A 69,271-nucleotide genomic window follows, 5' to 3' on the forward strand; every position below is an offset into this window, starting at 1 on the left:
TGGCGATGTGTGCTACATTTGACTTACATCTAGAACGGTAGATGTGAAAACTTTTCTCCATGGAGATCTTAAGGAAGAAATTTATATGCTCCGACCCGGTTTTGAAGAAAAGGAAAGCGGAACTTGGTTTGTAGGTTGAACAAATCTCTATACGGTTTAAAGCGGTAGCCGAGGTGTTGGTATAAGAGATTTGATTCCTTCATCATGAGCCTTGGATACAACAGACTTAATGCGGACCCTTGTGCATATTTCCAAGAGGTTTGGTAAAAGTGATTTTGTTATCTTACTTGTTGTATGTAGATGACATGTTGGTAGCAGTCCCAACAAAGATCATATTGAAGAACTAAAGGCACAGTTGGCTAGGGAATTTGAAATGAAGGATTTGGGACCAGTAAACAAGATTCTAGGGATGCAAATTCACCGAGCGAAACAATAGGAAGATTTGGCTTTCTCGGAAAAATTATTTGAAAAAGGTCTTTGACGCTTCAATATGCAAGATTGTAAGTCAATTTCTACCCCACTTCTGTTAGTTTCAAATTATCCTCCAGTATGAGTCCTAGCGTTGAAGAAGGAAGGATGGAAATGTCTCGGTAATCGTATGCATCGATAGTGGGGAGTTTAATGTTCGCGATGATTTGTACACGACCGGACATTGCACATGCAGTGGGAGTAGTAAGTCGGTACATGGCGAATCCCCGGTAGAGAGCATTGGAATGTCATAAAGAGGATTCTAAGATATGTTAAGGGAACCTCAGATGTTGTATTATGTTATGGAGGATCAGACTTTATTATCAGAGGATATGTTGACTCAGATTATGCAAATGATCTTGATAAAAGCAAATCTACTACAGGGTATGTGTTCACACTTACTGGCGGAGCTGTGAGCTGGGTATCAAAACTGCAGTTAGTTGTGGCGACATCAACAACAGAAGCAGAATATGTAGCAGCTACACAAGCTAGTAAGGAAGCAGTATGGTTGAAAATGATGATGGAGGAACTCGGGCACGAACAAGAGCATATTCCTCCCTGCCTTGCATCTCGCGAAGGAATCCAAACTTTTCATTCAAAGTCAAAGCACATATGAGTCCAGTATCACTTCGTTCGTGAAAAAGTGGAAGAGGGCACTGTAGATATGCAGAAAATTCATACTAAAGACAACCTAGCGGATTTTTTAACGAAGGCAGTTAACACTGACAAATTTATTTGGTGTCAATCCTCTAGTGGCCTGATAAAAGTATAAGCAGCATGGAAAGGCAAGGAAGAAAGAACGGTGTGAAGATCTGATTGATCCTCAATCAAATCTTCAAGTGGGAGATTGTTGATATTTGAGGAGCATTTTCTCCCACATTGCTAAGTTAACAATGTGGAGGTACTTTCCAAGCCTATATAATAGAGGCCTCACCTTGTTATTAAAGTATCCCAAAATAAGAGAAAAATATTAGAGAGTTAAGCAATTATTTTTCTCCTATTATAAAGAGAGAATTTTAATGTTTTTTCCTTTATAAATAAAGAGTTTGTAACTCCTATTATTTTTTCTTATAGTAAAATTCTTTTATCATTGCCCGTGGTTTTTACCCTAATTTGTTTAGGGATTTTCCACGTATATCTGTGTGTTCTATTGTGTATTTTGTCTTTTTTTATCTTTATTTTCTCAAATTATTAGCTGTGATTTTGCTCTATCAGGTTCATATTTTTCTACAATATGATCGCAAGATCATTCAGTGTTAACTTCAAGATATAGAATTAGGAAGCAAGAAACTGATCCATTCCAGAAAAGACAACCTTGACATCCCCAAATGGAGAATGATACCTTTTTTTCCCCCTTATTATGTAATAGCTATCAATATACATGAGCTGGTTTCTCTCACTGATCTTTAGTAAGAACATGTGCATATTAAGGATCCAAGGGAAGTTCAAAATGATGACTTTACCTTCCTTTTCGAAGAACCGAAATGGGCACATATTTCTGGTGCATTACAAATAAGGCACTCGTATTGGAAATTATATATTCCAAAGATACTAATCAATTCCATCCAATTTTCCAATAATACTAGCAAGAATGTATATAATCTACATCCTTTGGAAAAAGTTGGGGTTCTTCAGCTGACATGACACTGTCACTATAAAGTGCATCAATTTATACACCCCAATCAAAGACAACTAGGATTATCTAAAAGTCTTGGAGGACGCAAGTAACTTGCAGTAATGTTGCACTCCAATCAAAGACAACTTGTTGTAAAATCTTTGTTTACCTTCTTTTCTTTCTGATTTCTCCTTCTTTAAAATTCATGCTCTGTTGATTTTACAACTTGTAATCCAAAAGCAATAAGGATACAAGGAGAAAATTTTAAAAAAAATCAGAAAGAAAAGTATAAACAATGAGGTTAGAGTTAGTTTTATTTTTATTTTTTTTTATACTAATTTTGCGTAAATCTCAACAGTGAAAGAAATGTAGAATACATATTTCAGATTCTAATTCTAATTTTCAATCAGAGGCACCGAGAGAGACTATTGATTAATCATTATAAATACCTTCTAAATGACCATATATGAGGGAGAGATCAAGGATACGATGATGAAAGATTTGCATATACCTCTAACTCCTCTAGAGGGGACAATGACCACAATTACGGTAGATGAGGAAAGTTGAGAAGATATTGGTCGAGGAATAGGCGGTGGTGGTGGATCCATGGTTGAAAGGAGAAAATATGATTTCTTTTCTTATTTTTTAAAACGGTGAGAAATATGATTTGGATTGATGTGGAATTGAGATGTAATTTGAGCTAAATTTCTTTTTTTTTACGTACTTATTATGTCACGTCAGTTTTTAATTCCATCGATTAAACAGAGATCGAGCAGAAAAATTAGTGATACTTCAATTAACATTTAAGGGATTCAGCGATGCCAATTAAAAAATTTTAGAGATAATTGTGATAGATGGCCAAAAATTAATTACCCCATTTTTTGTATTCTATTGGCTCTTTTGCCTAGAATTTTGTTTTTGGCGTGCACAAATAGATTGGAATTACATGCAAGTAAGTATGTATGCATGTAGCTTTCCACTTTAAATAAAAATAAATTTCTACATCGAAATAAAAGGACACTAAAAATATATATAACATTTAAAAAGAGTATGTAAACCAAGAAATTATTTGAGAAGAGCTACCAAAGAAAATGTTAAAAGACCATCCGTTTTTAAAGAATGAGAGAAATTCATATCTTTTTCTTTGGTCTGACATTGGTCTGCACCATGGTTTGATTCCATTAGTTCCTAGTTTATTGACATGAATGAATCACCATGGTTATCTCTAGATTGATATGATTTTGTCCATTTTGCGCCTATGCCCCCATGACTTTCCACTGGCATGACTTGCCTTATATCAATGAAGATTATATTTATAAACCCATGATCATCCTCACTTTTAGTCAATGCTGGATCTTATTTGCACACTCAACAAGAGTTGACTTACAATGAAGGAGCAAGCTCTCCATCTCCCAGGCTTTTGATCTTAAAATAGGTTTGTCCTTAAGATCCACACTATCATTTTCTATATAATTCTCTTTTATCTGTATCACCTTTCTCTTCTACTTCTGCCATTAGCTAGAGTATATTGTACTTACAGATAATATAAATATGTGGCGCTTTGTAAAATAATTTTATCATCATCTTTTCCACTTGTTTCTTGTTCATCAATTCTATTTCCATGTAAAAAACCTACCTAGTGGACTGTCAAGCTACAAGTCCCACAACACAGAATCGAGATTCTCTAAAAAGCCAAAGATGAGTAGCGAAAAGTGCCAAGGTGTGAAAAAGCAAAAAGATTCTTCCAATGTATCATTTTAGGTCCAATGGAATTCATAGATACAGGAAAAAGCCCTCTCAGATAGAAAACTTTTTCAACCATCTTTCAGTTGTTAATACGGTATATAAAGACTACTACTACAAATTGTGCTACACCATTGATTGTAAAATATCGATATTTGTTGAATCCTGTAAATTGCTAGAAAGTAAGATACTTTAAATCTTGCAGTCTTAAGAATTTTATAAAATATTCTTGATGGAAAAAATGTGAATGAAAGATTCCTCAGAAATATATATTATTATAAACAAAGAACTTAGCAACAAGTAAGCAGACTAGAAAATTGAGGAAGCTGAGGATTGCCAAGAATGCATAATAGTTGTCTAACTAAGATATATTCAAATTGTCCATTATCCACCCTTTATGGCCATGCTTATCAGTGATATTAGAAATTAGAGCAAAGGAATGGGTATTTTGTGGATCTGCTCTGTCTTCTGAGAGGGCTATTGCCAATTAAGTTGATATTTTCTTTTCCTACAGCTGCTTGATACGAGGCATTTCTGCAGTGTGGTGGATTGTGATAGCTATCATTCTTGAAATGATTTATGCCTAGGCATTTTATCTATTTGAGCAGAGTAGTGGTGAACATGGCTTGTAAGTGCCTAACTATAATTGAATTAGTGTTGGGTTCAGATACACTTTGCACCGAATGATGATTTTCATGAAATATTAGAATAGGGCATTCGATGTTGGACAGTTTCGATAGAAGCTATCTTCTTAGTCTAGCTCTCTTATGAGAAGTTTGGATGATTGTTTATAGCATGGTTGGAAATCTAAGGTTATTGCATTATGTTGTACTTAATCGAATTGCTAATAAGCAATATTTTCCTTTGATGCATTGTCTTTTAGTTGAGTTTAGGAGCATGATTGGTATGCATGTGACTAAATTCTGGCAATCGAATGTCACACATGTTATTTCTGCCATAGATATAAAGGGGGCATGTACTAGGACGCTGAAAGTTCTAATGGCTATTTTGAATGGAAGATGAGTTCTTATGATTGACTGTGAGTTTAATCATATTCAAATTCATAATTGTCTCATTTGTGCTACATAATTTGGTCTGTTATTTGCAATTTTCCATTTCTCGGGTCTTTGGCTTTATTCTAGAGTAAGTCTACTATATCTGTATCTCTGGTTTGCCGACCAAGCTAAGCTAGTCTTTTGAGGATGATCAAAATGATTGGATAAGTTTGGAGATGCTGAGATTGTAGCAAATAAGCTACTGCATTTGTTTATGCTTTTATGTAATTTAAAATTAAGGGCATCATTCCTCTGCTACATAGTGAAATTAGAGAAGTTCCGCAATGAGTTTGATCACTAGAATATCATGATGCTGAGTGTATTAGGCTTAACTTTTGATGTTGTGTTCCTTTTAGCTTTTTTTCCTCTCCCAGCTTGCATATTACTGCTTGTTAATTCAAACATCTCTCTGTTAATTAAACCACAAATTTGACCTTTGCAGGAGTGAAGACATGTATGGTATCTATGCGTTCTGTGGATGACGAACCTTATGAAGTCAAATCTTGATAACCACAGATGCCATAATGGGCCAGAACTGGCAGGCTCAGTGTGTTGGATAATGTAAGTTTCCTTCTTATGAATGCCTTGCTGCAAAAGTATAAATATGTATAAAAGTCTGCTCTGTAGAATAAAAAGGGAGGACTCAATTGCATAAGAAACCTTATATTATATTAAATAGAATATTAATATACTCTTACACACATAATAATTTTCGAACCACTCTTGACTTGTGCGCGCACCCACTACACAACACACTTGATTTTCATACAGTACACGGTCAGATTTAAGGAGCCAAGTTCCTTTTATACCTGTGTAAAGTCGGTTTATTGTCGACTTTTCTAAGTATGTACTCTATCCTCTTTCTTTCTTTTTAATTATTAAATGAATATAGAAAGCTTTAGAGAAATTTAGAGTGAGAGAGAGGAGTGAGAGAGAGGTGACGCATTCTTTTAACACTCTTCCTTACTATATAATTTTATAAGTTTAATTTTTAGAATTTTACACTCATTTTGATCGTAATACAGTCTAACTTTCACGATCCATTCTGTGGGCCAATGACTAGCACCTATCATTTTCTAGGTGCCGGTCACGGGTCCACAAAACGGATCGTGACACTAACCCCATTTTGATCATTATTTTTTTTATCATTAACTGTAATGTATTATCATGTCTATCCATTTACTGCTTTAGAATTTATTTTTATATTTTTTAAAGATTTTCATGAAGCTTTCTCCATTTAACACCATACTAGTGATTTTCGCTTTCTTGTTTAGTTCTTGTTTTATGTTGATTACCTTCTCTTCCTTCGATTGATCTCGCCTAAGTCAAACCTTCGTCTCCAATTTCTTCGTCGCATGAAGACCATAAAAGTTTCTTTGTTATTTTTGAATTTTCCTGCTTTTATTCTATTTGCTCTTCCGTATTGTGTAGTGTTTCCTCCTTTTCTTAGCAATCTACTACTTCACCATATTCTTCCTCCATTTTTAAGTTTAAAAATAAATTTTTAATGTCTCCAGTTGAATTTGGTTGATCTTGAAATCTTTCTTTATAATTGAGTTCTTCTTCCAATAGAGATTCTTCATATAGTTTCAATTTTGTCATGTCGTTATTCTTCTTTACTTTCGCATAACTCTTCAAGATAGTTTAATATAGCTGAGGATGTCAACAAATCCCATTCGTCATCATCACTACCCTTAAATTATGAAATCTCGTTACCTGTCTTTTCTCGATGGCACATGATATTTGGATGTAAAAGTCTCATTTTTCTTCTCTTTGAAGTTGAGATTGTGTAGATGTTGCCAACTCTTTTATATTGGTAATCTCGAGCATAATGACCTTATTTTTCACAAAATAAAAATTGAATATTATTTCTATGATAAGACTTGTCCTCTAATTGATCTTGAGTGTGGCGAGCTCCCCTTTATTGTCAACTCTTTTCTTGATGACGTGTTTGCCGGCCTTTCTACTTTTGTTTTCCTCTATTCCTGATCTCACAACGTAAGGAGCCTTACCCTTTTATTGCTGAACAGAGCTTTCTCCTCTTCCTTAACTGATATTTTAGACATTTGTTTGTCTAAAGCTTCTTGATTTGCTAGAATATTTTTTAATTCATTTAAAGATGACTCCTTAGACCATCCACAAATTGTCATGACAGGTGCATTAAACTCATGAGGTAACCTATAAATTATGATCCTCCTCGTTCTTGTCTTCATAAAGCTTTAACTCTAGGAAACTATTCACTTACCATCATGTCATATTGCGAGATTGATAATAGCTCGTTTTTCAATTGTTGTAGCTTGGCATCACTCGCCCGAGCGATTAATCCAGCAAAAGTGTCCCATGCCTCTTTAGCTGTCTTCATATTTTTGATGCGCTGCAATAAATCATCTTTTACAGATATCAACAAAGTATACATAGTTTATCATTTTTGACCTTCTATCTTTTAAGAACATCTTGATTTATTGCAAGTGTTGTCTCACTCCCTTCAATAATTTTCCATAAATTTTAACCGAGCAAATAAAATTGCATACAAATACTCCAAGTGCTATAATTATCACTATTAAATTTTTCAAGGTTACTAACTGAACTAGACATATTCACCATTATAACTTGATTATTCTCTCTAATTACCAAGCAAGCTTGGTCCTAGACCAACGACCTTCAGAATTCAAACTACACTAGCGGCATTTCGACGTAACATGATTCCTGATTACTTACTCTTGAAGTACTTGAAAGTCATTCCTTGGCCACCTACTCTGATTGCTTGCTCTTGAAGTACTTGAAAGTCCAACCTTGACCGTCTGCTCTGATGCCTGCAAAATAAAAGGAAGGACGTAATTGTATAAGAAAATTTTTATTATATAATAAATAGAATTTAATAAAATAATATGTACTACACTCTTAAGTATAATAATTTTTGGACCACTCTTTGACTTGGTCACAGACCAGTGCACAACACACTCGACCTTCACTCAGTACATGGACACATTTAAAGAGCCAAGCTCCTTTTATATATGTGTAAAGTCGGTTTATCGCCGACTTTGCCAAGTCGGTACTCTATCCTATTTCTTTTTTCTCATTTCAATTATTAGATGAATATATATATACACATATATATATATATATAGAGAGAGAGAGAGAGAAAGAGAGAGAGCGAGAGAGAGCGAGAGAGAGGGTGCAATTCTTTAACATGCTCCCCTTCATGTTCTTGTACTAACTGGACCTCTCAACACTTGTTTCCTTATGAAAGTTTTAACAACAGATTGTAGTTAAAACTATTGTAATTCAGGTTTGATTTTACTGCTGCGTTTACGCAATAAAAATGCTGGATAGTTCTTAAGAGGTTTTACTTCGCCTGGTTTCTTTGTAGCCACTGAAGCTCTTTAATGGCTTCAGTTTCTATTTCGCTGTTGACTCTGTGTCGGGTTACGAGGAAGATCTCCAAATTTTGGTCCTTGCTGCAGGAGGTACTATTTTGAATAGCAAGGAAAAAGTAGTGGAGCAAAGTCACGACCAGGCGACTCCTTCAAGAACATTAGTTGTCTATAACCTTGATCCTCCACTGGGATGCAAGTTAGGAGAAGAAGTAATAATTTTCTGGCAAAGACAAAATGAAGCAGAAGATCTAGCTGCGATTAGAGTCCATTGCTTCGTATAAGTTGCAACCTTTTGTCAGCTTACATAGTACACATAGAAATGTTCCTAAGTATGGTTTGCCTCAAGTATGCTCATTTTTGTTAGATTCATCTCTGTAATTCTGCTTAGGATGTTGTAATTTGAAGGATTTTTAATGCAATCATAGTGCTCCCTCAATTTACGTTTCGGCCCACTTGAGCTAATCTTTCAGAAAGTTTGAAGTGTAAATCTAAATTATATAAACCATGAGATAAAAAGAATACACAATTTTCTGATAATAGAAAAAAAAAGAAAAAAAGAAACAGGAGCTGGAGTATACTTTCTCAACGGTGAAATCAATACATGAAGTACTGGTGTCTCTATGGTGAGTATGTTCCCATTTGTAGAATAGAAGTATTGCCAATTCTATTTACATCATTTATGAGCTTTGCCTCTTTCTATAGATTGCCTTTGGCGTATGAATATTCCAAGAATCCACAAAACTATACAAACAAGTCTCTCATCTGTTCAGTTCAGTCCAGTCCAGTCTTCAAGTATCTCCAGTATGAAGCTTGTTTGGTGAAGTTTCAACGGCTTCCTGCAAATCCTTTTTCGCATCCACATCGCTATTGTAATCAAAGAACTTAGCCACGACGAAGAAGGCCAACAAGTTAATGAACGTCAGGATAGTTAAGAATGCATAATAGTAGTCTAAGTGAGAGATATTTAGATTATCCAAAATCCACCCTTTATGACCATGTTTCTTTGTGATATCAGCAACTGTTCCCAGCAGAAAACTACTCAAGAAATTCCCAATTCCCAAACTACTAGTAAAATATGAAGTCCCCAAGCTCTTCATTCCGTCTGGTGCTTGGTCATAGAAAAACTCCAACTTTGCAACTTCCACAAAAGTATCAGCAACACCCATCAAAGCAAACTGAGGAAGGAGTATAAAAATACTCAGAGGAACTATGGCATCCTTTTCAACAATGTTATGTTCCTTTGCAACATTAAGTCTTCTCCTTTCAGCTAAGCAAGCTGCGGTCATTATAATCACATGCAAGATAAACCCAATTCCCATTCTTTGTAGCAATGTAATTCCTCTTGGATTTTTAGTGTATCGTCTAACTGCTGGCACGAAATAACGATCATAAAGGACAAGGCTAATCAGCATGAAGATTGTCACGAATGCTGTTAGACATGCTGGTGGGATTTCAAAATGAGGTCCCATGCGCCTATCTAAGGTTGTGCCCTGTTTGATGAATAGTGTGTGTACTTGAGCTAACATGGTGCTTGGTATGAATGTAACCACCAAAACCGGAAGCATTTTCATCATTTGCTTGGTTTCTTCTACTTGGGTCACTGGACATAGCATCCATGGCGAGGTTGAGTCTGTCTTCACAGCGGCTTTGTCGAAGAATCTGCAGGTCTATAAAGTGTTATAGTAAAACTAAAGATATGAAAGAGTGACAAATTAAAGAATTATTTCTGGTGATAATAATGGGCCCATGTGATCTTTGTTAATGCTTATTATATGAAACCATCAGCTGTCGAGTGACCTGTTGGATTAGAATTAAGATAAGCTTGGTGATCAAACCTTAAAGAAGGGGTGTGATCAATTCTGAATTTTCCTGATCTTGAGTACTCCTCAAGGCTAAGCTCATGAAGCTCTTTAGGGTCATTTGGGAGGGGAACATGTTGCTTCCTGAATGCAGCAACAAGTACTTGAGCAATCCTGGTGAAAGGACTCCCAGCCGGCAGTTTATGCCTGTAGAATTGAGTGCCCACCAGAAATACAGCGATCGAAACGGCTAACCCGACTGTTGGAAGGGCATAACCAAGGGTCCAACCCACATTATCTTGGATGTAAACCAAGAATGTGTTTGAAAAGAGGGTGCCAAAGAAAATACTAAACATCCACCAATTGAAGAATGATAATTTTTGGGTCCTTTCTTTGGGTTCAAAATCATCAAATTGATCTGCGCCCATGGTGGATATGTTAGGCTTGGTTCCACCTGTACCTGCTGCTATTATGTATAGTGCCCCATAGAATATTCCCTTCTGAAGAGCTGAGGCCTTTAGGTCACAGTCTTCTTCCTTGATGTTAGGACCACAGGATGGTGGCCTTAGTGAAGGCAGTGAAACTGCCAAGGTTAACAGGGTCATTCCCTGTGCATGAGTTGCATGAATCATAGAACATTGATTAATTCAGGATCATATATATTTGTTCAGAAAATTCATCATATAATATATTTCTACTTCTCTTTATTTTTGTCATCAAATATTTCTCAAGGTTTTTATCTTTCAAGCTACTGCGATATATATATTCTTATTTTTTCTCTCTTAAAAAGTAATTTCTTTTTTATATATATACATGAAATCTTAAAGAACTAATTGTATTTAATTACCATGAGATAAATTGCAGAAGCAATGATAAAAGTCCAGAACCGGCCAAGATGAGCATCTGCAATGTATGCACCTAAAATTGGCAATATCCAGACGGTGCCAGCCCAGTTGGTAACATTATTCGAAGATGCTACAGTGCCTTCATGGAGCTTCTTTGTCAAATACAACACTAGATTTGATGCTATCCCATAGTATGCCATCCTCTCGAATACCTCATATCCTATATATATATATATATATATATATATATATATATAAATTCAAAAACATCCCAGACAAAATCTATATGTGTATATACACAAGTTAAGATATCTCAGAAATTAATATCTTGCATGCAAGAGCCATCTTAAACATTTTTCAATAAGATTCAAAGATCTTACCATGATATTACATATAAACGATGACATATAGATTTTGTTGCAAAATACTCGCAACCAAATGTTTGTCTTCTTATATTCATATATACTTATAGCAGCAATTCCTATATTCTCTTGCAGTGTATATGATCCTGAATTTTCATGAGCATTAACTATATATATAATATGTAAAGATGTGATGACTTACCTACGATGAACCAACAAGCTCTCCATCTGCCAGTCTTTGATCGTAAGATAGGTCTCCCTTTAAGGTCCACAGTTCCATCTTCCGTGTAATCGTCTCTCCCATTTGCAGGGCCTTTCTCTTCTACTTTATCCATTATTATCAGGTTATTACAATAAAAGTTTTGCATTGTTTCTTTGTCACTTGTGCAATCCCTATATATATGTGTTGTTTTATGATTCTGGAAGGTATCTTTTCAATAATTATCACATTAATCAGACTGAAAATGTTGGACTTGTCGTTGCTATTAATTTATAATGTATATAAATTGGAATTACATGCAAGTAATTATGCATATGGATGTAGCTTTCTACTTTAAATAAAAATAAATCTCTACATCGAGATGAAACGACAAAAAGAATCTATAAAACATTTGAGAAGAGTATGTAAACCAAGAAAGTATTGGAGAAAAGTATCTGCAGAAGAAAATGCTAAAACACTACCAATTAAAGAATGAAAGAAAGTTTGTACGTTTTCCTTTGACTCGAAATCATCGAATTGGTCTGCACCCATGGTTTGGTTCCACCGATTCCCAGTTTATTGACATGAATGATTAAATCACCACAGCCGTCTCTAGATTGATAATGATGATATCGTCCAGGGGCCTATGCCCTCATGACTAGTCTTATATCAATGGAGATTTGCCATATTTGTAAACCCATGATCATCCTCACTTTTAGCTAATGTTGGATTTCATTTCCACACTCCACAAGAGTTGACCTGCACTTTGTCTACCACACTCCCATCTTCCGTATAATCCTCTCTTATCTGCAAGACCTTCTTCTACTTCTGCCATTTGCTAGAGATTGTACTTAGAGATAATATAAATATGTGGTGCTTTAAAAATGATTTTATTATCATCATCTTTTCCGTTTGCTTCCTGTTCATCGATTCTATTTCCATATAAAGAAAACCCATCCGGTGGACTGCCGAGCTATAAAGTCCCACGACACATGAGCGAGATTCTCAAGAAAAGCTAACATGGCGAGTGCCCAAGAGGGCTACCTTGGAGACTTGAGATATCAGCAGAAAATGCGAAGGTGCGAGAGAATCAGCCTATTGATATTGAAAGACCAAAAGGATTCTTTAATGTATTATTTTTGAATCCATTAGAACTCATAGTTATATGAAGTAGCCTTGTCAAATAGAGATTTTCTTTTTTCAGACCATCTTTGGATGAAAGTAAATGGGAGTCCAAAAATTTTGTAAAACGCCACGGATGGAAAAATTTGGGAATGAAGGATTTCACATATATATGTGAAAATATTACAGTTCTGTCTCTGATTAGGAATATTCCTATGTTTTTGCATCCTTTTCTCTTCATTCTTAAGACATGGTCTAACTTGACGACAGATGCAGAAAATATGATTATGATCACCGCTGGGAGAATGTCACAAGATGCAAATATTGGAGAACTGCAGCTTGCCAGTTATTTCCTTAAACATTCATTACGTAAGTTATCAGTTTTGATGTGTCTCAAGTTTGGTGTATACTTTTTTATCTGATTTTTCCAATATTAATCAAATCGAAAATGATGGAGTTGTCCTTGGCATTTGTTTTGGATGAAATTTCTAATCTTTGATGACATAATGTTGCTAACCTTAATAAAAAAATGGCATCTTGAATTCGGCAGAAAATTAAAATATTTAAGCTTTATATATGTTTAACCTTAACCTTTTGGATTATCCAACCAATTTTAACCTTAATCTTTTTGCTCTTAGATTCCTCTCATCATAGACTGACTTTATTTTTTTGGATGATTAAACTGGAAAAAGGTTTGGATATGAATATGAACTAAGCGATGAACTCCTGTTTTTAGTAAAAAGAAAAATTGAAATAGCATTGCTGGAAAAGTTCGAACTAATGAAAAAAAATTTGGCAATAGATTTTGGTTAATCAACTAATTAAGTTTGTATTAACTATTTTTTTGTGGAGCACCGGCAAATTTAGTTTGATGGTAGGTGCATATCTCAATTTGATTAATTCTCTAGTTTGTGAGTTGAGAAAAAAAACTATACAATTGGTAATCAAGACAGCTTTAGTTAGTTTTATGAAACAAACTGGTTTACTAATAACATGTATTAGACTCCATTCACTGTGCTACACTTTCCTGACAGGGAAAACCGATTGATGAACACAATGATCAATGGCTTGACCTTGGTTTTTCTTCTTTATATATGTACACACACAAAAGAAGTCTCATCAGCTTAGTATAGTGTAGCCTTCATATCTTCAGATTTTTCTGCTTGGCGAACTTTCAATTATTGCTTCCTGCATATTTCTTTTGGATTCTTGATCGACATTATAAACAAAGAACTTAGCAACAAGTAAATAGGCTAGAAAATTGAGAAAGCTGAGGATTGCCAAGAATGCATAATAGTAGTCTAAGTGAGATATGTTTAGATTATCCAGTATCCACCCTCTGTGGCCATGCGTCTTAGTGACATCAGAAACTGTTGTTAGAAGAAAACTACTCAGGTAATTCCCAATTCCCAAGCTACTAGTGAAATATGAAGTCCCCAAGCTTTTCATTCCTTCTGGTGCTTGATCATAGAAGAACTCTAGCTTTGCAACTTCCACAAAAGCATCAGCAACACCCATCAAAGCAAACTGTGGAAGAAGTATAAAAATGCTAAGAGGAACTGTATCACTTTTACCAAAGATTTTATGTTCTTTAGCCACACTAAGTCTCTTTCTTTCAGCTATGCAAGCTATGACCATAATGATTATATGCAGGAACAGACCAATTCCCATTCTTTGCAGCAATGTAATCCCTCTTGGATTTTTTGTGTAGCGCCTGGTAATTGGCACAACGTAACGATCATATAAGATTAAGCTTATCAGCATAAAGATCGTCACAAATGCTGTTAGACATGCTGGTGGGATTTCAAAATTAGGTCCCATGCTTCTGTCTAAGGTGGTGCCTTGTCTGATGAAAAATGTGCCTACTTGAGCTACAACGGTGCTCGGTATTAATGTGGTTAGTAAAACTGGAAGCATTTTTATCATTTGCTTTGTTTCTTCAACTTGAGTCACGGGGCAAAGTATCCAAGGCGATGAACTTGATCCACTCTTTACAGCAGCTTTGTCAAGGAATCTGCAGGAAAATGCAAGCTAGACTAAGCTTCATCAGATTGTAGAAATAATTAGACGCAGGCAGGTTAATTTATTATATTCTTAATGATGAAGAAGTAATGAAAGTGAGATCTATATAAGAATTAATGGGCATCAGGATTTAAGTCTTGTCAATGTTAAAATCTTCCTTTTGAATTCTGATGCTAAAAAGACCAAGAAAGATAAAAGTCTCTGCACATTGTGCTAACTGCTTCAAACAGTGTGATATAGAAGCTCTATTAATCAAAGAAAATTAACCTTAAGGAAAGGGTGTGATCAATTCTAAATTTCTCAGATCTTGAATACTCCTCTATGCCAAGTTCATGAAGCTCTTTTGGGTCATTCGGGAGAGGATCCTTCCACTTCCTTGTAGCAGCAACCAAGACCTGTGCTATCTTCGTGAATGGACTACCTGCAGGCAACTTATGCCTGTAGAATGGAGTGCCAATCAAGAACACAATGATGGAAACCGCAAGCCCTGCAGTAGGAAGGCCATAGCCAAGGCTCCAACCTACATTATCTTGTATGTATATCAAAAAAGTACTTGAAAATAGGGTGCCGAAGAAAATGCTAAACATCCACCAGTTAAAGAATGAGAGCTTTTGTATCCTTTCCTTAGGTTGAAATTCATCAAACTGATCTGCACCCATTGTAGATATGTTTGGCTTAGTTCCACCTGTACCTACTGCAATTATGTATAGTGCACCGTAGAAAACACCCTTTTGCAAAGGGGAAGCTCTCTTGTCGCATAGCTCTTCTTTGATCCCTTGACCGCATGATGGAGGTCTTAGAGCATGTACTGAAACTGCTAGGGTTAGCAGGGACATTCCCTATATGTTGAAGTACAAGTTGAAGCAAGTAATTAGTTGTCATTTGGGAATTCAACTCATAAAAATCAAACGTTGTGGTTGTAAAACGATGATTGTACCGTGCAAGAAACAAAAAATGTACAGCATACCGTGCAACAACCCTGGAATTAAGTAGACAGTAACTAGACAATAACTAACCGTAACATTTTAATAAGAAAGTAGAAAGAGGAGGCCATAAATATATATGTGGTCACTTGTCTCTCATCTGTAATTAAAATGTCTTCATCAAAATTAATGTCTTTGTCTTTACAAGTCAGATAGTTTTTCCCCACACACATGAACTTATGGTTGTTCATGTGGTTTCCATTTCACTGTGAACAACCACATACGTGTTCAGTTATGCATGATGCATGCCATCTTCTACTCAAAAAAGAAAACTGAAATCCAAAAAGAAGAAGAGAAAAATATAGTCAATACTTGTCTTGGAAGTTAATATCAGTTAATTACCATAAGATAAATTGCAGAAGAAATGAGAAAAGTCCAGAATCGGCCAAGATGAGCATCCGCAATGTATGCACCTAAAATGGGCAGAATCCAAACAGTGCCGACCCAATTTGTGACATTGTTCGAAGATGCTACAGTGCCCTCATGGAGCTTCTTTGTCAAATACAACACCAGATTTGATGCTATTCCATAATATGCCATCCTCTCAAATATTTCATATCCTACACACGACCAACAAAAAGAATCTTTCTTGCAGTACTACATATATATGTCTGTCGTACGTACTTAAAAACTTCCATTGTTGAGATTTGTTTTAAGGGGTTCCATGTATATAAGAAAAAATAAATAAATAAATAACTTACCTACTATGAAGGAACAAGCTCTCCATCTGCCTGTCTTTGATCTTAAGACAGGTTTACCTTTGATATCAACAGTCCCATCTTCTGTGTAGTCTTCTTTCCCATCTACAGGACCTTCTTCTTCTTCTTCTCCTAACTTAGCCATTTGTGATGGAGAAAGAAGAAAGCTACGGGTGGAGATAATTAGAGGTCTTAGTAACACATCATGTGAGTTATATTTTCCTTTTATAAAGCACATGAAATTGTTAACAAGATAATTAATTAAAAGACTTTAAATTTCAACCTCTTAAATCATGATTTTTTTTATTTTCTTTCTTTCTTTCTTTCACAGTACCCTTTGTCCTATCCCAATAATTAGCTTAGTTAACGGGCATGGAAAAATTGAAAATTAAGAAATAAATAAATAGGGTTCATTCTTTCTTAATGATGTTTACCTGTACGTCTTTCATGCTCATCACCTAAAATCTGGTAGGTGGGTCATTCGAACGTTGTTCTTTGTGTTCTTTTGTACATCTTTGTTTGCATGTGGTTGTTTTGGATTTTTGGAAGTGATCATAAATTTGTAATTAACGTACACATGATGTTAGAAAAATATTTTTAAGCTAGAGAACAAATTGGGGGCAGTGAAGCATTCCTATTTGCTGGGAAAGTTCCAATTTTGTTGGTGTTTAAAAAGATTCTCTTAAAATTGATTGTATAGCAGAATGAGAAGTCTCTTAATATTTGAATTTTAAGTGACGCATTTATTCAGTCACTAAACTTTTTGTTTAATGAGTTAATTAAAACATAATTAATCCATCTTTAGTATTTCCTCTATTAAAAAGTATATGTTAATATTCTACCGTAGATGATTACTTATGAGATTGTTTTATATACATGACGTAAGTGTATAATGATGAGAGATTTGATATAAAAATTTCAAATTTCATATATAAATTCTAATTCAAAAATTCATTTAAATTTTAAATAAAAGCTCGACGCAGTTATTTGATTAAAATAATTATAAAAAGTAAATGGGAATGAGATTTTAAATAAACAATTAATAGAATTATGCCAAGTAATTTATTTTACACAATTAAAAAAATTAGTTTTGGTTATTTGTACAGATTATCAATTATAATGAGTTTGTTAAAATAATATGAGATAGTTTTAAAAATTTGTAAATATTTAAATTTATAAAAGAATTATTATAATTTGTAAAAAAATATAAAAAAAAATTAATTTTCATAATTTAGCAATATATTTCAAGATTATGAAAAGATTTAGTATTTTTTGTATATTTCGTAATATTATTCATTTTTTCGCTGTTAAAAGATTAAAAAAAATTATCATTTTTCTTAATTTAGCAATAAATTTTGCGATTACGAAAATAACTAGTATTTCTCATAAATTTATCAATTTTGTATAAATTATTAAGTTTCACAAAAATAAACATATTTTACAAGTAGTAAGACTTACAAAAAATTATTATAATTAGTGAAAAATATGAAGAATTTTTCATAATTTAGCAATTGCGATTACTGGAAAAAAAATTAGTATTTTTTTGTAAATTTACCAACTTTTTTCGTAAATCATTAAATTTCACAAAAGTAGCTAACTTTTCATAATATCATTTATTTTTCTGCTAGTAAGACTTACAAAAAATTATTATAATTTATAAAAAAATATGAAGAAGATTGTCATTTTTATTTATTTAGCAATAAATTTCATAATTATAAAAAATTTAGCATTTTTTGTACTTTATTAGATTTCACAAAAAGAATCATATTATCATAATATCATCCATTTTTTTCGCAAGTAGTAAGACTTACTAAAAATTATCATAATTTATGAAAAATATGAAAAAAGAATGTAAATTTTCATAATTAAGCAATAAATTTCGTGATTACAAAAGAAATTGATATTTTTCATAAATTTACTACTTTTTTATAAATTATTAAATTTTATAAAAATAATTATATTTTCACAATATTATTTATTTTTGTGGAAGTTATTTAGTGAAAATAAAATAATAAAATGATTCAACATGTTACCAATCACTTTTACATTGACAATATTTAATATTAATTGTAGATATATGGTATTTAAAATAAAATAGAATAAATTTATTTTAATTAAAAAATTACTTTATTAATAAAACTCACCAAAGTAAATTATTGCAAAAGAAACTTTTAGTCCAAATATTATATCACGTAAAACTCAGACCGAATGAATTTTAGGTTTTCATGTGCTTTATAATTTCGTAATTCTAGACTCTAATTGATAACTCGATCAAGGATTGAGCTGTCAATAACATATCTAAAGGTTAACCCGATCTCCGAAGTTCTTACAAGGATGGTTAAAAAGCGTCGGACGGAGTTGTCTGACCAGTTACTCTAATGATTAAGTCAGTAATTTGTGCAATGGTAGTTAAAGTATAATAAATGTATAAAGTAATATGTACCTGTCAATATGGTATAGTGGTTCCTTATATAGATGTTGACAGTTTTTTTATCCTACCAAAAGTAGAACTTCATAGATATAGGTTGGCTTAAATATAGTATGACTTGTTTTCTTGTCTATTTTTGTCAATTCCATCTTTCTCGGGCATGATAAGTTGGCTTGTAACACTCTGTTATCTCTAATTATTATCATTAATCAAGATAAATAATACCAAAAAAATTATTTTCCTTTAACACATAATCGTTTCTATAATTTACTAGAGAATGATTGTTGCATTGCATTGTCATTGAAGCATTTTAGTTTATAAGTAAGATGTGAATGATAAGGTAAAATACTTTGACATGGGCTGTTATTAAAGAAAAGCAAAAACTATGCTCGAATTTCGGTTTTTACATGGACTCTTCATGTTACTATTTTAACTATAACGATTAAAGGTCAATGTTCTTAAAATTTTTTTTTTAAAAAAGAAACTTAATTTAATGGCTTAATTATCAAAAAAATTTCTGAACTTTGCAATTCTTATCAAATCTAGCACGCAGTTTATGAATTTTCAACTTCAACACTATACTTTAACATTTATTTCAATTTTAACTTTTAATAAAATTATTTGTCAAATCTGCTAGCTTGGCATGAACTCTAGCAACAACAAAAAAGAACCGAGTCAATATTAGAATTGTTAATTTGTTACATTACTAAAATACTATCATTTAAGTACATAGAATTTTTTATTTTTTTCTTAATTTTAAAGTTTTATTAATTTTATATGCTTAAACAACAATACTTTAATAGTGATGGCGCCGACTCAATTCCTCCTTTTTATTGTTGTTGCTGAAGTTCACGCCACAGCAACAAATTTTGTTGTTAATTTCATCGGAGTTTAAAATCAAAATCAATATTAAAATTTGATGTTAAAATTGAAAATTTGGACAATACATGCTAGAATTGATAACAAATACAAAATTTAGGATTTTTTTTTACAATTAAGCCCCTTTAATGTCCCTTGCTGTTAGGTTATGTGCCTGCCAGCAACCTTTAATGTCCCCATGCCATGAAAAAGGCTTTGATGGTTATGGTGATGTTGATATTACATATATTCTAAGAAGCCCCTCATGAATTGAATGCTTACCCATATGATATTCTAAAAATCCAAATTGGATACTGAAAGCTAACTTCATATACTCAATATACATAAAACAGATGCTACACTTGCCACTGCAGCAGTATGCATTGAGGTTATAATCATCCTACACCAAGGTCCCTTGCTGTTCTTCTACTCCGGAATCTCATTTCCAGATTTTGTTCAATGAATTTCACTGGTGTTTTTTTTTTTTTTTTAAAAAAACAAGAAAAAAAGAAGAAGGAAAACTCCACATTGGGTTCCATTGTTAGTGTGGAAAAACTGTTACCTGATAATGCTTCTTGTGTACATGGGCTTGAAGCTAATATGCTACCATAAAAATGCCACTTTTGGAGATTTCTCACCCCGCCTGAAAAAAAAATGCCTCTTATTTGAACTTCACTCGCCTACCTTTTCCATAAAACAACTTCCTGTATTGGCTACCTCCAATTCCCCCTGTATTTGGTATGATACATTTTACCGGATCTTAATCTATGCACCTACCGCCCAACTAAATCCCTGAATACAAGATTATCATAATACCGTGCTTTCTTTTATAAAATCTTAAAGACCTATAAATCTTATGCCTAATTATCCTAATGATCTATGCTAATTAAGAGTTCAAATTTTTGGCCGGTGTGAAATTATGCAATTTTATGAGCTAGGCTGCATTGTGCATTCTACCATGCCACTTAAGATTCAGCAATATGGCCATGCATTTGTGCAATCCATAAATGACGCATTTAACTCTATAATGGGTGGTGATCTTTGTACCATTATTAGTGTGGACATCCATTGCCTCAGAATGCTTCTTGTGTACTTGGGCTTGAAGCTACTATTCTACCAGAAAAAGAATGCCACTTTTAGAGATTTTTGACACGGCCAGAAAAGGATGCCACTTTCTTTTGGACTTCTCTCGGGTACTCTTTCCACGAGGCACCTGCTAGACAAACATCACCGCATTTGTGGGAACCTTTGCCTACAACTTCCCCTGTCAAACTTATACAAGGCAAGTTCCCATACACTTGCCAAATGTTAATGGGTATTTAAAGAAACCAAATAATCCATCAAAGCACAAAAGACCCATTTGCCAAAACCAGTCAAATAAGCATCCCTTGCCTCCCCAACGTAACCAAAGCACATGCTTGCTCATAATCAGAAACCATCATTTGCATATACTCTGCCTATCTATCAAATGTACACTTTGCCTACGGGGCTGTTCATCGCTACAACTGCATGCTCGTACACTCAACATCCAGACAGATTACAGCTACTACACAAGCTTTTACTTTCAATTTAATTTTGCGGCACACAAAAAGCATCCAGTCTCATGATAAAATGCTAACACTTTTGATCGTGGTGACTTATATATCAGAGTCTAAACAAGTCGTGAAATTAAATCATCAACTTCACCAATAAAATACCAAGAATAGACATGAAATTTACAAAATAATAACCAAAGCAACTTATCAATGATACAGAAGGAAACAATAGAGTGGCCTGAGTAGGAAGCCATAAGAAAAACAAAAATATGCTGATGTACACCTTTCCTGCCAGATGATGCACTTGGTAGGTACCATCGAATCAAGAGATTGATCTGTTAGCAGACATCCAAAATTGAAGCACAGAAAAGAATGTTATGGAGATGAATGATAAGAGGTCCACTAAATAAAGAGCCAAAAGAAGTCTCTTTGACCAAAATTTCAAACATTTTCACTCTCTCGAAGAAACATAAAGGTTTTCATTCTCTCTATCTCCCAGTGACCAGCTAGTTCCATATGTAGTCAATATACTAAATAAGGTGCAAAAAACCAAACAGAACAGAATGAAAAAGAAAATTAAGGAAAAAGAAATCACCCTGCAACTAATACACATACCACATATTGAGAATGGGATGACACCAGCCCCACTCCATAATCTGCATGAAACATCAAGTGAACAAAGCATCATCAAGCGAGCCCTCTTTACACTCCAGTCCACGCCAAAAACCCCCAATTACCATATATTCACTTGCACAGTAGAGTTGATCACTCTCTCCTGTACAAAAAGGGGAAATACAGGAAAGAAAATGATTATGCCTACTCACAATATTATATTACCACTATGGTTATCGCTACTACTCACTAGTTGGTGATATATGCTAGTACCTAAAGATCATGAAGCTTCTCAACATTTGAGTTTCTCTATTCTGCCATCTCTATCATACCAGATTTAGCAACTACATGTTATTGCTAGTAAAAGCAACATGCTCAAACAAAAAATAAAAATTAAGACAGCACTGGATTCGAGCAAATCAATGGACACCAACTAACAGAGAACCACAAATCAAATACCAACATAAACAATAATAGAAAATTCTCACAGCACTACTCCAGCTTTAAACAGTAGAAAGAGGGAAAAGAAAAAGATAAAACAAACAATTTTTAGTTATCAATAGTGACTGCAACTTAATAGCAAATACTACTAGAAAAGAAATATTGCCACTACTTGGAGCTACTGGCCATTATATACTAGCAGGAAACTACTGCAAATTACAACTGAGGTTTCAAGCAATCCAACCATTCCCAGGATCTGCTGTATCATCATAGCATTTGCTCTCCGAAGTCCCACCATTGAAAGATGAATGGATTCCTGATTATAAATTCCTGCAAAACTGAAGGCATCACCAATCACGGTTGCGGTGCTTGCCGTGATTGAGTACCACCATAACCACCAGATGCTTGTGATGGATCAGACCTCCAGGCTTCATTTCCATATCCTGAATTGCCATTAGCATCACCATAGCCACCACCGTAACCACCCCCGCTTCCCTGTTGCTCTCCTCCTCCAGTTCCTGTGCCGCCACCATTACTTGGGCCATTTCCGGCACGCCCTCCAGCAGCTCCATATCCACCAGGATAAGAACCATCGCTTCCACCGTAATTGCTATAACCATAGCCCCCATAGCCTGAGGCTCCACCAGGAGATTGACCCATAGGAGCTGAAGGAGAATTGCCACCACCAGATGCATTCCATGGAGCTGGAGCCCCATAATTAGCATTTGCACCATACCCCGAAGCACCATAACCGGAAGGAACTTGGCTGCCCCAATTATTTTTCAAGGCACCAGGCATTCCATACGCCCCTGTTGGACCAGCACCATAACCACCAAGACCATAACCACTGTAACCACCGTAACCTGCTCCAGTATTTGCTGCCCCATAACCATAAGTCGGTGCACCATAACCAGAATAAGGTGGATATCCGCCGGCAGAAGTTTGAGTCTGCATATATCGGTTTCCATCCATTCTGCCATCAACAGCACTTAAATTGCCACCAGAGGCACCATAACCTTGATAGCCTCCACCACGGCCCCCACCACCTGGATTTGCATCTTTTGGGAGTGCTCGTTTCACCTCTACAAGTTTACCATTCAGCTCGTGGAAAACCTTGTGGAGTACTCTATCAACTGCATCTTCAGCATCAAATGTGATGAATCCAAAGCCACGAGGCCTCTGAGTTTGCTGGTCAAACATTATTACCACATCAGTTACATGTCCATAATTTTCAAAATATTCACGAAATCCATCCTCTGCCAAGGTGGATGGCAAACCACCGACAAATATTTTCTTAGTCTTAAAATTCCCACCTCCACCAGAGCTTCTACCAGCATTAGTATTACCAGATCTAGAGGAGGCCTGTTGTTCTTCTCTTGATAAAGCCCTTTTAGCTTCTACCTGTGTTTCCAAAGTGGAAATATAAAAATAGAAAAGTTGCAGAACACATTCACACACACATGTACTTGCTAAAAGTAACATGAAGCTAAACTCTAATTAATTCTATCTTTGCAAATAGAAAAAGAAAAATCAATTATGCAAACCATGGTCATGCATATCAGACTTGCAGTCTTCTAATATTCTGGCAATGCATATACAAATGCAGAAGTACAAGCAACATACCCAAGGCGTAATTTCTACTGTTCTGAAAAAGTATATAGCAAAGAAACTCAAAGTACAACTGAAAGATGTTAATAACCAAATTCAAGAAGAACAAACTTCATTCGATCAAGTATTCATTGAAATGTGGGCATTTCATGACCTCAATAGTAGAATCTTTCAGCAATTGCAAGGGGAAGAGAGGAAGCAAGAAAAAGAAGAAGAAGAAGAAGAAGAAGAAAAAGCACAATACAAAATCCCATTGCTAAGCAAGTCAGACCCCATTAGGGCTTAATGCAAACTACCAAATCCCCTATATACATTAAAGCTAGGATGCAAATCAACATTATCAAAAACCCTTTCAATCAATCATTATACACCAATTCAAGCATAAGCCATGTCATGTGCTCCACATTTTTCCTCAATAAATTAAGTTATTAAGGAAAACAAAAAAAAAATGAAGAAAAGGAAACAATTAAAGGATCTAGTTAGTATCCAATAAAAGTTTCAATTAAACACACTAATTACCTATAAAAGAAAACGCCTCCAAATCAAAATTAACCAATATACATAAAATTAACCAAACTAGAAATAAGATCATCAAATTCGAAAAATAAATAAATCTTTCAAGTTAAAAGAAAAACAAGAAAAGAGGGCCTTACAGTACGGCCGGCAATAGTATGTTGATCTTGAAGAACGCGATCGAGAATAGAAGGATCGGAGAAAACAACAAAACCAAAACCACGAGGACGACCAGTAGTCTTGTCACGCATTATCACAGCTTGAGAAACATCTCCGTACTGATTGAAGTGTTCTCTTAAAGTATCTTCTGTTGTGTCCCATGCTATTCCTCCTATAAATAGCTTTCCCTCGTCTGAATCCATTGATTATAAATAATACCAAACAGTCTCTTCTCAATTCTCTCTTTATTTTAAGCCTTATGGTTACAGAGAAACAAGAGAGACTAAGAAAGGACGGAATTGGGCTCTTCTAGGGTTTTTTGTTTCTAAATTGAGAGTGGGCTTTTCTTTTCTTTTTTTCTTTATTTAATTTCTTTTTGGTCTTTCCAAACACAATTTCTAAAGGTAAAATTTTGAGAATTTTTCAGGAATTTCATAAAATCAATAAAATATATTGTTTTTATTATCTAAGAAAAAAATACTGTTTTTTAAATTTTTTAAAAACACAATATAGTTATTTTTAGTTATTTTTTATTAATTTTTAATCAATGTATCAAAAAACAATTAAAATTTAAATTTAAAAAATTACATCATAAATTTAATAAGAAACTATAAATAATTTTTATTATTTTTTTAAATTTAACCTTTATTCTTACCTATAATTCCTTCTGTATTTTTTTTTTAAATAGCCTACAATGCCTATATATTTCTTTATTTTAACTTTTTAATTTTGTTTTTATCATAAAAATTATCTAATCTTAATAATATTGATAATTTATCTGCATATTTCACTATTATTAATTTAATTATAAATAATAATAATGTAAAATAATATCATAGATAAAATTTAATAAAACTTTAGATACTTTATAACTATTTGTTACATTCTATAAAATAATAACCTAAATTATTTTTAAATATTTTTCTTAAGAAAATTTAAAATCTTATTAGTAAAATACTATAAAAATATTTTAAATATATTTATTAATTAATTTCTTAATTTTATATAAAAGTGATATGACAAATATAATTGATATTGGCATAATGCATATTTAAATATGTGAACTTTGTTTATTTAATATGAGCTTTCAGTTTAAATAAATATTTGAATTCTATTTTCGTAACCTCTTAAACACTTTTTAACTTTTGATTTAATGTAATATACACATAAATTTTACCTTTTAATCATATTTAAATATTTATGACAGTACATATTAATGTATTGAACGAAGTCATATGTAAAAAAGTTTACAAAAGAAATAAGTAAAGGTGTCTATTAAGTTTTATTAAAAGCTAAGATGTTAAAGTGATAAAAATGGATAAAGTTCACATGTTGCATTTAACCAATTAGTATACTATTTTTTAGAATTAGAAATAATAGTGTGATTAAGAAACTAATTTATTAGTTAATATAATATTAAAATTTTAATTTAAATACTATTTTCTAAAATTAGAATTATTTTTTAGTTAAGATATTAATGTATTAGTTAATATAATATTATAAAAATATTATTTTCAAGGGTTGAAATTATTTTTTAATTAAGAAATAACTTATTAATTAATAAATTGATGTAAATAAATTATAAAATCGCATATTAACTTGAATTTTACGTGTTGAAAATAAATACACATGTCAAAAGAAAAAAAAATTATATAATAAACAATTGTATACGTGAATAAAATTTTATATGTGGAGATTTAGATATTAATTTTTTTAATCTCATTCTAAATAAAATTTCAGAGAGATCATTATATAGCATCATATATTAATATAGATTAATGTTTTTGAGATTTACATAAGTTATGGTGGTACTAAAAGGATCTAACTATTAGTAAAATAAAAAGTATAAAGTGTTGTGAAATAAATAATAAGAATAAAGAGTATTATAAAATAAAAAAAATAAGAATAAAGAAAATAAAGAGAGAAGAGAGAGTAATTTTTCTAATATGTATATATGTGTATCATTCTATTGATTATAACACTTATTTACAGGTATAAAGGGTTACAGAGATAGAGTTCTATTTGCATAAGAAAATCTATCCATAGACATCCAATATAATTCAAACACTTTAATATTATCATAACACTCCCCCTTTAATGTCTATTATAATGAATATGCCTCGTTAAAATCTTACTAAGAAAAATATTATGGAAAAAACCTTAGTGAAGGAAAAATAGTACATTATTCATGTAGGAAAATCCAATGGGACAAAACTTAAACTAAGATAGAAAAAATTATAGAACATCAAAATCTCCCTCTCATGAAAACATGACTTCTAACAAAAGTCTCTTAGTCGGCGCATGTCAATTTTATTCACCAGCTTCTCAAATATTATTATAGGGAGTGCTTTCATAAATAAATCATAGATTTCAACCATATGCATTCTCTACTAGCATCGTGTATTGCCAATATTTCAGCATGATTAGATGATGTGGCAGTTAGAGTTTGCTCAGTAGAACACCAAATATCCAGCATCTACATATCCAATTAATTCTGACTTCGAGTCTTGTGGATAAAAAACTCATAGTTGATGTACCACATAAATAGCAGAAAACATGTTTCACACCATTCTAATTTTTCGAGTTGGTGAGAAATTATATATTGCTAACAAATTTACAGAAATGTTATATTATGTCTTATACAATTAGCAAAATACATTAATGCTCCAATAGCACTAAGATACGGTACTTATGGATCATGTATTTCTTCATTGTCTTACTGAGGACGAAAATGGTCATTTTTTATATCCAAATATCTAAAAATCATGGAAGAACTCATTGGATGAGATTTATCTATATTAAAATATTTTAATATCTTTTTAATATAAGTTGATTGATGAATAAAAATTCCTCCAAATAAATGTTCAATCTGCAGAGTGAGACAAAATTTTATTCTTCCCTAATATTTCATTTCAAATTTATTTTTTAAATAAATTATTATTTCTGTCAACTCTTCGGGGGTCTCAATGATGTTTAAAATCATCAACATAAACTGCACTTATAGTAAACCCAAAATTTATTTTCTTAATTAAAATACATGGACAAATTGAATTGTTAGTATATCCTTCCTTCAAAAGATATTCACTTAGGCGGTTATACCACATTCGTCCATATTATTTTAATCCATACAAGGATTTTTGTAGCTTAATTGAATATATTTATCGTGATTTTGAGCTATATGCTTCATGCATTTTTAATCCTTTAAGAACTTTCATATAAATATCATTATTAAGTGATCCATATAAATAAGTTGTAACAATATCCATAAGATGCATATGAAATCCTTCTAAACTTGCCAAGCTAATTAAAAATCTAAATGTAATTGCATCCATAACGGAGAAAAAAATTTATTCATAATCAATACCAGGTCTTTGTAAGAGCCTTTGTGCTACAATTCGTGTTTTGTATCTCACAATTTTATTTTTCTCATTGCGTTTATGCACAAAAATCCATTTGTAGCCTACTGACTTAATATCTTCAGGTATTAAAACAATAGGGCCAAACACTTGGCATTCTTCTAATGAGTTTAATTCTGTCTGGATTGCATCTTTCTATTTAGGCCAATCATTTCTTTATCGACATGCAATGACGGACTTAGGTTCAATGTTCTCACTTTCTTTTACAATATTAATTGGCACTACATATGCAAATATATCGCCGACAATAGTTTAACTTCGGTTCCATCTCTTACCTGAAGTGGCATAGTTGATTGATATCTCATTATTTTCATCATCTTCATGCACTTGAACCTCTTTTAAGGTTACTTGTTCATCTATGTCTTTTGTTATGGACTCTTCAGAAACATCAATTTTGGGACTATCACTTGGTTTATTTTATTCCCTTTTCTTTCTTGGATTTTTATCCTTGGAACTAGGTGGCCTATCACGCTTTTAGTGTGTCATGGACTAATTTGCTATAATATTAATATGTTGTCCTACTGGGACATTAATTTTAGCTTGAGTATTTTCAGTTGGTATATGAGATTTAGTAACTCTTTTTGGATTAGACAATGCATATGGCAATTGGTTTGCTATATTTTGTAAATGATATCCTTTGAAATTCTAGTTTACATTGTTTTGAATAAGGATCAAGATAATTTAATGAAGGCCCATTCCAAACAATTTGTTTCTCTAATTGCTTGTTCTCTCTCCCCAACTTAATAAGCAAAGCCTAATTAAAATGACAATCATTAAATCTCGCAATAAAGACATTCTTCATTAATGGCTTAAGATATTTAATTATATACGGAGATTTATATTCAATATATTTCTAAACTCCTATGAGGTCCCATTTTTGTGCGATGGGGGGAGGTCAATTGGAAGATAACCAACACATCCAAAAGTTCTCAAATGGAAAATATTTGGCTCTTGGCCAAAAAACAACTATAATGGTGAAAATTTATGATAACTAGTTGGCTTGATAGGAATAATAGTTGTTGTATGTAAAATTATATATCCCAAGCAATTATTGGAATGTTTATTTTCATAAGCAATGGTCTAGCTATTAATTGAAGACGTTTAATAAAAGATTCTGCTAGACCATTTTCAATATAAACATAAGTTATTGAATGTTCAACAGTTATTCAATTGACATGCAATGATCATTAAAGGCCTTAGTTGTAAATTTTACCAGCATTATCAAGACGAATTGTCTTAATAGCATATTATGGAAATTGTGCTCTTAATCGGATTATTTGAGCAAGTAATCTAGCAAATGCCAGATTTTGAGTTGATAATAAACATACATGTGACCATCTTGTTGATGCATCTATTAACACCATAAAATATTTAAATCATCCACATGGTGGATGAATTAGTCCACAAATATTATATTGTATACGTTTCAGAAATCTGGTTGATTCATTTTGAATTTTGCTCGGTGAAGGCATAATAATCAGTTTGTCTTAAGAGTAAGCTGAACATGAGAATATATTAGATTGAAGAATTTTCAATAATTTTTTGCTTCATTATTGATCCAGGTTGACCTAATCGATCATGCCAAATAAGAAAAATATTTGGATTAGAAAACTTCTGCATTACTACCATATTTGTTTCAATAGTACACATATATGTGTAATATAAGCCATAAGAGAAGCAAGTAATTTCTCAAATGCACATTTCTTTCCCATTACGAGGGTTATAATATAGAGATATTCAATATTTTCCACATTTGTAGTTTCAATCTGATATCCATTTTGGCAAATATCTTTAAAGCTCAATAAATTTCTACGAGATTTTAGGGAGAATAATGCATTTTTAATAAAGAAATATATACCTCCAGGTAGTAATATATTTGCTCTTTTGGAGCCTTCAATTATTCTTTTACTACCAGATATTGTATTGACATAAGTTTGTCCCATTGTTAAGTGATAAAAATATTTATTATCTCTTAATATGGTATGCATGGTAGTAATGTTTGCAAGACATAAATCTGCATCATTTATCTTACTAATGATTGAGTAGGATCCATAATATTTTACCTTTCTATACCAAAAAAAATAAATGATATGTCAATTAGTATCAATCTTTAAAAACTAATATATTTGGTTCTTCAGGAACATAAAAAATTAATTCCTGAATAAATTGAGATACTAGATTTCAAGATACTTAGTTCTTCAAGAATTTATACCTTTATTTATTTATTTATTTAATTATTTCTTCAAGAACTAAAACTAATATTTGTTCTTTAGGATCTGAATATTATAATACAAGTGCTTCAAGAACTAAAATTTATAATACAGGTACTTCATGAACTAAAATCTATAATATAAATTCTTTAAAAATTATATATAACACTAGTTTTTCAGGAACTAAATTTATAATACAAGTTCTTCAAGAACTAAAATTTATAATATGAGTACTTCATGAACTAAAATTTATAATACAAGTTTTTTAGTAACTAATATTTATAATATAATTTCTTTAGAAACTATATATAAACACTAGTTCTTCAGGAATTGTAACTAATATAAGATAATATAACTATAATAATAAATAAAATAAAATAGAAATAAAATAAAACTATGATCCTACAAAATATGCAAATAAAATTATAATTGCAACATAAACTGGTATTTAATTAAAATAAAAGAATTTATAGAAATTTAAAAGCCACAAACAAAAATAAAAAATAATAAGTGTTATGTACTCATTAGGACTACCAAAATGGGTCTTTGTGAATTCAATAATAAATTTAATAAAGATAGAATATAACCTCATGCTATTTTTTTTTTAATATGGAAAGAAAATAATAATAGCTCTACCTTGCATTTTGTTTTAAGCAATAATGTGTTGTAAAATAAAGAACAAGAATAAAAAGTATTATAAAATAAAAAACAACAAAAAAACAAACGTATACGTGTATATCATTCCATTGATTGTAACACCCATTTATAGGTGTAAATGGTTATAAAGATAGAGTTTTATTTGCATAAAAAAATATATTCAAAGACATAACAATAGACATCCAACATAACCAAACACTTTAATATTATCATAATATAAAGATATTTGTGATATAAATTTAATTTAAGAATTGCATTTGAAGTTAAAGCGCTATTTATTTTTCTTATAACTTAAAATAAGAAGGGGTGGTGGCGCAGTTGGCTAGCGCGTAGGTCTCATAGCTGTTGTTGAGTGATCCTGAGGTCGAGAGTTCGAGCCTCTCTCACCCCAATATGATTTTTTTACTTTAATTCTTGAATATATTTTAACATATACAAAATAATCTTTTTTATTGGGTCAAATTCCACGTCCTCGACAGTTTTGTGTTAGTTCTTGCATATATTTACATATACAAAATAATGTTCCTTCTTTACTGGGTCAGATAAATTCAAAAGTCCAAAAATTCTTACGAAGCTCAAATTGAGCATCAGATCTTCTTCTCTGGTCCATTCTTACCCATCTATAACTCCCTTTCTTTTGCCATTTAAGCAGATATCAGAAGCTTTCTTGAAAGGGCCTGAGCAGAAATAGCAAAAGAAACTAACTATGATGTTTCCAGGGAATTGTGAATTCGAAGTCTCAAATTGAATGCAGACATGGTTTGTTTCATCTCTATATGTTTTACTGTATGAAGAACTTAGGAAGAAGAATCATATGTTATCCTTTGTGGAAAAAAGGAATATATATAACAATGGGATTGTGTTTCTAATTTCTAGGGGTTCATGGATTTCATTTGTACTCCAACAACAATGTTTTAATAATAATGAAATAAATCAAAAAATTAGAATTAATATTTTTTTTCCACTTTAAATTAATTATATATCAATAAAAATACAAAAATTGCAGAGAAATCATTTTCTTTCATTTAGAATAACCATTATACAATATAATATTAAATAAATTGTTAAAAAAAAAGAGTAATAGTAAATAGGAGAACAACATTAGATAAAATTCGAAAGATACTTCGTGATATTTGGGGTCTTCATATGCTTTTAAGACTTAATTTGCTAATTCTTAACAATATATACATATTTTAGATTATATATTTATAGCACAGTATGTAATGGCACTATTTATTATTCAGACTAATCAGTCTCCAATTGGACCCGCCAACTTTTTAAGTGTAATCAACGGTCAAGACACATTCCATCTAGCAATACACCTGCTGCTGCATATACATTACAAAATCCAAAACAAATTTACAGGCTGTTGTCCACGATCACTCTCCAATCCTAACGGTCACTTACTTTTTTTCTCTTCTAGTAAAATAAAATAATTATTTATTTTTATTTTTTATTAAAAAAGATCCCTTAATAAAAGCCTTTCTTCTTCTTCAAATTCTCTTGACCGTTTTGTCCCTACCGCCTTTTCCACAACGGCAAGAAACGCTCCTCTCTCTCTCTCTCTCTCTCTCTCTCTCTCTTTCTCTCTTGCATCAACAATGAAAACCCATTAGCCAATTCTCTCTTTTTGAAGAGAAAGCAACAAAAGGAAAATTTATCTGATTTTCAAGAAACAAAGGCCAAATAAAAGGGTATTTCTTTATATCTAAAATGGGATGTTTTCTTGCTTGCTTTGGTTCCTCCAAAGATCGCAGCAAACGCCGTAAACATAGGCATAAGGTTCAACCTCGTGATCAGGTAAGAGTCTTTACCTTTTCTTCGAATTGGAATTTCTAATTTTTCTCTTTTTCCGGATTTGGTTTTCAAGAAAATTGCTCAGGGATAAGGTTTAGTTGAGTTGTTGTTGGGTTGATAAAAAATTTAATCTTTTGAACTGCTGTATTTTTGTTCTTGACTTTCTTTGTGATGACTGAGTAGAGTTTTTTTATAATAAAGGTTATGATCTTTGTTGCAGAGAAATGCAGGTCTCAAACCAGTGCAGTCGGCAGTTTCTTTGGTACAGAACTACCCAGAAATACCCACTAACCCAGTTTCAGAAATTAGGTAAGTGACCTAAGGCCTTCAGTTTATTTATTTATTTATTTTTTGGTTTTCCATTGTTATCCACTTTTGACATTCACTTGTTTTGAGGATTTTTGGTTATAGGGATAATAAGCCTGAGGAGCCATTGAACCTTAGCCCTCGAAAAAAAGTAACATTTGATTCGATTGTGACAACCTATGAGCATGCTTCAGTGGAAGAATCCACTGAGTTTTGTGTGGAGAAAGAAGATGGTGGAAAAAGGAAGGAGAAGGAAGAGAATTTAGTAAAACCAAGCCAATCTCACTCCTCTTCTGACGATAGTTCGATCACTTCAAGCTCAGGATCTTTTCCTTCTAATCATAGATACCAGAATTGTAGAGATAGTGATGATGAATTAGACTATGGGGAAAGTGATGTAGATGATGATGATGACGAAGATGAAGATGAAGATGACGGTGCATTAGATTTTGATGATGTATACGAGGATGATGGAGTTTTAGAATCAGGTCCGAAACTATCAGTGGCTAAAGGGGCGCTACCATTTACTGAGGAGGTTGATAGTTCTGTGATGACAAGTAGTTTGCATGACAGGGAAGTGAAGCCAAATCCCAATGCTCGAGATAGGAGTGGTTATGTGCACTCTGTGTTGAACCCGGTAGAAAATCTCACTCAATGGAAGGCTGTGAAAGCAAAAGGGACACCATTGTTGAAACAACAGAAAGAAAATCACACGCTGGGTCAAGAACCCCGGACTTCGTTTAGCTCTGAGCCTAGTTTTAGGGAATTGTCATTCAGTTTCAAAGCCAAATCCGAGCAATCTAAGAAAGCAAACCAAGAAGTGGCAGTGGATGCTAGCTTATCCAACTGGTTGGGTTCATCAGAGAGTACACCAATTAGCAAGCCCAGCACAAATGGTTTTGATACTTTTACACCTGAGAAAAGCACGACAGTGGGATCAAATTCACCAAAAAGCTTTGAAGATAGACCTATTCTAGGCGCGCTAACTATGGAAGAGCTTAAACAGTTTTCAGCTTCTTCTTCGCCAAGGAAGTCACCTAGTCGTAGCCCTGACGAGATGCCTATAATTGGGACCGTAGGAACCTATTGGAATGACAGTGTCACCAGCAAACACTCCGACTCAGCCTCTTCTTTCAAGGGAATACCAAACACGACCAGCAAGTATAGAGAGGTATATGTGAGGTGAAGTTTCATGAGAGGATTGTTTTGTCAAACTGATGCGTGCTTAACTGAGTTTTGTGGATCTGCAGGACAAGAGAGTGAATTGGTACTCTACTCCGTTTGAGACCAGGTTGGAGAGAGCTTTGAATAATGGTGGTGCTGCTGCTGCTGGATCACACTGATGATGTGCATTAAACCTGTTCGTGTGTGTCTTTTTCATTTCTTCTTTGTTTTTGGGTGTGGCTTGTGAATTTATTCATGGTTATCTGTGGTATACGTGCCTGCTGTTGTAATTCTTTTATTGGGTTGATTGAATGCCAATACAATGTAATTCATTTAATTTTATTCTATCACCTAATATTTCTTTGTTTATTCTTGAGTTTGTGCAAGCTGTATCAGCAAAATGCTGCAGCTGCAAAGTTATTGTAAAACCATTACCAGGCAAACTGATTTTCCCTTCCATCTTTTAAAACCATCAATGCTTCATTGGCGTAATATAGATATAATGCTGTGTGTGACTAGAAACTACCGAGTATGAACTGAAAATGCTGATGATAATTAACTACCATAACTAACGCTCCTGGAAGCATGATTCTATTTCACATAATTAAATATCAAAATTCTCATAAGAATTCCTTGCAATCTTAAAACATGAAGGGCAAACATTGAAATTTCGAGGGCATAAGAAGTTGCTCAAAGAAAACATAAACAAGTATCAGAACCACACTGTAAATAAAAATGTGTTAGCAAGCCTCTCTCCTATTTATCTCTTCTTTTCTTTTTTCACTAAAATCTCATCTTTTGGTTCATCAATATTTTTAAATTGATGATCACTTCGTTTTTTTTGCTTTATATTAATTAATTTTAATATACAATTTTAGTATAATTTTTTGATAATTACAGTTTTTTATCATAAGAGTGTTGATAAAAGTTATAATATGATTGTTCTGAATTCTTCTTCTACAAGGGTAAAAAGAAAAATAAAGTCATCAACCTGACCTTCAAACATTAAATTCAAACAAACTTACTCTATAAATCTCCTCTCATGACTGCACAAGGATAAGCTGGGGCTCCAATTGTGTTGGAGTTGATGGAGATAATTATATTTTTAATGTCTAAATTTATAAAAAAAATGATAATCGAATGGTTGAGTTTTTAAAATTAATAATTGAATGTAGCAATTTATAAAAAATAACAAAATAATATTTCTAGCAGTTGATTTGCAGATTATTTTTTTAAATTTTATATATGTAGAAAAAATAGCAAAAATTATTAAACACGTCAAAAACTAAAATAAATTTATCAGTAATCTCTAATTTAGTAGCTTTAATCTTTAATTTTCAATTCATGAATCCTAATATTTATTATATTATAAAACTCTACTGATTTGGTAAAAATACGTTTATATATGATGAATAAGTTTGTCATTTAATTATTTTTACATGTTTTTATCATATGTTTTAATTTTTTATTTCATTTAACATAAAAAATATTAATATTAATATTTTAATATGTGACCTACTAAAATTACTATTTTATTTTTTTATAATTTTTTTATTTAATTATTTAATTATTAGTTTTTTTGATAAATTTAGATATTAAAAATATAATTATTCCAAGTTTGATATTGCTCAACGCCTTGTCACTTGTGGTCGTTTCTGATCGCCCTGCTACAGTCGTAAACGTTTGAAATATAAACCTTACACCATCATTTGCCACCTGCTGCAACAACCACTGCTCCCTCACCAAAAAGCCAAGACCACCACTTGCCACCTCTCAACCAGCCACAGGCCCACAACAGCAGAAACCACCCCTGCTCTTTAATTCACTAAAAACCACCACTACCACAAGCCACCTTTAAATTTCAATCAAATGCTTGAAACTTTATCAAAATTTAATTTATATTTTATGTAACAAATAATTATTTATTAAATAATAAAATTTTAATCATTAAATTTGAATTTAATATTTAAGATTGTCTTAGCAAGACCTATTGTATTATCTATATTATCTAAAACATAAAAAGACTTAAATTCTTAAAGAAATTTTAAATTTTAATTTGTGTCATTGTCTAAATACCAATCCCCGTTCTAGATAAAATATATTGTATTATTAAAATTAAAATTTAATATATTTAATTATAAACTAAGAGTTTAATACATTTTATTTTTATTGCAAAGAATACAATTTTATTTATTTTACGGGCGAAAAATCCATGATATAGACAGACAGCTTCCCAATTCAGCTCGTATCTCGTCTTACAGCTTATACTTGCTCAAATTTAGTCTGATGAACTCTGAAGCTCCTTGAATTTGACAAGTTTTCCTATTTTTAGAGGTATTGAACCAGATAATTTGATTCTGAAAAAGGTAGAGAAAGTTGAGGTAACGAATTGTTCCAATTTCTGGCGGTATTGTTCGATATAAATCATTCATTTTGGAGTTGCAAGGAAATGAGCTTTGCTAGGAGACTTAGATAAATGAGGCCAGGGAAAGAGGCACTGGACCTGTTAGGTTGTTTAAAGATAGTTGAAGATAAGCAAGGTTGGTGCAAAAACCAAGTTCTTCTGCGATGCAAGAATTTAGGCCTGCTAACTTAAGATTTTAAGTTATGAAGCATCCTCAGGTTTCTAGTTGAAAAGGGTAATGGCCCATAAAACTCACTCTCATGCAATTCAAGCATTTCAAGTTTTGACAGATGCCTAATCTCATCAGGTATGACACCATTCAGCTTCTTTATTCCAAGCCTCTGCAGTGGAGTCAGTAGTTGCATTGAGATCTGAGCCGTTATAAGATTATTAGAAAGGTCAAGAAATGTCAGCTTGGGCACTCAGAAATAAAAATGGGAATTTTCTTTAAGAGGACGTAGGATAAATCCAAGCTCTGTTAAGGATGCCAGCCATACCCTTAAACTGAACTGGATCAGGATTTTCTAGGTAGTGTACACCACGATTGAGAAGCCGCAGCTTTTGTAAATTGCTGGAATTGGACCTGTGAGTGAGTTATTAAAGAGATGAAGTACTGTTTGTTAAGTTGTTGCTTCCCAGATCAAGAAAACTGAGTCTCTTCTAGCCTGGATATCTTCTACGAGATTACTTAAATTGGGTTTGAGGGAGGTGAGATTAGGAAAAGGCTGAGGAGTCAAACCTGTCCAGCCCCGGGTTCTGCAGACTTAGCTCAAAGATGCTGCCTGCTTCATTGCGTTGAATCCCTGTCCAGCTGCAACGGCTACTATGGTTGAGTGTCCATGAAGGTAGAGTTGGGAAGTTTAAACTGAATTTCTTACTGTGCATTTATTCCCATAAAAGCAATAGACAGAATAAGAAAGTGAAGCATTCTCTGTAGTGGTTTGGTTTTGTCAGGTTTGCAATGTTAGCAGTTGGATTGATTATTTCTGTTCTTTAATATTTCCACCCTGAAATTTGATAGAAGAGACTACGGAGGAAAAAGATGAAAAACTTATAATCCATGCATAGGGACTCAAACTGTACTGAAGTAATGAACTCAATTTCATCAGGATTTAAATTCAGGCAGAAAGCATTTTTAATGTCTGAAGAATTTTTTTCAGGACGTGCTTGAAAAAGAAAAAAAATAAAAAACTGAAGGAGAACAGAAGAAAGGGAAAAACAGAAAAAGAAGTCAATTTGTCCTCAAAGTTATAAAAGAAAATTAGAAAAATAGAATTGGCATGATCACGGGCGGGCACATGAATTATTTAATCTTGTTTATTTTTATTTCTTTTAATGTAATCTTGTTATGTACAGAAGAATAAATAAAAAATGAATTAATAATTAAAAATTCATAAAAATCTTTTTTATAAATAACATAAATCTTAAAATCCATTTCGAGCATGAGGGGATCGATCATCCTCTATTATTATATCAAGCCGTCTAATCGTATATTACACGATCGTTATTATTATCTTTGATTATATAATTAAATTTATAGATGTAATTTAATCAATTATTTATTTAATATTGACTTATAATAATTTTAAAAATAATAGTAAACTAACTATTTTTAATATTTTTAAAATTTTATTTATATTATTATATTAACAAAATATTTATTTATTGATATTGTCTTTAAATTAATACTACTAATAAATTATTTTTAAAAATATTTATTTATTAACTCAAATATTATATAAATTAATAATATAATTGATATTACTATTTTTTTAAAATTAGAAATTATTATATAATTAAAATTTACTTTATTATTGAATATAATATTTAAAAATATTAATTTTATAATTAAAATTATTATCTAATTAGAAAATTAATTTATTAGTCAATATTATATTAAAATATAATTAATATACTATCTTTTAGAAAAATCATTATCTAATTAGAAAATTAATTATTTTCTAATCAAAAAACTAATTTATTAGTAATAATTTATTTGTTAGGATTAGAATGAATGTTTAATTAGAAATGTAACTTATTAATTAATAAAAATTATAAAATTACATATAAATTTAAATTTTATGTGTCAAAAATAGTACACATGTCAACATCATATTAAATAAAATTTAAATCTAAAAAATATATATATATATATATAAATTCTTTATCGATGCACTAAGAATGACTAAGAAGGAGATATAAATATATATATATATATATATATATATATATATAAAAGAGAGCGGGTGCACGTGTTATTGCTATCCCTCTGTTACCTACCATTATGCTTCCATAATTAGTCTTACCATTATAAAATCTATAATTGACAATTGAATGAAGCCCTATTGGTCCTATCTAGGCGTGCAAAAGAAATGTTTTACCCTTTTATAAACTCACTAACTTTCTTTTGGTCATCTACTACTTGTATTCTTATAGAAATATATTATCTATATTTTATAAACTCACTAACTTCTTTTGGTCCTCTACTACTTGTATTCTTATAGGAATATGATATTTAATTAGATTATTATATACTAATCTAATCCAATGTTTAAATCTCAAGTCAATAGTTGATAACATCTTTTCCTTTTGTCTCATTTTGTATATATAACTAATTTTATTAAAATTAACTTATCAAATATTATCATGATTGAAAATTAGAGCCACTAAATTTTCAAACATTAGGAGATTTTATTTTTTTAAAAAGAAAAAACCTAAGAGGATAAAACAAGAGGTGTAAAGAAAATCTATTTTTTTAAGTCAGTTGACTTGGTCAACCTATTAATAGTTGCCTTTTCATTTTAGTGATGCATATGTTAATGGTAGTGGTACAAACGGTGGTGGGATAATATTAAATCATAGAATTGAAGTAGATAATATTATAAAAATAATTAATACAATTAAAATTAACATTATTCATAATAATAATTTGTATAAATAATAAATTAAATATAATTAATATATTTGAGGATTTTGTTTACATTATTCATCATTTCAAGTAGTGAAAAAATAAATTAAATAATATGCACTATTGAAAATGATGAGATATGAAATTAATTCATTTTTCCGCGAAAAAAGGATATTAAAAGAAAATTATGTTATTATTCTGCTGCTTGAACTAGAGGAACATTACACATGATAAATTCTTTTTTTAGAAACACTTTAAATTGGAATTATCTCTATGATTATCTTTAATTAGCATTTTTTTTATTAATTTACTCTAAAAAGAAAAAAAGAAGAAGAGCCCTGTTACCCTATTGGGTTGTCATTTACCAAATTTTCCTACTATATGGTCACCAATATAAAATCAGGGTTATAATTTATAAACTATTCAGAATTTTGTTTTATAAAAACTTGTTTAATTCATTTAAATAAAATAAAATAAATTTAAACTAGATAAAACTTAACTAATTAATTAATTCACGAGTTAGTTCATCAACATTCATATGCTAGCTCATAAAATACAATATTAATGATTTAATATTTAAATTATAATAACTAATGTTTTACTTATCATAAATATAAAATATTTTTAAAATTTTATTTTTAGAGTGAAATTATAAATGGTAATAAATATATTACAATTAAATTCGTTTAAACTTCTTCTCAAAAAAAAGAAGAAAACAATTCATTTAAACTTGATTAAATTTAAATAAAGTGAATAAAGCTAAAATAAAACCAGTGAAAGCTGGTCTTAGCTGAGTTGTATTACATCCTTGAATAGAAGACAACATAATATCGTATTCGGATGGTTTTCCATTTTTTTTCCTAGACAAACATGATAGTCAAAAAGTGGTTGTCGTTCGCTTAAATAAATGTCGTTTTCATACGTTAAATAATCACTTCCCAACTTGTACCCTCTATTATAATATGGTACTTGGTCAACTCACAAACAAAGTTGTAAGCTTTAACTTAAAAGTTAAGTAGAAATTTGTATATTACAGAGTAAAGACCAAACAAAAGGGGTTAGGTTGTTGAATCAGAATTATGTGTTTAAAGTATTCATGGAACACATTTTGTAGTTGAATTGAATATGATTTACATGTCTCACTCAATCACATAAATTAAATTAATTATATTATTATTTAACTTTACTGAGAGAAAAAAGAATTCAAACAATATTTATAATATTTTATAAATTAAAAACAGAAATAATTAAATTAGTTGATGTTTCATAGAAAAATAATTATTTAAGAATGATTTATTTCAATTATAGTTAGTTACTGGTTTCAACTGTCATTTTCTTTTTCTTTTTCTTTTGAGTCTTAAGAAAAAAGAAAAAGAATTATTTCTCTTCAGGTCAACCGCATAAGTAAACTTGATCATTCTGTGCATTGAATTATTAAGGGCAATCGTTTTTTCTTTTGTCTAGTGATTGCAGTTTTGATAGCAATTACTCCTCTTCTATATAAGATTAGCACCAGCATAATTCACTACTAAAATAAGCTGATAAGCATGGCCACAACTCTAAAATTCTCTCTTCTTTTTCTCCATTTTTTATTCCTCTGTTTGTTCCCACTGCAGATCACCTCCTCACCAAGAACCCAAGCAGAAGCTCTCGTCAGATGGAGAAACAGCTTCTCTTCTTCACCTCCTTCTCTCAATTCATGGTCCCTCGCCAGCCTCGCCAGCCTCTGCAACTGGACTGCCATTTCCTGCGACACCACTGGAACAGTTTCAGAAATACACCTCTCCAATCTGAACATTACTGGAACACTTGCCCAGTTCAGCTTCTCTTCGTTTTCAAACATCACCAGCTTTGACCTCCAGAATAATAATATCGGCGGAGTCATACCATCAGCTATTATTAATCTCTCCAAGCTCACTTACTTGGACTTGAGCAGCAACTTTTTTGAGGGCAGCATACCTGTGGAGATGGGACGATTGGCAGAGCTTCAGTTTCTTAATCTTTATTACAACAATCTCAATGGTACCATTCCTTATCAGCTTAGCAATCTCCAAAACGTACGGTACTTGGACCTTGGAGCAAACTTCTTTCAAACACCTGATTGGTCTAAATTTTCAAGTATGCCTTCGTTGATCCATCTTAGCCTTTTCTTTAATGAACTCTCTTCAGGGTTCCCTGATTTCTTATCCAATTGCCGGAATTTGACCTTTCTGGACTTGTCTTCCAATCAGTTTACTGGCATGGTACCAGAATGGGCATATACTGATCTGGGAAAGATTGAATATTTAAATCTCACTGAAAACTCATTCCAAGGGCCATTGTCATCTAACATTTCCAAGCTTTCCAATCTCAAACATCTTCGTCTGGCAAATAATAATTTTAGCGGGCAGATTCCTGGAAGTATTGGCTTCTTGTCTGATCTTCAAATTGTTGAGTTGTTTAACAATTCATTCATAGGGAATATTCCATCTTCTTTAGGCCGACTCAGGAATTTAGAATCACTTGATCTCCGAATGAATGATTTAAATTCAACAATACCTCCTGAGCTTGGCCTTTGTACCAACCTCACATACCTGGCCTTGGCCTTGAATCAACTAAGTGGGGAATTGCCTCTGTCCTTGGCCAATCTCACCAAAATGGTTGATTTAGGTTTATCTGATAATGTTTTGACAGGTGAAATCTCACCTTATCTTTTTTCCAATTGGACTGAATTGTTTTCTTTACAACTTCAAAACAATATGTTGTCTGGACATATTCCCTCAGAAATTGGGCAACTGACAAAGCTCAATCTTCTTTTCCTCTACAATAACACACTTTCTGGTTCAATTCCCTTTGAGATTGGAAACTTGAAAGATTTGGGGACTCTAGAAATTTCAGGAAACCAGCTTTCAGGGCCTATTCCTCCTACACTCTGGAATCTCACAAATCTTCAGGTCATGAATCTTTTTTCCAACAATATCAGTGGAATAATTCCACCTGATATTGGAAATATGACAGCCCTAACACTACTAGATCTCAGCGGTAACCAGCTTTATGGAGAGTTGCCAGAGACTATTTCACGCCTTAGTTCTCTACAGTCAATCAATTTGTTCACTAATAATTTCTCTGGTAGCATTCCAAGTGATTTTGGCAAGTATAGCCCTTCTTTGTCATATGCTAGCTTTTCGGACAACAGCTTCTTTGGGGAATTGCCACCTGAGATTTGTAGTGGTTTGGCTCTCAAACAATTTACGGTTAATGACAACAATTTCACTGGGTCATTGCCGACCTGCTTGAGGAATTGCTCAGGATTAACTAGAGTACGGCTTGATGGGAACCAATTCACTGGAAACATCACTGATGCATTTGGAGTTCATCCAGGACTTTATTTCATTTCTCTCAGCGGCAATCAGTTTATTGGTGAAATCTCGCCTGTTTGGGGAGAATGTGAAAACCTGACCAATTTTCACATAGACAGAAATAGAATTTCTGGTGAAATCCCTGCTGAACTTGGGAAGTTGACCAAGCTAGGTGCTCTAACTCTGGACTCGAACGATTTGACTGGGATGATTCCCATTGAATTGGGAAATCTAAGCATGTTACTCAGTCTCAACTTGAGCAACAATCATTTGAGAGGAGTAATCCCCCTGAGTTTGGGCAGTTTGTCAAAGCTCGAATCTCTTGATTTATCTGATAACAAGCTGTCTGGAAATATACCAGATGAGCTTGCGAATTGTGAGAAGCTATCGAGCCTGGATTTGAGCCACAACAATCTATCAGGTGAAATTCCTTTTGAGCTGGGAAACTTAAACTCATTGAAGTACTTGTTGGATCTCAGCAGCAATTCACTCTCAGGACCAATACCTGCTAATCTAGGAAAGCTGACATTATTGGAAAATCTCGATGTCTCACACAATAATCTTTCAGGAAGAATCCCAACAGCTTTGTCTGGCATGATTAGTCTGCATTCTTTCGATTTCTCCTACAATGAGTTGACTGGACCTGTCCCAACTGATGGAATGTTCCAAAATGCATCTACAGAAGCTTTTATTGGAAACTCAGACTTGTGTGGAAATATAAAAGGGTTATCTCCTTGTAATCTGATAACTTCAAGCGGAAAATCCTCAAAAATCAACAGAAAGGTTCTTACTGGTGTCATTGTTCCAGTTTGTTGCTTGTTCTTGATAGCAGTAATCGTTGTTGTAGTGCTAATATCTCGTCGGAAGAGCAAACTCGTTGATGAAGAGATCAAAAGTTCAAACAAATACAAGAGTACTGAGTCAATGATATGGAAAAGAGAGGGAAAGTTCACATTTGGAGATATTGTTAAGGCCACTGAAGACTTCAATGAGAGGTACTGCATTGGAAAAGGAGGATTTGGAAGTGTTTACAAAGCTGTTTTGTCAACTGATCAAGTTGTTGCAGTCAAAAAACTAAATGTATCAGACTCCAGTGATATTCCAGCAATAAATCGCCAGAGTTTTGAGAATGAGATTCGAATGTTGACAGAAGTTAGGCATCGGAACATCATCAAGCTTTATGGGTACTGTTCCAGGAGGGGCTGTTTGTACTTGGTTTATGAGTATGTTGAAAGAGGAAGCTTAGGGAAGGTTTTGTATGGAGTGGAAGCGGAACTGGAGCTTGGTTGGGCTACAAGAGTGAAGATTGTACAAGGAGTGGCTCATGCAGTTGCCTACTTGCACCATGATTGCTCTCCACCCATTGTTCATCGGGATATATCTTTGAACAATATCTTGCTCGAATTAGAATTTGAGCCACGACTCTCAGATTTTGGAACAGCCAGATTGTTGAGTAAAGATTCATCCAACTGGACTGCAGTTGCTGGCTCTTATGGCTACATGGCACCAGGTAAACAATTAATTCTACCATGTACAGTTCTTGTTATGTTTCCTTGACCAAATTAGCACTTAGAAAGATTACAATAGTCTCTTGTCATTCAAAGGAAGAGAATGTTAGGCTTAAGCTCATAATCTGTACCACAGTTAGCACTCTGCTACTGCACTGCTGTTTGGTAAGGTTTCCTTATAAAGGGTCCTCCTTTACCAAACAGATTCAGACCGATCTTTTCCCAGTGCCAAATTACTAGTTTTTTTCTGCTTGATCTGCAGAGCTGGCGCTTACCATGCGAGTGACCGACAAATGTGATACTTACAGCTTTGGAGTGGTGGCACTAGAAGTGATGATGGGAAAGCACCCAGGAGAGCTCTTAACTTCACTATCATCCTTAAAAATGTCAATGACAAATGATACTGAGTTATGTCTAAACGATGTGCTGGACGAGCGGCTTCCACTTCCTGCAGGCCAATTAGCAGAGGAGGTTGTTTTTGTAGTCAAGGTTGCCTTGGCATGCACTCGTACAGTTCCAGAGGAACGGCCTTCCATGCGCTTTGTGGCACAAGAACTAGCAGCACGAACTCAAGCTTACTTGTCTGAGCCATTGGACAATATAACTCTCAGCAAGCTAGCTGGCTTTCAAAAATAAAACAGGGCGAAACTGGTGGGTCAGGTCTTTTCTCTTTTTCATATCTTGTCCTGTCTATCAGTTTCTGGAGGGCTAGGCCTTCCTGGAATGATGTGCTATAGTAATGAGGTGCACGTCCTCTTGACCGATTTAATTTTGTCACTTTCTCTTGACTAGTTACTGAATCTGTGACATATATTTTTTTAGACCAGACTTAATTCATCTTACATAAACAAAATTATTAATTGTATAATAATATATAGTATAATTCATTAGGTATAATATTTATGTTGATTAACTTTTTATCATGTGTGATTTAATGGTGATAAATATTCCAATCAATAAATATGTTACATCCGATAACAATACTACCTACATGTAATATAAAATTAATTTTATCAGTAAATAATAATTCTACTGAAATTATTTTTTCTATATTATGCATAAATTACAAATACAAATTGACTAGGTCCAAATCCGAAGATCAAAATTTTGAAGCATTCAACATTTTCAGTATTGACATTATTTATTTTCTGTTCTCATTTTAATAAATTATATATTCCAACTACCCTGAAGAATCTCCCATTGTTTCCATTCCCTGATTCATAGTTGACTTTGATCTAGAGGTGATAGGCTGGTAACCTCCATTATCACCTACCTACTTTATCTATCCACTTGACATTTTCAATCAATCCATCCAGTGCCCCTCTGCTTGTCATAAATCCAACCTATTGCTTGAAGGGAAGGAAAAAAGAAAAAAAAGAAAGAAACAAGAAATGCACAGCACAAGAAAAATGTCATGATGAAGGCCATATCTTAAAATTCCAGTTTGTCATATTAACAACAAAATCTCTAGTATTGATCGGTTGGTAATACATTGATCACTCTTGACAAAAAATCTTATGCAGGAAAACAACTAAATACAATGGCATAACCTGACAGGCAAAATTAATACAGGAAAGGACCTTAATGACATGACTAGCACTCCACTCCACATTGTTTGAGAATAGGGCCAGTTTGCTTTGGCAAGAAGGGATCAATTCTGACCCAAATCAGAGAGAAAATTGATGCAAGAAGGACAGACCAGAGGACAACAATGGTAGGTGTCCTGTTCTGCCTTCCCATTAAACCTTTGAGGAAAGGGTAGAGATGAACGATGACCCAGAAAGCGAAGAATAGCTTTCCGAATAAAGGACCCCATGAACCATACCCATTGTTGATAGCATCAGATACTCCAGCCACAACCCCAACCATGTTCAGGATAATTAGAGTAGTTGGTGGGATTAGAAGAGTAGTCCATTTAAAGAGGTATAGCTCCCCAAATTCTGCATCATCTGCTGCTTTGGCTGTGACGGTGAAGTTTGTGTCAACTCCACCAAGGACCTTGAGGAGGCCTTGGAAGACTGCAAAAAGATGTGCTGAGACACCACCAATGACCCAGAACTGCTCGTTACGCCACAAGTCTTCGATGCTTACTCCACTCCATCGAAGCTCTAGTACACTTGTTGCTATGATGGAGAGGAAAAGTGCCATGAACCATATACTTGCAAGGTTGGTCAGCTGCAGGAGACAAAATTTTCTGTTAAATAAATTCTAAAACTTTAACTCAACAACTTGACCAATAAATGCAAGCGCTCCCCATTCATAGCTGAACTTTCATTTTCAGGAGTTTCTGTAGCAGTACTATTTAAGCATGCAGGGTTGAGGATCACTTACTGTAGGGATGATGAATTTTCCTGTCAGAAGGCAGACAGCTGGAAGAGTACAGTAAGCAAGCAAAGGAATGGAAGTGAAAGGATAGACAACAGTATTAATGTAGGCAAGCCTCTCCAGCCATTTCAACTTTCCTCCATAACCATACCATAATGGGCAGTGACGACTCATGAAAATTTCAACAGAACCAAGAGCCCATCGGAGAACTTGGTGCAACCGATCAGATAGATTAATGGGAGCTGATCCCTTAAAAGCAGCAATCTTTGGAGAACAATAAATTGACTTCCATCCTCTACAATGCATCTTGAATCCTGTCAGGATATCCTCTGTAATTGAACCATAGATCCATCCAACCTGCAAAGGAACAAATTGAGCCTTCAGTCATCTTTCAACATTTTCTATATAGCAGAACTCTCCATAATGCTACTTACCTCTTTTCCCCATTCAGTCTTCTCTTCATATCCACAACTAATAACATGGATAGCTTCCTTGATAAGTGTTGCAGGATTAGTTCCTTCAGGCAGGCCACCTTCTTCCATTAGGGTGGAGGTGATGAATACTGGCGATTGCCCAAATCGTTTCTCAAAATTTTTCTGTGACATAAGTGATGATTTCTCCAACTCTTCATAACCTTCAAGCCCTTCTTCAATTTCTTCAAGTTCAAACACTGCTCCGGATCCTTTCTTCATATAGTTCTTGCCCATCATTTTCTTTTTCCTGGGGAGTAGTCCTCCGAACAGACTTCTTTGCCCTTTCTTCTTGGACTTTGACTTCCTTGAGCCGCCACAGCAGCAGCAACACCACGAAGGCCAGCAATCACATGTCATCTTAAGCCGCTTTTCAGAAACTGGGGGATCATAGCCATACAATGCCTGCCTATTGAAGACACATCCAGTACCAACATATACTGGCCCTTGGACACCATCCAGGCCTTTCATGTTAATCTGTCAACAAAGTACAAGAGTTTGAGAGACTAAAAATGCAAAGATCGCTGTAATGACTATCAGCAAACAGAAAACAATGCTCATCAACTAATTCAACTTACATCAAAGAACACAGTGTTCCGATTAGCATATCTATCATGACGATCGATACCATCAAACCTTTGAGGAAACTGGACATAGCAGACCTTCTTCCCGAGCTGGGGATCCATTAAGAAACACATAGCTTCCCTTGCAGCTTTGCTGTTGTTAAGGTAATGATCACAATCCAAGTTCAACATAAAAGGGGCATTGGTGAGCACTGCAGAGACTCGAATCTAGAGATGGAATACAACAAATGTAATTATCAGAATTTGACAATCGAATCTTACAGGAATATGCAATTGAGAAATTCACTAAGTGCTATTTACCAGAGCATTCATGGCACCGGCTTTCTTGTGATGTTGATAGCCAGGTCGCTTCTCACGAGAAACATATACAAGCCGGGGAAGCTCCTTACCTTCCACATCAAGGGCACCCTCACTTCCAAGATAGACCTACAGATTAAGCAAGTAGCTAGCTCCAGCCTCTAGTTGCATTTGAGATGAAAGAAGATAGAAAAGTTCTGCTTAAATATGAAACGATAGAATCTTTCTAACCTGAATCATGCCAGGATGATCTCTTGTGTTGTTTCCAGGCCATGGAGTACCATCCTGCATCACCCATCCCTCTTCTGGTTTCTTCTGAGCCTTCGCCACCAATGAATTAATCTTCACCTTGAATTCTTCATATTCTCTCTACATCAAAAACAAGCACTAGTCAGCTTGGTTGACCATAAGAAGAATTGAAAAGGAAATCAATGTAGAAGATTTGCTTGCTTACCTTCATTGCTCTTCGCTCCTTGACAAAGTTGGGATGAACTTTATCCTTCAAGTAGTCTATCTTCTGAGAGAAGTAGAATTCTGGAGCCCTTGGCTCAATATTATGCTTCTTGCAAAAAGGAACCCATCTTCTTGCAAACTCAGCAGTTTCTGCTAGTGAATCGAAAAGGAGCATCGAAGCACCATCATCCGACACATAACAACTGATCTTATTGACAGGATAGTCAACAGCCAAGATTGAAAGCACAGTGTTTGCAGTTATTATTGGAGGTTCCTTGAGAGGATCCACAGTACTCACAAAAAAATCAATTGGCGCTAAACGATTAGCCTCTCCCTCTCTCTCGAACCTCATAGACAAGCGATCAAGGTAAGTTTCTCTTTCAATTGGGAACCATTTAGGGAACTGATCAAGTATCCAGGAGAAAGCAAACCATATCTCACAAATAACAGAAATTAGCCATAACGGGTAAGCATCATAGGCTGGAGTTAAGACACGGAAACGGAGAAAGAAGATCAGAACAAAGAGTCGGATGATAATGACAATGCGGTAAGGATTGATCTTGCTCGAGGAAATAGGGATTTTTCGCCACAATGGTTGCCTAGCTTCAGCCATACTGCAGAAAGAAAGGGTTGTACAGAATCAAAAACTAAATTCAGGCCATGAAAGGAAAGAATTAAAAGGCACAAGGCAAGAAAACACTTACAGGTATTCGTCTTCTTCTCCTTGATCATTGCCTACATCATCTTTGCCCACCAAACCTCGCTTTTCTTGCCTGACTTTCCACTTCTCAACTCTGTCTTTCCATTCTTCATTGCTGTACAACTCTCTTTCAGCCTCAATTTCCTTCCCTGCCACTGCACGCTTGTATATGAACATCTTGTCTTTCTTTCAAGAAAAAACGAAGTTTTGAAAATTATAAGAAATTGCTTACCACTGCCGGCAGACGAAAATGCAGGACCGCCAGTATGCAATGGCTGCCTTGGAATATAATCTCCACTTTCCTGCAAAACTCACAGCCTACGGCATTAGAGATCTTTCTGTTCTCTTAAACACACTGTTCTTATTTAGATTGCATAACAAATGATCATTCAAACAAATATTCTCTTTCGATATACACCATAATGCTGATTTATCAGAATCTTAAATAGTCTACTCAATTTCTGCCATACAGCTCTGTTGTAAAGGCTAAAATCTTAAAGTAACATTGATATTAGAGTAGAATGTATTACCGAGCGAGCAAAGACATTTTTATGATCTGGGTCATGATCATGATGCTGTTGTTGCTGCTGCTTAATCTGAAACTCATCATCAAAGTCATCTGCTTCAATGTCATCTTCATCATCCCCCACAACTCTAGCACAACCTGACAACACAACAAAACCTTACAACAGTTAGTCAACTAAAAACAAGTATTATCAGATCATTAAAATGCGTAGAAGTACTAAAATTAAACGAATAATAATAATAATGATAAACCTCTGTGACGCTTATAGCGAGTGTTACACTGAGGACAGCACTGATTTCCTTCGCTTCTCTCATACTCATAACAAGGCTTGCAAACGGGAAATCGACAAACATGACAAGCAACAAACAATGTCCCATCTTCCTTAACTCCAATATCATCTCCGCAAACTCTGCATGAAACTTTCCCGGACTGTCGTGTCGGAGGCCGATGCTGCTGTTGCCACATTACACACGCTAGTGTAAAGAAAACCAATGCAGAAAAAGGAAAAAAGAAAAAATGCAAGGAAAAGAGAACCAACTAAATTGGCGGTGTCAGCATACTGAATGTACACTTGCTACGTGCTAAATATATAGACTGAGGTGATGCATGGGATTCAATGATTACAAAGTACATTTCCCAAATACTGAAAGAAGAAAAAAAAAACAAAAGAAGAAGGTTTGTTAATCACCTCATCATAGTCCTGCAAAGGATGAGAAGTAGTGGCGGGAAGGCCAGCCATGGAGGTTGAGCCCACGGCAAGCAAAGAGGAAAGTAAAAGAAAAGAAGGATGGCGAGAGGAGGAGATGGTAAGGGGTATTAAAGAAAAAGGGATGGTTTTGAAGGGAACCAGTACATTATCATGATGTTAATCAATGGTGCATTAAATTTTTAAAACAAAATAAAATGAAAATCAAAGTAATGTGCACCAAACTGTGAGTTGAGAAGTCGTGGGTTTGAGTTGAAGAGACGTTAAGTGTGGTGGGGAGAGAGAGACAGAGAGGTAGGAGGAGAAGGGAAAGGGAGAGATTGCTTGTTTTGGCTTTAGTCTGCCATTTAGCTAACTTCAACTCAAAGGCAGTCTCCCTCTTTAACCAGCTCACACTAACCTCTCACTTACCTAACTAAGACCCTTTTGTTTTTCTAATATGTTGAACAAAAATAAGGATTTACATACACATACAAATGCTTCATGGAGCTGTCTCTCATTTCATGTGAGAAGTATTTTGTTAAGTAAATCATAATATAATAACAGCTATATATTATAGAAAATCTTAAATCTTTTATGGGAAAGTAAAAAAAAAAAAATTAGTATTTATTTATTTTTTTTAAATAAAATGAGACATGTGATTACACGCAGTAATAAAAAAAATTATTATTCTTAAAATATCTTAATTTGTAAAAAGATTCAATTATTTCAATTTCAATTAGACCATTACTATTGTTTTCATCAATTTAAAAAAATAGTTAGAATCTTACAAATCAAAAAATTTTAACTGTGAGATTTTTTTGTCATAATTTATATTAATATATATATTTTTTTCATTTGAAAAAAAATAATCTATATATTAAAGATAATCAAAAAGTATATTTAACCCTTTTATATATTAAACTGGTAGAGGATCTTAGAACGGAGGGAAAAATCTGTTGCTATTGTAATTAGTTGGTCAAATGCTTTTTGAATAGATTGTCAAATAATAATGAGCCTAATGATAAATAGTTACTGCCTCTCTTTCAGGTTTCCCTGGATTTTGATGATATCTGACCTTACTCTTGCGACTCTCTCTGGATTAAAAGAAAAAAGTGCACCAAAAAATCATGCTCCTTAACAAGAAAAAAGAATGTAACCAAAAATTAGGAACATCAAATCATAAAGGTGACAACCTGCCAACTAATTTATTACAATGCCTCAAGATCAAGTAAATGCCTGAGGCGTTTATTGCACTTTAAAAGAGTTTTTTGGTAATCATTATCTGCATTTGATTTTTTTAAAAGTTTTCTGGGGAACTCCTTTGTGCAAAAAGAAAAATTAAAAAATTCAGGCCACTGCTTGTCAAGCTCAATAATCTTAACCAAGGTCCAAATTTTAAGGTTAACTAAGACCCTCTCCTCCATAGCATTGTTTTAAAAATTCTACTGGTATTCAAGTTGGATCAATTTGGATTGTTGGACCTAGGGTCAGCATTCTGTCGGTTAGGTTCGAATCCAAATTGAGCCAATTGTACTGAATAAATTGAACCAATTTAAAATAAATCGAACCAAACTGATTTTAAAAATAAACTAAATTAATCAAAATGTATGTGAATATAAATCGAACCGAACCAAATAAAGGGGTAAATCACAATAATTGAACCGAATAACTGAATCAAATCTAAAATCACTTTCAAATTCAATTTCATAATTAAAATAAAAATAAATTTTAGTAAATAATTTTACAAAATTGGTTGTTTTGGTTAAACCACATTTTGTGATATAAAATCAAACTGAATCGATTTTATTTTGATTTTAAGAAATTTAAACTTAATAAACCGAGTTTTATAAAAAAAAAAAAAATTAACTGAACCGAACCGAAAAAGAATCGGCTCAACTCGGTTTTCAAAGTTTTACTCACCCATTGTCTGATAGGTTCGGAAGAAAAATAAAAATATTTTATAATTAGAATAGTTAAAATAGTCGGTTTAACTGTTAAATATGTTAAACCGGCCAATAAAACTGAGGTTCATTTTCAATTTTTAGACCCTAACTTGATTAATTACGGATTCAATCAATCGAACCATACATTGATTTCTTAAATATTGCTCCATATAGAAATACAGAATAAATTTCTATATAGTTATTTAAATTTATGATATTAACTTCACCAGTTATAAATATAAATAAATTTCACATTTTAATAAGGTATAATTTTTCTAGATCTCAATTGATTTATCTCTTGCATAAATATGTCAGAATAAATATTCATCTAAAATTGTTTGAAATCGAAAGTAGAAATAGAATGCTAACATTTTAAACTTTTTAAAATGCCGTTTTAAGAAATTAATGAAATATAGTTATTTTCATAAATGAAAGCATCAATAGAGTAATAGGAGGAAAAAGAAAAGAAAATATAATAAAATAATATTTAAATCATATTAAGTTATTTTACTATAATTAAGGATATATAATTGAGGCTATTTAATAGATTTATTAATCCTTTTGAACGTCATTTATTTGTTTATTAGTACGGAGGAAGTGTGTGTGTGTATATATATATATATATAACAATTAAACAGACTGATATTTCAGTACTTTTGGGGACTCGTATGCTAAATTAAATAAAGTTGATACGATGCAGACAGCGACTTTCCCGCGAGAAAGAGGAACTCATTCACATGCATAATACAATGCAGCTCCTGTCTCACTTCAGATATCAATACTTTTCTTATCCACCTCATTTATCAACTAAATAAAGTGTTAAATAAGCATGCAGAAGCAAATTGCACCCAACGACATGGTAAATCCAGAAGCTAGAGGATCCCGAAGTTCTGATACTAACAGTCATCTATCTAAGGTTTTCTCCTGCTCAAGATTATGAGTCTGTCACCTTGTCAGTACAATGCTGATGGTTTAGACATCTAGTCTTGGACGTTTAGCAGATTGTGAATTTGACTCCCCATTATCTGGCTCAGGATTCCCAGAAGCTTCAATTTGAAGTGCCTTTTGCTTCTCGTTTGGATCCTGTGATCTCTCTTCTAATTTAGACTTGGTATCATCTGTATTAGTGATTGCGTTGCCATGATCCACCTTGGAGGCTTCCATTTCATTTTTGCCAGAGGAATCATGGACTGCATCAGAAGATAGAGCAGAAGAAGGGTTCTCCACAGCGGATGATGATGCCTTCAGCACGTCAGTGCCCGACTTGCATTGTTTCTCAAACATCATTTGGAGGTACCTCCCTTGTTCTTCTATTCGTAACTGTAAATTTCGTTGAATCTGCCAAAACAAGAAGAGTGATAAACTGCAAACCATATTTCAACCTGAAATGCACTTCTGTGTGCCTATACAGAGCAAGAACCATAACCTAACTTGTATGCATGAAAGCCTCCATTATATACTCCAAGGCTTAATTTCATCCACCATCAATGCATTTATCATCCTACTAAATTCAGTTTATCACATAAAAATTAATAAACTTAAAAAGTTGAAATTTATCGATATCACTACATACTAGATTTCCACATCATATTAAAATTACTCTCTTTTCAGTAAAATTTTTGTTATCAGATTACCAGAAAAGCTTAGTTGGATTTCTAATATGATAGTCAAGTAATGTAAATTTAATCCAAATTCTGGAATTAAAAGTGGAATAAGAACTCCCATTTGATCATTGTCACATAAAACATAATACCTAACTTTTAGGGTTTAGCAGGCATAGTGTGACGTAAATGTTTGCTGTAAGCATTTTTAGCAGCATCTATAAAGTTAAGGCTGCCAGAAGAAGACCTCTAACCTGATTCTCAAAGTGTAAAGTCAAAAGCACTAATCAAATCTAAAGTTCCTTTTCTGAGGGACAGATCTATACCTCGAGTTGTTCGTGCAGCCTTTTCTGAACTTCCATCTGTAACCGCAGAGCTTCTGTAATCTCAATACCCCTGTTTCATACAATAAATAAAGAGACAGTATAGATTTAGTATGATAATCAAAATGACTTGAAATACAACATTAAATAACTCCATGCAGAAGCAGAAACTATTTGGATAAGTGACATTCGACAGAAAGATATACGAACTTTTCAAAATCAATCCATCAAAAAGCAGTTCTAGCTTCTAATATTAACACAACTGACATTGCAATTTTTCTATCTGGGCCATTCTTCAATAATATTAATATGAAATTACGTCATTTATAGTCTCTTCTGCAGATGTTTGACTCTTCCTGGCAATCATTGAACTGCTAAATCCACCTGAGTTTTATTTGTGCAATCTATAATTCATTTATGCAGGACAGCCTATTCCTACCACAAAACAGTCAAATGCAAACAAGAGACCCTTAAATTTAAGGCCTTCTTAAAATCAAAAATAATATTTTAGTTGGTTTTGTATTTTACAGACTCCTGCAAATTTTTAAATGGAAACAGATCCTGGATCTATACTGAATCCCCATATTTCACACAGTTAAATCTTAACAATCATCTCCAACAGACCCTGACCCTCTCACAACCAGAATGTCTCAGAAATAATGAAATCCTATGGTCAAAGAATATAAGCAAGCATTTGGGGGCTTTGCAGCAATCTCCAGTTGTCAAAAATCCCATGTTGTCTATTAGATCTCAACCTAGTACAAACAACTAAGACTTAACCAATTCTTCCAAGCCGAAGAAAAAAAAATGAAAACCAACCACTTTGAATACAAGTATTAATGACTGATTTACTTACGTTTTCAAGTCAAGTGAGGATATTTCTTCTAAAGGAGTCAATTTTTGCTCTGAGGATCCTGCAAGTGAAATAAAATGCCCCCTTTAAAGACCAAATATGTGAACAAAACCTCCTAGTATATTTTCTGATCCACATGTAATGGACAAGATACAACAGTTAAAAGAAAATGCAGCATTAGGCATATAACTGAAGGGACAAAAAGTGGGTTTCAGGAAGTTCAGATCATAGAGCAACGAAAATTAATTGATAGCACAATACCATTAGGAAGATAAGATCGAAAACTATACCCACCAATGAATTTCACATCACAAAGTTGCACATTCATGACCCAAATTTCTATAAACAATCCAGCACATATGCAAAGTTAGACCAGGAGGTATTAGGATAGACATGGTCTGCGGGATCAAATTAGAAAAAAAGAAAAGGTTTAATAACCTTGACTCGAACAGTCCAGATTTTGAAACCAAAAAGAAGAAATTAGAGGACAGTCAAGAGAACAAGGTTGATCTAATACAAATCTATCATTAGCACTATAGTAATCAAATCATCTAACTGGAATTTCCTTTTTTTCTTTTTTACTTAAAAAACAAAGGATATTGAATGCAACATAGCAGCAGTACCAACATTCCAATCACATCTCTTGTGCAAAGTACACGTAATTAGAGTGAGCAAAGTTCCAAAAATAACTGCTAGAACCAAACCCAATCAATCATTTTTCGGTTCTGTTTGTGTTTTTTATACATTCTATTTATTTAGTTTAATTTTTTTTAGAAAAACTGAAATTAGTTTGGTCCTTTTTGGCATTAAGTTAAAATTCAGTTGAGCCAATAACCAAACTAACCAAAATATTTTATTTAATAATAAAATCACATATAATTTCTTTAAAGTAGATTTATGTTTGGTTTGGTTCAGTTTAATTCAGTTTAATCTCTTATTTGGTTCGGTTCGGTTTAATCTCTTATTCAATTTGGTTCGATTTAGGTTCATAAGTAATTCAGTTTGGGTAGTACAGTTCATATTTCAACCAAACCAACCAAGTGCTATGAAAAAACTCAATGTGCCTTAGGCATCAGACCAATGGTCACAACTCACTCTTATCCAGTATATCTATGGAGTGGAGTTACGAAACCACTGAGTAGGACCTAGACAAGTGCGAGATAACCCCAGGGGTCTGCAAGTTTTTTCCTACCAAATTGTGCCTTTGAGAATAATCAAAAACGAAAAGTGTTCAATTGGAACATGAAAACGTGACTGATTTTATCATAGTTACTCTTCAGGAAGGAAGGTTGATTCAATTAAAGTGCAAGGGAAAGCACAAACTTTATAGGGAAAAATGCAATAAACTAAAGTACTCAACTCAACTAAATCCTTAATCCCAATTAGCAAATAATAAACATCAAACAAGAAACACACCCCAACCCACACCCCCCCTCCAAGCCTCAAAAGTAAAATATGCATGCAGCAAAATCATTGAAAATTCTGAGGCAGAGTAATGATAGAAAATAAATGATAACTGCAAAATGTTTGCTTAATGGTTGTTACATACCTTCTAATGAGTCTGGTCTGTATCTGGCTGTCCTGTATTTCTGAAATTCAACAAGAGAAGCTTCCGAGTAAGGGGGCAAAAGAAGCTAAATCCACTATGACACGCATGAGAAAATGTTTATGCTGGCAACTAGCCTCAGATTAAAAGAGGTAAATACACATACTTGCAAGTGGCTTTTAACATGATAAATAGTCAAGCCTTCAACTTTCATGAGCTTCAGCACACCTTTTGGAGTAGCTCCTGTAAATTAAACAGAGAAAAAACAGTTAGAGTAGACTTACAAGTTTGGGGTACTAATGCAGAGTCCATGACAGTTGCATACGTTCACTACCACCAAGCTGATTGACAGCGTCCACAAAGGCTTCATGAAGTTCTGGTGTCCAACGCATGCGTGGCTTGGATGGGGCAGTATTTACTGAGGAAGTGGGGGTAAGAACAGGACGAATGTCAATAGATGGGGCAGGAAGCTGCTGATGAACTTGGGGCTGATGTGCTGAAATATCTGAAGGTGGTTTAGACACCTGGTATGCCATCTGAAGCAACAAGATGAGAGCAGGAAAAATCATAAAGCATGAACAGGGATAACTTAATTGCTGTATGTGAGAAGATCCTAACCTTTGGTTCCATTTCTGGAGCACTGTTGTCAACAAGAAGGTCATTCCAATTGGATGTCAAAGCATCATCATCAGTGATTAGCTGGTCTGCCCATTCCTGCCAATCATTTCGTTTACTAAATTCTTCTGATGTTATGGCACCAGTACAACTGTTACTTTCTATTTGATTATTTTGGACATGAGAATTTACAGGAAAATCAAGAAAACCCGGCAGTGACTCCGGACACCAGGAAGCACTATTTTCTTTGTCATACTGACTTGATGCTGTACACTGAAGCAGCCCTGAATGCGGAGATTGCGGTAACGTCAAAGCTGCCACATTTGTTGGTGATTGAGAAATGAAAGGAGTATTTCTAGAATGCTTTTCCTGAGGCGAAACAGAAGAGTACTGAAGATCTGTTGAGAAGCCTGCAGATGACGAAAATAGGTGACCAACTACTCCATTGTTAGAGGGTAAGTGATTTGTATGGACAAGGGGCCTTGTCATAAGACCCTTTTCCATGGCAACCTGTTGTGCATCTGATAACTTGGGGTACGTTTCTTCTCGAGAGGTTGGAAGGACAGGATATGATGAGGATAGTGCTCCAGACACCCCAAGGTTACTCAACTGCTTTACACCTGATCTCTGAATGGATAAAGTAGGGCGTGCCTCCATAGTTTTCCTTAAATCAACATAAGGAATAGATATTCATTACTTTTTGAATAGATATTAACTTCCAATTATGTAAATACCACCAAGTAAATACCTTTTGAAGCACCCTTGTCAATAGTTCACAATATTGTGCCTTTGGAGAGGTCATCAAATTACACATCTGTCAGCAGGAATAAAAGAATCAATGCGAGATAATATCCAAAGTTCATCCTCCACATCTGTCAACCACTGCATTGTATCAACTATATCACTTTTTGAATCTTCATCCATGTGCCTTTCTACCCTGAGTCTAAATTTTATGGTGCCAGTATTGACTGAATTCCATTATAATCCAAGTCTACCCAAAGGCATACCAATGACAGATCCCAACTAAGACCAATAACAAACAGAAAAAAAAGGAGAGGGGGGGTAAGCACAAGATCTCTTGTTCCATAATTGCAATTTCTCCACATTCATAATTACCTATTCTAATTCCTTAATCTAATTTAATAATTTGTCAAAGCTATGTATCTATAAATTCCAAACCACATAATTGAGCATGAAAATGTCCAAACTAACTAATAATAAATATGCTTAAACAGTTTATTTTAAAAAAAAATACCTCAGCAAAAAGCATCACATGAAAAATTTCTCCAGTTAAAGTGATGCCAGCTTTTTTTTACTCTTTTTCTTCAACAGTATGTTCAATTAATTGTAATGACTTAAATGCAAGAAAATATTGTACAAACAAATAAGGTCGACTTTCATAATTCAGTCCATCTCTGAAAAACCAGCAACCAAGAGAATGCAAGTTGAGACACGACAGCACTCACTACATGTAAAATTGCTGAAAGATATACTGTATCCCAAACTACCCTTTCGAAAACCATTGTTTGTAGGGCCGGCACCAAAGGTAATACAGAAATGAAATAATAAGAAGGTAGAACAAAATTATCCCCATGCTGACCATTCCCAATTAAAAATCAGCATCCTACTAATGAAATTATTATGGACAGTACATGGCTGCTTTAAGCTTAGGGTTCTGTCTATATGTTCGACTAGTTATCATGATAGGCAAATTAAATAAATGAAGAGTTCCTTAAGACATAAATAATGTCTAACAGTCCAATTTCCAGAACTGTGATCCAACACCAATTAGCATGTAAGCTTGGGTCCTCCCCAACATCTTGCTGCTCGAAACACAGAAACCCAAACTAACTAAAAAGTCACTTTTCTATTACATTTAAGCTACAGGAACAGCTACCAAACTTTTGCATTAAGCATATATTAGAGGACCTGTCAGTCTGGCATTGAAACAACTATAGATACCTATTTTCACAATCAGCTAATCTCAGCTAAAAGATTAGACCAAATAATACATCCCATCAGCGAACCTTGTCCAGATTACTTTAGCTTAAATGCAGCTATATCTGAGGTCCACTAGCTAATTAATTTTCATCATTATACTCCGCAATCTGTATAGCACCAGACTCCTAAAATACCTCATACCCAGAAAAGAATCACCTCCCAAGAAAAAAGAGAAAACAATCAATCCACAATGACAAACTTAAAGAATTGGGCCCATGCACCACGACCATGCAAAAGAATTCCCATGTAAAACAATCAGCCATGCACAACAATAAAACATAATCTACACCCCACAACTTATCCAAGCAATAAACCAAAACCACAACAAACATGCATAGAAAAAGAAAGATAACCCAATTCAACTTTGACCAAGAGAAGATTGAAAAGCATCGGAAATTCAAGCAAACAAACCGCCAGCAAAAATCATCAATTGGGAAAGCAAAAAATCTTACCTAAAAAGCCTTCATAGAAACAACCGCCAATAGAAAATCAAAAACACGGAAGGCTAAAAACAATCCAGGCTTGTTGTTATTTTGAGGAAGAGAAAGGGCAACAGAAGCAATTCTCTCTAGAGAGACAAGCGGGTCGTTTATCAAATTCCGTCACCGGCGTCCCAGAGAAGTGAACGGTGAGAAGTGGCGCTTCGCTCTCTCTCTCCCTTATTGGTCCCCCAAACCTATTTGGTTTTTGGCTATGGGTTAATAAGGAACAGTGAAATTACACGTGCTACAGAAAGCGCGTGACGAATAAACACCAAAGGGAAGTTGGGAATAGTGCATGGTATGAGATGTGGGACCAGGTTTATGATTGGTGAGTGATGAAAAATCTGATGGGTTGCACGTGGGCCTTGTCTTTGCCATCTGATATTAGAGTTCTGCTCTTTCACTTCCCCAAAAGGCCAAAAGAGACAGCGCCATAAGTCTTTATTATTTTCTATTGTTATTATTATTGTTTCCATTTTTTATTGCTAAAGGTTTTTGTTTATATTATATTTAATTATCTTTTTAGGGGTTCTTTCGGGTGTGCCGCGTTACACTTACACAGCGTGAGGAGCAGTTATATTTAGTTTTTTTATTTTAGTGGAGGCGTATTTAAGTTCCACTCAAATTGGTTTTCAAATTTGATCTCATTTTTTTAAAGGTGTGTTTGGGATTACTGGATGTTCTCAGAAGTAAATTTAAAATTTTTTTGATTTAATATTTTAATTTTTTAAATTGTTTATAAATTATATTTTTCACACTGTTTCTAGAAAAAGTATTTATTTAGATATTTTTAGTAATATTAAATTAAAAAAATAATCAAAATTAATAATAAATTAAAAAAAAAATACTTCTTCAACTATAATGCCCGGCTCACCATAAAAGAAAAAAGATTATTAGAAAAATAATTTGATCTCATTTTAAATTAATTAAAATTTTAAATGAAGTTTGAAAAGATAAATACTCACCTAGCATTATTTAGAAGCTTTTAAATTTGCTATAGAATTATATATAATTAATATATAAATAATAATAATAATAATAGTAATAATAATATAATGAAATATGTATTTAAAAGCTTTATTTATTAATAATAAAGATAAATCAAATGATCTATATTTTTTATTTTTAAGTATATATAATAATATTTTTAAAACTTCTTTTGCTAGATTACTTTATTTATTTTTAATAAGATATCTAGTCCCTTACAAAGTTTTTTACCACTTTGGACTTTATTACCTTTATAATTTTTTTCTCAATTAATTTAATATTAATAAAATTTATTCTAATTTATATAATTAAAAATAAATTAAAATTCAGAAATCTAATATAAATAAAATTTATTCCGATTTATGTATCAAAATTAAAAAAATTTAATATTATAAAAATTATTTAAATTAAATTCTAATTCAACTAAATTTTTAACTCATTTAAACTCGCTCAAATTATTAAGAGTACGAATTGATTTTAATTTCTATTATAATTTTCCTGAATTAAATCTAAATAATGGTACTTTCAAATTAGTCCCGATTATTTTTAAGTTGTAGTTTTCAGGTAAAGTCAACGATGGATAGTTTTATATTTCCTTTTATGGGAGTAGCAACAGAGGATAGCACATCTACAAATTGCATAAAAAGCTAAATTTAGGCAATTTGATTACCAAAAAGAAAAAAGACTATAATTAGGCAGTTGTAGGCCTACATAATTGCAATCCTATTTTGCTAGTGGCATTTTTATTTTTTTACTTTTCATGTGTTCTTTGATAATTTTCTTTTAAATCTTTTATGGGTTAAATAAAAAAAAAAAGCAAAAAGAAAATTAGATTGTATGTTAATTTATAATCATATTAATTAATAGCCAAATTGCTATTTATTTTCAAATTTCATCTTTTTTTCATGTGTAAATTGAGAATTTGTACAATTGAAAATTGCTACAAGGGTATTAAAAAAAATTGAATATTAATGAAAATCATAACTTCTAGTAATACATCATACCATAAAAAGTTTTAAGAAATTAGGTCAGTTGGGACTAGCCTGAGCAACTAAACTGTTTAAGTAGCTAACAATTTAAAAATAACACAATTAGGTTGATTGCTATAGTTAGAATTGAGAGTTTTTTTGGACTGAATTGCACTCATTTTCCTTGTGTCCCACTGAATTTTTTTGGTTTTAACGAAGTAACTGTTATTTGTATTTATTCTTAATAATGAAATTGTCTTCTTTTTAAAAAGAAAAATTATGATTTGATTGGTCATCAGTGACAAGAAAGTATATCAGAGATGCATTTGATTAAGCTGTATAAATTCCTTAACTTGAGAACAGAAACTAAAAAAGATGAAAGATCAAATGTTCCAACTAAATTCAATAAATAAATAATAATATTGGTTCAGTAGATAGTGGAATATGGCACATTGAGCAACAAGCTAAACAGATGCTATGCCTTGAACAGAAATGGATAAGGAATGCTTCTTCTTTTTGAGATAGTGTGAATATCCTTCCCAATTATGCATGACTTTATTTTGTTCGTGGGGGTGGTGGTGGTGGTGGTGGTGATGGAGGACTTGGGATTCTGAAGCATCAATAAAAATAAAAATAAAAATAAAAATAAACCCTTTTTATTCCCTTATAAATATATAAATAAATATATAGGAAGTTGGAATAATGTTCAACTCACTTTTTTTTCTGCAGAAAAGAGCATATGATAATATGCATGCGTAAGAATCAATAAAACAAAATAGAATTCAACAGCAATGAAACATTCCTTATATATTATTATTATATTAAATTAACCTTAGGAAAGGTAATACATGGAATTTGGCAGCTTGAATGTTCTTTTTGCACTGGGAAGACCTTTAATACTGCTCCACTGATCTCCTATGATTCCCCAAATGCGGTACCCTTCATCCATCAATCTTTTTCTTGCCTTGGATTTGTATTCTTGCAAATTCGTGAATTCATCTTCAAGACCCCTTTTGTGTTTCCACAGATATATATATATATATGGTTTAAGAAACCAACAAAAACAAAAGAATCAATAGGCAGAATATATATATGTATATGTGTTTTTGCTGTATAATATCTTAGTTGCTGATAAAGAGAGCAATGAAAGATGATTTGCCTTAAAGTTTTAAACACCAAGGTATGCATGCATGCATGGAATCAGTTATCAGAATCAGTTTTTGTTCTACATACGTGGCCCTCCTCGATGAACAGAACTGAATTATTAATATTAGAGATAAGGCTGACATATATAATTCTATTAAATGTCATCATTTCATTGAATAAGTCTTCTGCTATGGTGTTAGAATCAAGACTTCTCGTAAATAAAAGGTGGGCAGATTAAAGTCCCACAATGAGGGAGGAAAACAAGAAGTCATGACCCCCAAAGTGACAGTGAAGAAAGAGTTTGGCACATTCTAAGCATATATCTAAATTGTTTAGCCCTATTTAGTGATCCTGTACTGGAGAAATTATATAATGAATCGGATATTTTACGTCAATCTGGTTAAGCAATGAAATTGTCTTGTGCTTCATATTATTATCGGTAAAGAAGGACAATCTTTTTTCACTAGCAAAAGGTACAGAAAATACTTTATTTACTTTACAGATGTAAAGATTCCAATATAATCATCCATGTTTTGTTGGTTTTTCAGAGTCTGACTCCCAGTGTTGGAGTTTCTCAGCTGTGATGTAAGAAATATATTATGAAATATTGTTTCATTATCAAAATTTTCTTTTGGGGGCCTTGAACATGTTTAGACTGAGAAAAGTTGCAACTGTGGTTGGTACATACTTAGTCAGCTAATTTGTCTTTCTTCATCAAATAATTAAGAATAAAAACTATGATGTAAATTCTATAATGGTTCAATTGTGTATATTTCAACCATGGTTAAATTAAATTAAGAGAGAAGTATAAATATGATGGTGAATGGACATACCTTAAAATAAGACTAGACCATCCATGATAACCAACATTGATAAGGTTATCTACAGTGGCAGATCTCAAGGTTTCAGATCTTGAGGAGACAAGGAAAATCTTGACTCCTTTATCTTTGATTACATGGAAGAGCTTGAGGGTGTGCTCTAAAGCTGGTGCCTTGCTTTCTTTCATCCATTCTTCCAATAAGCTTGTATTCAACTTCTCTCCCCTGTGGTTTCATTTCCATTTCACAATCCAATTTTTCTTGCATTAATGAAAGATTCATACCATTATTGTATCAAATAACATGAGAGGACTATGTTTCCTTCTTCTTCTTTATTTCTTTCTGGTACATGGGAATATTACGAGAAACCTATGGTACGAAAATCCAAGAATTTACATAGTTTGATAAAACAATAAAAACAAAAACAAAAACTTCTTGTTGTGGCTGCCATCTGATTAAGAGATGGATAAGATTCACAACTTCTCTATAGATATTGCATTGGTTTTGAAGTCTCAATGAAGTGTAAGATTGTAAGAGAATAAGCTAGATGCTCCTTTTTCTATTCTTTCTTTTTTCTTTTTACAAGTTTCTTTTCATGTAATAATGATGCTGATTTTTTATTGGAAAATTACAAATATCCCTTAGAATTTTCCTATTATACATTTTTATCTCTGTTTTTCTAAATTTCTTTTCTTTAGAAAAAAAAAAAAAAAAAAAAAAAAGCATTTTTCTTTCTTCATGATAAAAAGGACACACAATTTTACAGTTGATCTTTAATTTTCTATTTACATAATGAATGGTTGTCTAATATTTATACTATAAAGTACTCTTTCTAAATATATAAATTTGAGGGATAAAAATATTAATTTTGGAAAAAAAAGGAACAAAAGTGCATAATAGGACAATGCTTAAAAGGGTGTCTTTTAATTATCCCATTTCTTATTTTTGGTCCACCTCACATGAGCATAGACTATCAAAAGGAAATCCCAAGTGTATATCACTTTATTTGAACTAATAGTAGAGATAGGTCTACTAGGACACAATGTATATATATATAGATCCATAACTATAAAAATGCTACCATTCAGCAAAATGAGATGCCAAATGCTACATGAATTGAGTGCCTAACTCTATGCATTGCAATATAAGCAATAATTTCAAAAGATCAAAGATAGTTAAGCACATCCAATGTTTGAAGAAAAGAAGAAAAAAAAAAGAATATGATCTAATATTAATGATGATCACTTACCCAAAACCATGTTTCTTGTAGTAAGGAATAGTAGACAAAAGGGTATCATCAACATCAAAGATCCAAGCATCTTTACCATCACCTTGTAAATGACAGCAAGTGCTAAGGTAAAGCTTAACCTCTTCAATGGCTCTTTCAGAGTCAGCTTCATACTGGGAAGAAGTCATGTAGTGTTTGATATATGCAATGCATTCTTGTGGCACAACTTTGAATTCCCTAATGTTGTTTAGTTCAACATTGATCCTCCAACTCTCACAATAATTCTTCAAGCCAGATGTTGATTCTGATTTGAACCCATTTCTTCTTTTTTGGTTCAAAATGTTCCAATCTGCTGCTACTAGGCTAATGCAGAGGCTTGTCAAAGCCAATATGAACACTAAGTTTCTTGCCATTTGCACACACACAGAGAAAGAGAGAGAGGGAGAGAGAGAGAGATCAAGTTCTTTGTTTGTGAAATGGAGAGGTGTTAAATTAATCTATAGGAGTTGATGGAGGTGCATGATTGATCACATGGGGTTGTGGGGTATGTTGGACATGTTCTTGCTCTGAAATTCATTGTTATAAATTTAAAAAGTTAGATTGGCTGTAATTGATTTTGATTAATGAACAAAATGTCAAATGGATTTAATGGATATACTACCAAGATATTCTGTGTTTTACAGCTCATATGCGTTCCCTGTTTTCTATTTCCTATGGCTACTGGTTTTTTTTTTTTTTTTTGTCTTAATAAAAAAATGTATTGTCTATGAGTTCAATTAAGAAAAGATAACACTGAAATTTATTAGTCAATTTTTTTAATTTATAGAATAATTTTAAATATAATTTATTTTTAAATAAAATTTTATATTTGATGTGTTAAATAATAACAATAATAAAATTCATTTCAAGTAAAATCAATATTGTGTTAAAAATAATTATAATAAAGATATTTAATAGAAAAAAAGATATAAAAAAAGTAAAATAAAATCGTAAAATTAAAAAGAATATTTCGATTTTATGAAATATATTCATTTATTAATTTAATATTAATTTTAAAAAATTATTACATAATTAAAAATTAATTAAATTCAATTATACAAATTTTTAAATAAATTTATTTTAAATAAACATATGAGTTTTTTTGGAAATAATTTCCTTAACACTTTATATAATTTAATTCAACCAACCAATAAGACCAAAAAAAAAAAAAGGCTACTCATTTCATAGAAAAGCTTGTCAAACATATTGCATGATTAAGCTTTTTCTAATTGGGTGATTGAGCATGAATTTCTCCATTCCTCCAAAATTAAAGGTAAAATTTACAAGAGAGAGAGAAAAGGGAAATCTAGTCCGCCATTGTTGCCGCAGAAGAGGGGCTTCTTTTTCTTTCAAGTTTCATATCTTTTCCTTTTCTTGCTTTGGAGGAACAAAACTTTTGTCATACCTCGGAACAACAAGATGACCTTTAATTTTTGAAAACATGCTTCTATGTTTGATTTTCCCTTTCTTGGTTGAAATTCATTTTATTAATTTTATGTAATTTATCTATAAATTTAAAATTTTATATGTTTAACTGAAATAAAAATTTATCTAAAATTCTATGCAGTTAGATTCGTCGAACATGTAAAATTGTTAAACAATTTTATATATTTTATAATATCAAAAATAAATTTACTCTGTTATTTTATTTTATTTTTTCCATATTTCTTTTTTTTTATAAAAATATTTATCTAAAATATTCCATCGCAACTTTTCTAGCATAATATTTTTAAATTCTACGGATATTAAATAGAAATTCCTTTTATGGATGAATTCTATCTAGAATTTATTTATAAATAAAATAAATTTCTTAATAGATTTTTGTAACACCCGGAATTTTTATATATTTAATAATAAGTTTTTATTTAAGTTAATTTTAGCTTCATTTTTATTGGGTTTAATTTGAAATGATTTAATAGAAATTTTAATATTAATCAAATAAATGAGTTATTTTCCATATCCAATTAGTTTGATTTTTTTTAAGGAGTTAATTAAATAAATTATTTGAGGAATAAATTATATTTTTATTTGGTTATTCAAAATTTTCCCAAATGTATATATATATATATATATATATATATATATATATATATATATAAAATTATATATTGGAAAAATTCTGGTAGAAATTGTAAAGGATGTTTATAAAAGAATCTTGGGGAAAATTGGTATTATAATTGATTAGTAGTATTAAATTTTAAGTTGGAAATTTATTTTGGAATAAGGATTCAAAGTATAATTTTTTTTTTGTGTGGGTTTAATGGAAATTTGTGAGTTTGGTATTTTCGTAAATAAATATGTCGGTCAGGGGTATTTGTGTAATTTTATATTTTCAATAATTCGGTTTTGGCCCAAATTAATTAGTTAAGGGCTTAATTGAAAGGATAAAGGAAAGTTTAGGGGTTAAATTAAAATTCTGCAGGATGAAATTGTAAGTAATTAAGAAAGTTGAGGGACCAAATTGTAATAAGGAAAAGTTCAGGGGTCAAATGTCGATATTGAAGGGAAAGAAAATCGGGAAGAAGAAGAAAAAGAGAGAGATGTCGGGAGAGAGAGGCGCGTGGAGGAAGGAGGCTGGCGTCCGGCCAGCGGCTAAGCGAGGAGGAAGATGGCCGAAGCCTCCTTGCCACCGTGCGGGCTCTTCCGGCGTCGGTGGCCGTTGATCTTGGTGCTGATCAACTCCTCTCGGTCTTGGCTTTGTTTTGGCGGCGGCGGTGTCGACAGTGGTGGCCGGAAACAGAGGTTCACGGTGGAGAGAGAAAATGGAGGCAGCTGAGGTTTTTGGACTTTTCCGGCGAACTCTGGCGAACTATGGATGATCGGAGGACATATCCCGACTCTTCTCAGCTCAAGCTTCGCAATGGCACCGGTTTCGTGGCGATCGGACTTCGTTTGCAAATCGACGGTCGAGATCATCCGCAAATCTCTCCGAATGATCGGGTGTCGGATCGGAAAATCGGAAGCAGGGATCGTCCTCAGCGCGTCGTTTCGAGTCCGATGGTGAGTTCGGATCGTCGATCGGACTCCGACGGCTGGAGGCGAGTCGACCGAGCGACCGAGCGTCTCGGTAAACTTTCTCTGGCCCGTTAATTTTTGGAATTCTTGGTTTAATTGTGTGTCTATTGGATTATATTGAGTATTTGATGATATTTGTGAGTCAAAAATAATTATCGGTCAGTTTGTCTGCCTCGTATTTTGTGTTGTGCGGCGGAGTTGGGAAATAGTGAAGTTTGGGGACCAGACTCCCGTTGTTTGAATTGTTGGAATTTTGAAGTGTTTTTCTGGCAGGTTCTGGACCCGTTTTATAGAGGGTAATGTCCGTGTTGTAGGGGAGGTTCTGCCGAATTTTCGGTAGGATTCTCCCGAGTCGAGATTCTTATACGGTCAGTTCTAGGAGTCTATACCTAGGATTAATCATCGATTGTTTCAGCATTTTGATAAATTGTTTTCCATGACTAGATAGTATGTTTGTTCGGCTCGCTCCAACCGAGGCACCGGAGCAGAGTTAGGAGGTCGCCAAACCTGTGAGTTAAAGTCATATATCACTTATGCACGTGTCATGCGTAAAATTTGATTTGCTACTGTGATTATTTATTTGCAAATTTTAATTTTTCATTTAATTATTATTATTATTTGCATGATGCTTTTAATTACTATTTAAATATGTTTTTCCTTTATCACCAATTCTAATATTGCATGATGACTCAGGATGGGACGGCAGTAGAACATAAGTGTTGGATGAGTGTTCTAATATAAATCTGAGAGAGATAGGGAAAGGGTAAATAGGTAAAATTTAAAAAAAAAAAAGATTAGGACCTGCCCTGGTCGAGCATCGCTCTCTGGGCTTAGTAGAGTGTGGTTCCCAGAGTAAAGGTCCCTAGTCGAGCATTGCTCTCTGGGCGCCAGCTTATTTGGAAATTTAAGCGACCAAACTGGAGGTAAGGTCCCTGGTCGAGCTATGCTCTCTGGGCGCCTGTCTTATTAGATAAGAGAGCCGGAAGGCTAAGGCTGAGAGTTAAGTGATCGGACTGGAAGTAAGGTCCCTGGTCGAGCTTTGCTCTCTGAGCGTCAGTCCTGTTGGAATGAGAGTTTTGATATGTTAGAGTTGAGGTTAGTTGAGACATAAGTGTTGAAATAAATCGAGATGTTAGAGTTGGGATTAGGGTTCTACTGAAGTGCTCCGTCCCGTTGCATATGGAATAATTTTTGTTTAAGCATGGCATGACACATATATTTTAACATGATACGTATGGTTAGCATGACTTATTAATTATTTTAAAATTAAATAAGGTGATATTGAGATGTTCGAAACTGTTTTTAGATATATGATTTTAGCTCACTCTCGAGACTGACAGTCTCCATTTACTGTTTTTCAGATGCGTGACTGTTAGTCTTCCCGCGACTCTTATTCAGTAACCTGAGTCCTTCATCATCGGGTGATGTGTTTGATTTGGTATGTCAAATTGTAAAAAAATCTTAGATTCTCCGCAATAGTAATAGTAGATGTATCAGTTGTAAATTTTATGAG

The 69,271-nt window shown here is 33.1% G+C and overlaps 8 protein-coding genes and 1 non-coding gene across 18 annotated transcripts; 3 read left to right on the top strand and 6 right to left on the bottom strand.

The window, feature by feature from the left end:
• Positions 1-8,763: 8,763 nt before the first annotated feature.
• On the bottom strand, positions 8,764-11,638 carry LOC8266492 (protein NRT1/ PTR FAMILY 5.2). The gene is made up of 4 exons (XM_002526522.3): positions 11,467-11,638; positions 10,905-11,122; positions 10,094-10,665; positions 8,764-9,917 (listed from the first exon to the last, which is right to left on the bottom strand). The coding sequence occupies exons 1-4, from the start codon at positions 11,630-11,632 to the stop codon at positions 9,047-9,049; spliced, it is 1,827 nt and encodes a 608-aa protein (XP_002526568.2). The 5' UTR covers positions 11,633-11,638; the 3' UTR covers positions 8,764-9,046.
• A 1,884-nt stretch (positions 11,639-13,522) lies between these two features.
• LOC8266491 (protein NRT1/ PTR FAMILY 5.2) lies at positions 13,523-16,626 on the bottom strand. Its single transcript, XM_002526521.3, has 4 exons — positions 16,292-16,626; positions 15,933-16,150; positions 14,875-15,446; positions 13,523-14,599 (listed from the first exon to the last, which is right to left on the bottom strand). The coding sequence occupies exons 1-4, from the start codon at positions 16,524-16,526 to the stop codon at positions 13,735-13,737; spliced, it is 1,890 nt and encodes a 629-aa protein (XP_002526567.3). The 5' UTR covers positions 16,527-16,626; the 3' UTR covers positions 13,523-13,734.
• A 4,549-nt stretch (positions 16,627-21,175) lies between these two features.
• Positions 21,176-24,792, bottom strand: LOC8266501 (heterogeneous nuclear ribonucleoprotein 1). 2 transcript variants are annotated; one of them, XR_007216666.1, is made up of 4 exons: positions 24,424-24,792; positions 22,407-23,563; positions 21,725-21,884; positions 21,176-21,444 (listed from the first exon to the last, which is right to left on the bottom strand). XR_007216666.1 is itself a non-coding variant. In XM_048376842.1 (2 exons), exons 1-2 carry the CDS (start codon positions 24,643-24,645, stop codon positions 22,517-22,519), a joined length of 1,269 nt encoding a protein of 422 aa, XP_048232799.1. In that variant the 5' UTR covers positions 24,646-24,792; the 3' UTR covers positions 22,156-22,516. The 2 variants fall into 2 exon arrangements, 1 of the variants encoding a protein (XP_048232799.1); XM_048376842.1 differs by lacking the exons at positions 21,176-21,444; positions 21,725-21,884 and having other exon boundaries at positions 22,156-23,563.
• Positions 24,793-31,028: 6,236 nt separating this feature from the next.
• TRNAM-CAU lies at positions 31,029-31,116 on the top strand. Its single transcript is given in 2 exon segments — positions 31,029-31,066; positions 31,081-31,116. It is a non-coding gene; the product is annotated as a tRNA-Met (tRNA).
• Positions 31,117-32,216: 1,100 nt separating this feature from the next.
• On the top strand, positions 32,217-34,361 carry LOC8266488 (serine/threonine-protein kinase pakF). Its single transcript, XM_002526518.4, has 4 exons — positions 32,217-32,525; positions 32,743-32,831; positions 32,934-33,999; positions 34,079-34,361. The coding sequence occupies exons 1-4, from the start codon at positions 32,439-32,441 to the stop codon at positions 34,169-34,171; spliced, it is 1,335 nt and encodes a 444-aa protein (XP_002526564.2). The 5' UTR covers positions 32,217-32,438; the 3' UTR covers positions 34,172-34,361.
• Positions 34,362-40,852: 6,491 nt separating this feature from the next.
• Positions 40,853-45,003, top strand: LOC8266485 (MDIS1-interacting receptor like kinase 2). Its single transcript, XM_002526515.4, has 2 exons — positions 40,853-44,152; positions 44,413-45,003. The coding sequence occupies exons 1-2, from the start codon at positions 41,272-41,274 to the stop codon at positions 44,784-44,786; spliced, it is 3,255 nt and encodes a 1,084-aa protein (XP_002526561.3). The 5' UTR covers positions 40,853-41,271; the 3' UTR covers positions 44,787-45,003.
• Positions 45,004-45,292: 289 nt separating this feature from the next.
• LOC8266484 (cellulose synthase A catalytic subunit 4 [UDP-forming]) lies at positions 45,293-50,384 on the bottom strand. Of its 4 annotated transcripts, XM_015723786.3 has the most exons (13): positions 50,194-50,383; positions 49,757-49,958; positions 49,510-49,643; positions 49,212-49,281; positions 48,984-49,134; positions 48,281-48,893; positions 48,058-48,195; positions 47,830-47,955; positions 47,524-47,736; positions 46,910-47,422; positions 46,482-46,832; positions 45,731-46,325; positions 45,293-45,493 (listed from the first exon to the last, which is right to left on the bottom strand). In XM_015723786.3, the coding sequence occupies exons 1-12, from the start codon at positions 50,242-50,244 to the stop codon at positions 45,744-45,746; spliced, it is 3,144 nt and encodes a 1,047-aa protein (XP_015579272.2). In that variant the 5' UTR covers positions 50,245-50,383; the 3' UTR covers positions 45,293-45,493; positions 45,731-45,743. The 4 variants fall into 4 exon arrangements, with proteins under 4 accessions (XP_015579272.2, XP_048232484.1, XP_015579274.2 ...); XM_048376527.1 differs by lacking the exon at positions 45,293-45,493 and having other exon boundaries at positions 45,582-46,325; positions 49,525-49,643; positions 50,194-50,384; XM_015723788.2 differs by lacking the exon at positions 45,293-45,493 and having other exon boundaries at positions 45,582-46,325; positions 49,757-49,955; positions 50,194-50,382.
• Positions 50,385-52,779: 2,395 nt separating this feature from the next.
• On the bottom strand, positions 52,780-59,838 carry LOC8266483 (protein PHOSPHATE STARVATION RESPONSE 1). Of its 3 annotated transcripts, XM_015723789.3 has the most exons (10): positions 59,528-59,823; positions 57,823-57,888; positions 57,267-57,738; positions 57,078-57,173; positions 56,785-56,995; positions 56,626-56,702; positions 56,463-56,502; positions 54,917-54,974; positions 54,064-54,133; positions 52,780-53,474 (listed from the first exon to the last, which is right to left on the bottom strand). In XM_015723789.3, exons 3-10 carry the CDS (start codon positions 57,729-57,731, stop codon positions 53,109-53,111), a joined length of 1,383 nt encoding a protein of 460 aa, XP_015579275.2. In that variant the 5' UTR covers positions 57,732-57,738; positions 57,823-57,888; positions 59,528-59,823; the 3' UTR covers positions 52,780-53,108. The 3 variants fall into 3 exon arrangements, with proteins under 3 accessions (XP_015579275.2, XP_048232485.1, XP_002526559.2); XM_048376528.1 differs by having other exon boundaries at positions 57,078-57,738; positions 57,823-57,956; positions 59,528-59,838; XM_002526513.4 differs by having other exon boundaries at positions 57,078-57,738; positions 59,528-59,825.
• Positions 59,839-61,888: 2,050 nt separating this feature from the next.
• On the bottom strand, positions 61,889-65,406 carry LOC8266482 (acid phosphatase 1). Of its 4 annotated transcripts, none has more exons than XR_007216533.1 (4): positions 64,726-65,406; positions 63,492-63,701; positions 62,344-62,551; positions 61,889-62,122 (listed from the first exon to the last, which is right to left on the bottom strand). XR_007216533.1 is itself a non-coding variant. In XM_025158669.2 (4 exons), exons 1-3 carry the CDS (start codon positions 65,115-65,117, stop codon positions 62,345-62,347), a joined length of 780 nt encoding a protein of 259 aa, XP_025014437.2. In that variant the 5' UTR covers positions 65,118-65,325; the 3' UTR covers positions 61,889-62,122; position 62,344. The 4 variants fall into 4 exon arrangements, 3 of the variants coding, with proteins under 3 accessions (XP_025014437.2, XP_015579269.2, XP_048232232.1); XM_025158669.2 differs by having other exon boundaries at positions 62,344-62,522; positions 64,726-65,325; XM_015723783.3 differs by lacking the exon at positions 61,889-62,122 and having other exon boundaries at positions 62,147-62,522; positions 64,726-65,324.
• Between the last annotated feature and the right edge of the window lie 3,865 nt (positions 65,407-69,271).

This window comes from Ricinus communis, chromosome 7 (assembly GCF_019578655.1).
Source record: "Ricinus communis isolate WT05 ecotype wild-type chromosome 7, ASM1957865v1, whole genome shotgun sequence".
Lineage (NCBI taxonomy): Eukaryota > Viridiplantae > Streptophyta > Magnoliopsida > Malpighiales > Euphorbiaceae > Ricinus > Ricinus communis.

Excerpts from the sequence above, each read along its gene's own strand:
- LOC8266485 (XM_002526515.4), top strand. The coding sequence starts at position 41,272 with ATGGGACGATTGGCAGAGCTTCAGTTTCTTAATCTTTATTACAACAAT. Across the intron at positions 44,153-44,412 it reads TTATGGCTACATGGCACCAG|AGCTGGCGCTTACCATGCGA; the intron begins GTAAACAATTAA and ends CTTGATCTGCAG.
- LOC8266491 (XM_002526521.3), bottom strand. The coding sequence starts at position 16,526 with ATGTGCTTTATAAAAGGAAAATATAACTCACATGATGTGTTACTAAGA. Across the intron at positions 16,151-16,291 it reads AGCTTGTTCCTTCATAGTAG|GATATGAAATATTTGAGAGG; the intron begins GTAAGTTATTTA and ends GGTCGTGTGTAG. Across the intron at positions 14,600-14,874 it reads GATCACACCCTTTCCTTAAG|ATTCCTTGACAAAGCTGCTG; the intron begins GTTAATTTTCTT and ends ATTTTCCTGCAG.
- LOC8266484 (XM_015723786.3), bottom strand. The coding sequence starts at position 50,244 with ATGGCTGGCCTTCCCGCCACTACTTCTCATCCTTTGCAGGACTATGAT. Across the intron at positions 47,737-47,829 it reads CCGGTGCCATGAATGCTCTG|ATTCGAGTCTCTGCAGTGCT; the intron begins GTAAATAGCACT and ends TTCCATCTCTAG. Across the intron at positions 46,326-46,481 it reads GAAAATTCATCATCCCTACA|CTGACCAACCTTGCAAGTAT; the intron begins GTAAGTGATCCT and ends TGTCTCCTGCAG.
- LOC8266492 (XM_002526522.3), bottom strand. The coding sequence starts at position 11,632 with ATGCAAAACTTTTATTGTAATAACCTGATAATAATGGATAAAGTAGAA. Across the intron at positions 11,123-11,466 it reads AGCTTGTTGGTTCATCGTAG|GATATGAGGTATTCGAGAGG; the intron begins GTAAGTCATCAC and ends ATATATATATAG. Across the intron at positions 9,918-10,093 it reads GATCACACCCCTTCTTTAAG|ATTCTTCGACAAAGCCGCTG; the intron begins GTTTGATCACCA and ends ATAGACCTGCAG.
- LOC8266501 (XM_048376842.1), bottom strand. The coding sequence starts at position 24,645 with ATGGATTCAGACGAGGGAAAGCTATTTATAGGAGGAATAGCATGGGAC. Across the intron at positions 23,564-24,423 it reads ATACTATTGCCGGCCGTACT|GTAGAAGCTAAAAGGGCTTT; the intron begins GTAAGGCCCTCT and ends TTGGAAACACAG.
- LOC8266483 (XM_048376528.1), bottom strand. The coding sequence starts at position 57,731 with ATGGAGGCACGCCCTACTTTATCCATTCAGAGATCAGGTGTAAAGCAG. Across the intron at positions 56,996-57,077 it reads CTCCAGAAATGGAACCAAAG|ATGGCATACCAGGTGTCTAA; the intron begins GTTAGGATCTTC and ends TTGTTGCTTCAG. Across the intron at positions 54,975-56,462 it reads CAGACCAGACTCATTAGAAG|GATCCTCAGAGCAAAAATTG; the intron begins GTATGTAACAAC and ends TTTCACTTGCAG.
- LOC8266488 (XM_002526518.4), top strand. The coding sequence starts at position 32,439 with ATGGGATGTTTTCTTGCTTGCTTTGGTTCCTCCAAAGATCGCAGCAAA. Across the intron at positions 32,526-32,742 it reads AGGTTCAACCTCGTGATCAG|AGAAATGCAGGTCTCAAACC; the intron begins GTAAGAGTCTTT and ends TCTTTGTTGCAG. Across the intron at positions 34,000-34,078 it reads CGACCAGCAAGTATAGAGAG|GACAAGAGAGTGAATTGGTA; the intron begins GTATATGTGAGG and ends GTGGATCTGCAG.
- LOC8266482 (XM_025158669.2), bottom strand. The coding sequence starts at position 65,117 with ATGGCAAGAAACTTAGTGTTCATATTGGCTTTGACAAGCCTCTGCATT. Across the intron at positions 63,702-64,725 it reads TACAAGAAACATGGTTTTGG|GGGAGAGAAGTTGAATACAA; the intron begins GTAAGTGATCAT and ends ATGAAACCACAG. Across the intron at positions 62,523-63,491 it reads TGGTCTAGTCTTATTTTAAG|GGGTCTTGAAGATGAATTCA; the intron begins GTATGTCCATTC and ends GAAACACAAAAG.